The following is a 72,089-nucleotide window of genomic DNA, read 5'->3' on the forward strand; positions in this document are numbered from 1 at the left end:
CATTGAGCTGTGGAGCAGTGGAACTGACATCTCTAGTGTAGTCTAATACTTTTGGGATGAGTTAAGGAGTTGGTGATGCTCTCGTCACTGAATGCAATCAAATCCTCACAGAAATCTAGTAGAAAGCCATCTTCCCTGTACAGTAGAGACAGTTTTCAAAAAAAGCAGGATACACTTTGTTGTATTTATTTATTTATTTATTAATAGCCTAAATTTCAGAAGAAGCAATGAATGAGCAGGTGTCCCAATACTTGCGTCCATATAGTGCATGCAAACCCCAAAATGCCTCTTCGTATTAAAGAGGCATCAGCAGCCTTTCTGGTGTACACGCATATGGATATATAGTATATGGATATGACATTGACCAGGAGAGGGCACTATTGTACTGTAAAGTAATGCAGCTCAGAACAACAGCCTAATTCTTTTAAGGAAGCCTTTAATAAGTCTGTTGGAATCAATATGGATTGTTAAATCATCTTACGCTAAACATCCTTTAACAGCAGTGGTTAAATCATGTCCAGAACAAATTGAACCTACATTTGCTTTAATATGATGTCAGATGACCAGCTTGGCATTGAGAAGAATTCAATAGTTTCTTATGATACTATACTGATCAAACCTGCACGGTTTAGATATTAGTCAGAAATTAATAATGATTTTTCCAGTCATTACCACCATTTACTTCTCATAAAGGACACGTCTATTAACTCTGAGCATAGAGATTTTATTGATCCATAATGAAAATGAATCTAATATTGACCAGTGTAACAGCTTTCAATAGCAATAATGCTCCCGCAGCAGAAGAGAGGGAGTGCAACTAGTAGATTAAAAACAGCAGCAAGAGAGACACACATTACACACAGACTTAGATGACAAAACACATACAATACAATCTAAATCAGTCGGGTTATTTAGGGAGAATCATGGTCACTAGTTCTTATACATGATTATGTATCATTTTAATTAAAAAGAAAGAAAAGAAAATCAGTAACAGAGGTTAACAGACAATCAGTAGCAATAACAGAGCCCACCTCCACCATTACAGTAGTAAAATAAGGCATAAAGCACCAGAGATATTGCACTATGTATATCCCACATACACAGCAAATACTAGATGTACTGTTTGGTGTTCAGAAGTGGAGTGTATGCCGTTAGTAATCATAACAATGAGCAGCAAACTGAATATATATATGAATTTGCAAATTGGAAAGTGTAATATGGTTTAATGGGTTTGGCACTTCGAGTTGTGTTTCTGTGACTGAAGACATTTTAATCAGCAATATTATGCATAACGGATCATATACTGTTATTAAAAGATTTAATATAAAAGCTGAAGGTAATGAATCATTAGCCTTGTTCTTTGGTATTTTGAAATAATAAAATATAATAAACATTAAGAGAAAATCTCTCTTGTTAAAATGTTACACTGCACGGGTTAACGATAGCGACCTTCCAGTGAATATTAATTCCAGCTATGTTTTTAACACATGTGGATTATATCAGTCCTCTTTGCCTCGCCTTTTAGTCGTTCAATCATTAGCTCTCGCGATCTCAGTCTCGAACCCCTTGTGGGGTAAATGATGAAGCAGCATCCGTAGCCCCTCACAGAATGACACAGCTCGAGCCTGAGGACTCCTGGGATCTGTTTCAAAAAGTGAAAGATTCATGACGGATTACGCTCCTTGAAGCTGTACATCAGACATGAAGATGAAAGACATGCTAAAATTAAGACAGTACTCATCCTTTCCTCATCTCACTTGGAAAGCTTTAAATAGCTTCAGATTCACAGTAGAGCTAATTACTCAATAACAGCAAAAAGGTCTGTTTAATTCTTACTAAAATATCATAATGATGTTAAAATGTTTTAAAGTGACCACTTTGGAGATCCAGCACTATCCCTGCAGGTTTTTCTGCGGAAGCACATTCAAGCTATGAATCCCAACCACATCCCAAAGGTGTTTTATTGGATTCAGATCTGGAGACTCTGGAGGTTTGAGATGACCTTTGCTTTGATACAGGGTACATAATACTATTATTATTATTATTATTATTATTACTACCTCTCCGTTTGAAGATGGGTGAATTGCGGTCATGAAGGGATGCACACGGTCAGCAACAGATTCGTATCAACACCCCCAACAGCCTGGACTACTGACACAAGGCAGGTTGTGTCCATGGATTCATGCTGTTGGCACCAAATTCTGACCCTGCCATCTGCATGCTTCATCAGACCAGCCTTGTTTTTCTAGTCTTCAACTGTCCAGTTTTGGTAAACTTGTGCCCACTGCAGCCTCAGAAGAACCAGTCTGCCCATTCTCTGTTAATGTCTCTTATCAACAAGGCATTTTTCTGTCCTCAGAGCTGCCGCTCCCTGGATGTTTTTTTTATTTATTGCACCATTCTGAGTAACCTCTAGAGTAAACTAGTGTGGTGAAAATCCCAGGTGATCAGCAGTTTAAGAAATGAAGATATTTCACCTGTCAGTGTTGCTAATGTTATGACTGATCGGTGTGTGTTAAATATTTATGTACATATATATGGTATTTTACTAATTACTCATTTAACTGTTAAGGGTCAGCACATCATTCAGTATTTATAATGCTTAACAACACTACGCTATTCTGCAATAAAAATCCTACTGGAATCAAATCAAAAAGCCAACCTGCCGACCCTGGCAAACTGAAAACTTACCTTGATGGAGGAGCCTCAGAGAGCTTCATCTTCTTGGAAGCACTGGCTGCACCACTGTCTCCAACTGGTGTTCTGGAATCGCTGCTGGTAAAGGGCCTCTCAATGCTCTCTGGACCCTCGTCTCTCACCTGCATCAAACAAGCATAGTTAGTACAATCACACACACACACACACACACACACACACACACACACAGACACACAGACACACACACACACACACACACACACACACACACACACACACACACACACACACACACAGCTTTCTACAGTAATAAAAGACTGAATTCACTGAATGAAGGACCCTCTTTGTTTTCTCTTTTGAAAACCGCATAGATTTGGGAGCTCTGGGACAGGGTCTTCATCACAGGGATGTAGAAAAGTGTGAGACACTAACCATAGCCCTCTTCCGCCCATGGGCTCGCGGAGAGGCTGCTGGGCTCTGCTGGCTGTCTGGGGCTGAGCGGAGCGGCTGCCTAAGGAGCTCTTCTCTCCGATGCACCACTGTATTCTTCGACTTCAACTGCCTGCCAGGAGAAACATACAGAGCCAGCCTTTTAACGTCTAGTGCTGCACAAAGTGTAGGTCCAACACTAAAGAAGGGGCAAACACTTAAATACACAAACATTCATTCAAAATATTAACACTAGTCTAACACTAGATTTGCATGTGAATTAGACTCTAGCAGGTAGAGGAGTACGTTATCCAAATCATACAGGTGATGTTTCACATGTAGACGCAATAAACATGAAGTTAAAGCCCATTTAAAATGTCTGATGAAAGGCAGCCCTGTAGTGCGTCTTTGTGTCATTGTTAGTTTTCCTTCAGAACATGTTTGATGAAGCAATCATTAGAATACAGTTCATTATTTATTCGCTTTATTTACCATTTTTCGGATTACTGACATGGATTAAAAAAATTAAACATGTTCATTAACCACTTAAATAGCCTATGGGCCAAAAAGCTTATTACAAACTTCTATTACCAAGGAATAGCCCCACCAGTTTATACAAAAGTCCTTGTAGTTACTGAGTAATACACCTTAGTGTGTAATAAGCCTTTCTGTGTTAAGGGGTTACGCTGCGCAGTTTTCAGAACTTCAGAAAAACATCAAAAAGTATGCCACCATGCCCTCGACTCGACTAGCCCACAGAAAGAAAACACAGCTAGCCATATTACATCACACATTCTCCATTTCCCAAGCGATATCCAATCCAGTGTTTATTTCTGTTTAAGATCAATAGAATGTAAAATAATATTCTGCAGTCTGTGTATTTTTTTATCTAAAGTGTGTGTGTGTGTATGTGTATATCTGACATCTACAGTCTAAATCCATAGGCAATAATATGGAGTTGGTCCACCTTTGCAGCTCTACCAGAAGGTCTGGAGCTCTGCTTTTATGCACTATTCCCTGACCCCGCTCTATAACTTTACGTGGTCTGACACTTGGTGGCTGAGTTTCCGTGGTTCCTAATCTCTCCCACTTTTTAATAATACCACTCACAGTTGATGCTGGAATATTTAGGAAACTATATACATTTCTATCTGTCTTTCTATCTAATCTATGGATCTGTTGTGACCTATAGCTTATGTTTTCCATATAGACCATAGATTTAAATTCACATTTCTTCATTGATACCAATATGCCATCGGAATGCTTGGACAGCATCAAATGCTTTTTTGTGCTATAGTATCATTTACTGTCCTATACTGTGGTGCTACGTTGTAATTGTATGGCAGTTCTGTAGCGTTATTTTGATAAATTACATCATAATATGTCACTGTACTGTCATTACTTCTAGGAGACTGACCAATTGTCTGTGTGAAACATGGGAAAAAAATATTTGTACTCATCATGTATCGAGAAAATGGCTTAAACTATCAGGATATTGCAATGAAGCTATTTCACCCACCCCTACTTAATAACAGAATTACGGCCAGAAGTCGGCTTTCGTGACAACTCCAGAGTGAACACTGCAACCCATTATATTTCCTAAAAAGAATATTCCACCCGTTAAACAAGCTGTGATAAGCTGTGACTTAGCATCTCACCAATTGTGATGAGTCTCATTTCATCCCTGTATTAATTAATATTAACTAATTATCTAACAACCCACAGTCAGACTGACCAAGTCTGTATAGAAGTCTGTGTATGTGTGTATATAGGAGCTGCAGTGTTCCTCATGTATGGGAATGTGTGGATGTGTTTGACCCCAAGGTCTCTCTGGCTCCTGAGAGAGACATCTGAGAGATGTTCCGTTTTCTCCTTAGACTTCACTGCTCCAGCTACTTCCACCTTATGTCACCAAGTTCATCGATCTGTCAACAGACCGATTCCCTGGCCTGAGGACCAGTAATAGTGTGTGTGTGTGAGAACCTGCTTTAGACTTCAGTTTAGTTCTATCTTCAGCTCCTTTTATTACAGAATATTGCTTATTAATCACATTAGTAATCGCTCTCTGGCATAAATATTGTTTACCTCAAAAATCTCAACTTTATAGGAGAAGGAAAAAACAAGCAATTTTAGAGCATTTCTTGTGGTACATTCACATGAAAACTTGACACAATGTAAAGAACAAATGCCACTCGAATCCTGCTCAGGTCACACTGCTTTGCCATCAGCAGTCGGAGCCGAGGAGGGCACAACTGACTATGCTGTCTCTGGGTGGGTAGATAGCTCATTTCCCCATAACACTTTTAGTGTGTTGTTGTCCAGCACATGCATCTGTTAGCTAATGTATCAGAGCTGGGGAGTCGACACTTTCCTCCGAGCACGTTGGCAAAATATAGAATTATACTGTATATAAATTATGTTAAAAGCTACAGCTATGCTCAAAGGTTGTCTGAACTTGCTTGAAGTCAATAATCAGTGGCATTACTGGTATTACTGGTCTGCAATAACTAGAATTAAGCAAAGGGACTGGATTGGATTTCACAACTGCAAGCAATAGCAGCAACATTATCCTATTTTAACAGCAGAAATCTGATAGCTGCGGATGAAAGGAAATGATTGTATTTGCATTGCTGATAATCACTGAGTCCATGGGTTCTGAGAGGCTATAGCCAGCAACTGGAAAGGAATCAAGAGGGGTAGATGCTGAGCAGGAAATGCAGTAAATGACAATCAGAAAACAATTGCAGATTAGGCCTGTCGTATTTGCCTGAGCAGATTTGCTGCATAAAGATGGTAGATAAACTTCAAGAATGGCCATGTTGCTGAATCCCTGGACAGAGGGTGAAGTGCTTTTCATGTGAGATAAAAAACCACTGATATTTGTTCACAACATTTTGAAGAGCAGATAAATCGCAAAGACACCCAGAAGGATTTCCACTTATCATAACATACCTGAACACTCACTTGACTACACTTCAACAGGTCATTAACTCCGTGTCTTGCAGTCTTTCTCTTTCTTTCCATCTCTCTTATTCTCTTGCTCTCTCACACAAGCACACACACACCTCCTTCAGGTCGCCTCTGACCTCGGCCACCACAACCTGTCCGGCTCAGTGGCTAATTGCGCTCCCCTGGGCTTGTGGGTTGGGCAGAGGGCCAGCAGTGAGGAGGCTCCCCACTGTGAGGGCTGCGTTACACTGACAGCCTCTCTTTCCCCCGTCATTCTGACAGGCCTATAAACTAATTAGCCTAGCCATGAGAGCTGGGCCTTTTCCCCTGTGAGGTGCTGGCCCCGCTGCTAACCTCCTCGTGCCCTGCGTCCTTTGGATAAAGAAGAAGAAGACGGGGTTGATGCTAAGCTAACCGTGACCTGACTCTTCTATAGGCTGCTGCCACTGGGGAAGGAGGCTTACAATTAAACCAGACGGCGTGAAGGAGCGGACGGAAGCAGGCACGTACCCGACGGCCAGGCAGAGGCTCCGGTACCAATCATTAATGTCCTCCTGATCACTGGACATGAGGAGGAGCTTGGCTCTTGCGAAGGTCAACTGGAAGACATAAAGAAAGTGAAGAGAGAGAAACATGAGAAACAGATGATGGTGGTTAGAGAGAGCAGGAGAGACACAGAGAGTGCTGAGATGGAGACAGTGTCATTTAAAGCTGCCTATATAGCAATCTTCTATCCCTCAGCTGGTCCTATGCTGGTCACTGACCTGATCATCTTTCTGCTCCTCTGTCTGCCAGAGAAGAAAGTGAAAAACTCTCTGCTCATAATGATATTTGTTCACTAGAGGGCAGCCCTGAACCACTACCACCAAGAACTTTCCACTTACACTGCTGTTAGTAAACAGATGATGGACACCACCTACAGAATATTATAGGAATGGCACGTTTCCAGTTTTTTTTGCCATCCGATCCAAATGCCTCAATACCTTAAGTATCGGCTGACACTATTCCGATCTATGTATTTCTTTAAATAATATGCCAATCGGGCCAGAACAATAGTACGACATGAGCAGGTCCCTTGTGGGCCGCCACAACAGACCAATTGGGGCATGGACTCTTAAGGTGTCCAGTGGTATCTGCCACCAAGACGTGAGCAGCAGATAAGTCCTGTAAGAGTTGAGGTCTCCATGGATTGCATTAATACACCATAGGTGTCCATGAGCCTGTTGCCGAATCACCGGTTGTCCTTTCTTGGACCATTTCTGAACCTACATACTGACTACTGCAAATCTAGAACACCTCATATCAGCATATACGTGCTGATAATTCCGGCTAAATAATGATAACAACAATTTATTTAATGTGACCCGATGGACTGATTTCTTCAGTTTGGTGGCTTCATTAAAACGACTTTATAGTGTTTAAGATCTCTTCACCTCATTGACCATTCAGCTCCCTGCTCCTTTAAAACACTGCATTGAAATCACTTCACGCGTACATGGCTACACACTCTGAACTACTGTGAGGGGAACAGGACTGTCTGGAGCAGATAAAATATGAAGCTATAGGCACCATGCCTAATGCCAGGCGTGAGCTAGAAGGGTATAAAGCGGAGCTATGTTCTCTGAAATGATGGATTTTAATTACTATCCAAAAAGTCCAGTGGACTTCTACATATATAAATAACATTTTCATGTGTGACACTGATAATAATTTAAAATGGGGGTCAATTCAGCAAAAACTTTTCATTGGGGACTGTTTTGCCTCACAGTGCCTTGCATGAACCTTTCCATCATTAACATGCCAGAACTACAACTCTTGCTCTCCTGCAAGCAATACTGGACTGTGAGCCACCTGCAGTAACCAGGCACAACTGATCATTGGATGGATTAAAAGTCAACTAAGTAGCAAAGTAGGCCTTTAAACAGGGGCCGAACAGCTGGGGTAAGAGAGAAAGTGAGACACCTCTAAACCGAAAGGTACACATCTGTGCCACATCACACTCTCTGATGCCAATCTGGCAGCGGCGTGCACTCAAGAAGTTCTCTAGTTCTGCCTCCATTTCTCTCTGTCTCCCTCTTCCTTCTCCTCCTCCTCCTCCTCCTCCTCCTGCTATCAGCTGGCTCATCCGTAGAGTCAACAGTAATTACCATCACTCATCCATGCTGAGGAGACTTTACCGAGAGATTACGCATGTCAAACAACACAATGGGCACCGTCCAAGCCCAAACAAAAAGGCACGGGCTTTATCCCTGAATAATTACAACCGGAACCCATTAGAGCGGATTATAATTGGGGATGGAGAGGGGTGGGGTTGATGGGTTTTGGGCGCAAAATATTAAATGACCTTTCACATTTACCTGAGGCCATCGGAACAGAGGAAACAGCGGCGGTTACCGGCGGCATATCAATAATCAGCTCTAATCTTTATTACGGCCAGGGACAGAATCCTAACGACCAGAAGAGAGAGGGAGAGAGGGAGGGAGAAGACTGGGAAGTGGAGCATTAATGGATACCTGGTAAAAAATAATGGCGCCCTCGTTAGGTTTTTGCGTTTTGTGTGTGTGAAAGTGTGTGTGTGTGTGTGGGGGTGTGGGGGGGGGATTCTTATTATATATTAAATGGATTAAGATTTCAAATGTGCCATCATCAAAAGTATTATCTAATTACAGAGTTCAGTGAGCGAGGCCCGAGCCGTTGTGGAGCGCGATATTAGGGGGCCGCCACTTGGGGGACGGCAGGCTTGATTTATGCACAAATAGATCCCGCTTCCATTGCCACACGGTAATTAGGGATTTGTCAGGAAATCTGACCCTCTTAGGTAGAAATTACTTTGTATAATACGAACGACAGTGCGCAGATCCCTCTCGCCGCACATAATTTCACTTGATTATTTATACATCAAAGGGAATCTGTCATGGATGCAGAATAATATTCGAGGGGAAATGGGAAGGTGGGGGAGGGGGGTGGAATGGGTGGGCAGAACTAAGAGAGGAAGAAGGGAGTGGGAATGAGGGAACGAGGAAAAGAGAAAGGGTTGTGGGGACGAAACTTGCCAAATACAAACATTCCCTCATCTAAAGACATGGAAAAGGGCAAAAAATTCTATGTGCCGGAAAATTTCATAGTGCTTTTTCTCCTCAGCGTTCTCCTCCATAATGCCCAGCGCCTCTTTCTCCTTCTACTTCTTCGTTCAAACTTTGCATATAGATTGCCATGGCATTTCCAGCTGTCAAATTTAATTTGCCTTTAATTCTTCATGGCATGGATGAGGAGGGGCCTGAGAGTGCTGACAGTCTCTTTCCTCTCTGGTCCAGGTAGGAGGAGGAGGGGGTGCACCTAGGATCAATAATGTGTCCTTATGAGAAATTACGCCTAATGCTATTGAGTATGCATTTGAGCCCTCAGTGGGATAACAAGCTAATGAAATGCCATTTCTTGCCATTAGATAACGCGCAGCGGCGGCGGCGGCAGTGGCGGCAGCACTGGCAGAGACACAGGCAGTGGGAATAGAGGAGAGAGAAGAGGAGAGAGAGTGGTGACAGTGCTTGAGGAAGATGTATTTGCTGGTAGGGAGGAAGAGATGGCTTTGTGGTCTAATCTGATGGAGTGGTGCGAGAGCATTCTCCTTCTCCCTCACAATGAGCGCTTGAGCCGTCCATCAGCGAGCATTAAGTGATGCCCAAAAGCATACGGCACAGGCCGTACTAGGCCTACCACAAGATTCTGGTGGATCTTGGAGACCACCATAATAGAGGAACCACCATAGCAGAAGAGTCCTAGACTTTAGAGTCTTGTGATTTCTATAATTTGTAGAACTCAATTTAGCTTGGCATAGTTAAATAATTTTTTAGTTAAAGAGTTTTGTACATGGAACTATTGTCTGCTCCTCTGACATTGTATTCACGGCTCCAATATTTACATAAACCCAGCCCACAAACAACCTCCCCAGTACCAGCTGGTGAAACAAGACGACTTTGGAGAAACTCTTGATACTGAAGAGCATCACCTCCAGACTTCAAGCAGTTTACATAGCAACCCATATTGCCATAACTAGTGAACACCCCCCCATTTAAAAAACACGTTCTTCGAGAGAATCTAAAGCCAGCAGAGTGAGCATGAGTGATTTGTCAAGTTTACGAAATGGCATAATTCAAAAGGGAGCAGAGCACACATAAGAAACACCCCTCCTTGTATGAATATTGATAGGCCCAAGTGTTGACTAAACACGGTCGCATAAGCTGTTTTGGTTGGGAGTGTACTGGTGTGCAACACACTCGGCTGAATGTTTCATGACAGCGCCGAGATCATTTAGATGTAATTTGTCACTCAGCGGCAACAGAGGCCTGGAAAGAGATCAAGCAGTGAGGAGACACATTAAAGCTTGAACCCTTATGTGGAACCAGAGCAATTAGCGAGAGGAGAAAAATGATACATGCCGCATTTCCGCTAACTTGGGGAGCAAACCTGACCAGCAGAGACTGAATAGAGAGCGGAGACAGAACAGACAAAGCTTTGATCCCCTTGACTATTGCAGATGAATTACTTTTAAAGAAAAAATATTTTTAGCTTTGCTCTGAACTGTTCAGTAGCAGTGAACGGTTATTTCTATAATCTATTAACCTCTTAACCGTCATTTGAATAACCAGCAAATCACATCATTATTCGTTCTGCTGTTTCCTCTTTTTTGGCCCCATTACAGCATTATTCATCATTCAAGTTCCGTCTGAGGAACAATTTCTCCTTCCATGGTCCAACGAAACACCAGAACCCACATTCCCTTCTATATTACCTGTAGTGCACTACTGTCAGAATGTTATTCACCAAGCACCTGATTAAGAACACAACACCGACACTTGGTGGGGCCTCCTTTTGCTCTCAAAATTCTGATCCATGTCGACATGATTGCAGCCCACAACTTGCTGCGAATCTTCTCTTCTACCACATCCCAAAGATGCTCTATTGGATTCAGATCCAGTGGGGACTGGGACGACCACTAAAGAACACTGAACTCAATGTCATGTTTCTGAAAGACTACCATAGCCTTGTAACACAGAGCATTATCCTGCTGGAAGTAGCCGTTAGAAGATGGGTAAACGTCATGAAGGGATGGTCAGCAACAACACTCAAATAAGCTTTGGCATTCAAGCGATGATTGATTGGTATAAACAAGCCCAAAGTGTGCCAAGAAAACATATCCCCCACACTATTACACCTGCTGACACAAGTGGGGTCCAATGATTTAAGCCGAGGTCAATGGATTTGTGCCAAATTCTGACCCTACCATCTGTGGGGCTGAGCAAAATCAAGATTCATCAGACCAGACTGTGTTTTTCCAGTGTTCAACTGTCCAGTTTTGGTGAGCTTGTAGCTATTGCAGCCTCAGCTTTCTGTTCTTAGCTGACAGAAGTGGAAGTCATCACTGTAGCATTTCTGTTAGCGACAACCAGTCTGGCCATTCTCTGTTGACCTCTCTCTCATCAACAAGAGATTTTCATCCACAGAACTGCTGCTCGCTAGATGTATTTTCTTTATTATTCTAAACTCTAGAGACGGTTGTGCTGAAAATCTTAGAAGGTCAGCAGTTCAGCCTGTCCAGCACCAACAAACAAGCCACACTCAAAATAACTGATCATATTTTTTCACATTCTGGTGGTTGAATTGAACGCTAAGCTGAAGCTGCTGACCCCTACCTGCTCAATGTTATGTATTGCACTGCTGCCACACAACTGGCTGATAAGTTTTAGATCATGGCATGATTGACATTAACAACTATTATATTTCAAATATGACACACTTGTAGTTCAGCACTCACACTGATGAGGCCTCCCTGGCTCTTAGTGTGGCCGAACACTTTGTCAGCCGTGCACTCCTTGAGAGGGTAGACTCTCTGGCAGGCAAACTTGTCGCCATTGGTCGGGTGCATGGAGCTGCATGGCTTTGCCTGGATCAAGATATCCGAGAAGAGGAAGAACATCTTGGGTTTGGTCTCCTTGCCTCTAGGGGGCACTGTCTTCAGCCAGCCTTCGCGGATATACCAGCGATCTGCGAAAGAGAAAAACAGGGAGACAGAGATGAGAAGTTGTGGCCAAGTTTTCCCTAGCAGCTCTTATATGATGCTTTTAAATTCGGCCTGCTGTATATTAAAATGATACTGGATGTAAAATTACACTGTTCTTTAAATGGCTTTCTATAAAACTCCATACCACTCTAATGGTGTTTATGTAGCCAAAAGAGACAATACAAGAGGCACTCGTAGAATTCCCCCACTGACTGACTGGCAGGTATATGATGGCTACTAAATTAGATGCTGACATTTGAAAAGATAAGATGAATTTCAGGCTTGCCGCAGATTCCTTAATTGCCCCGGTGCACCTTGTGATTGCCACTCCAGCGACAGTTGTAGCACAGGGTTCAGAATGGACACTCAGAGCAAAAGACAAGCTTTCTATGATTAGCAGTGGGGCCAGGCAGGGGTCAAATTGCTTTTAAAATGCCATGGGTTTAATATGTGACAACAATGAGGACACGGCACACGATACTCCCAGGTGGCGCTTGCAGATTGGGTTTGATGGCTTCGGTAAATTGGTTAAATCCATTTAAACTTGGCAAACTCTACTAGTGTCGCATTAAACACTGATTTGGTTTAACCCTTTAAACTCAAAACTATCTGCAGCACCTAGTCTTCAGAAGCAAGTCCATGTTTTATAAAACAAATATATTATAATATTGTAATATTGTAATAACGTCCACTAAGTACTTACAGTTAATATTGTAATGTACACCATACATCCAAATGTTTTGGGAGACCCCTTTCTTATGAATGCTTATGAATGCAATTGCTGACACAGTCTAGTCCCTGTAGAGAAGTACGGCCAATGGAAAAAGACTCTCTGGAGCAGACAAATATTAACCGTTTGGCAGCATGCTGCCTAATGCCAGAGGTGGGCTAGAGGGATATAAAGCCCCCCAGCATTGAGCTGTGGAGCAGTGGCACTTCCAGTGTTCTCTGGAATGATGGTTGGTGCTCCATCCAATACTTCTAGGATGAGTTAGGGAGTTGGAAATGATGTTGGGTGGCCATCATCCAACATACTGACCTTAAAAACGCTCTTGACGCTAAATGCAATCAAATCCTCACAGCAATGCTGTAAAACAATACTTTGTAGAAAGCCTTTCTTGGACAGTAGAGACAGTTACTCCAGCAAAAGCAAGATTAACTCTTTTTTTTAATACCCTTGATTTCAGATGAAACAATGAATGAGCAGGTGTCCCAAGACTTTTGTCCTTTTATACTTTTGACTGTGTAACACATTATGTGATTAAATACGTAGTTATATTGTTGAATTGTACAGCAAAACTACTACTAGGGTTCAAGTAATAACTGGACTTCTGAGAGTTAAACCCGGATGCTATTCCTGACCACAGCCCTCGTGCTCACAATATCAGGGAGGGAATTCCAACAGGAAAGGCCTTATGACGAAGACAATGCGGCGAATAATGAAAGCATACGGGTGAAAGGGTAACTGTTTTAATACAGAATGCACTAAATAAAGCAAATGCATTCCTCTGTGTTATTCATGCTCTTTCCCGTTTCTCCTCCGTCCCTTTTGTCCATGCTTTGGACTGACACGTTCAAGGAGGTTCTGTCTTCTCCATCAGGAGTGCGTGGTTCAAAGAGCAGGAACTTGGAGCTCCCCTTTCCGTGTCGTACGCTTTCAACTCCCCCTGTCAAAGAGCACCTCTGCCCAGCTACAAAGGCCCAGCGGTTTTCTGGGTGCTAAAGGTTGCACTACAAAGGCTCCTGATGTGACCAGGCCGAAGACCAGGAGACACATGAAAGCCCGTCTCCGTATGAGGGGGACTGGATGACATCGAGCATGATCATTGTTAATTTGAAGAGGGGACTTTGTTTGATAGGTTATACTTTCATGTCAGGAATCTACAAAGCCTTCAGCAGGAAAGGTTTTCAAAGCCCTCGAGTCTGCTCTTAAGCTGAAATTCCTCCCGCTTCTATCAGCTAAAACATGGGGCAAGAAAGATCGTCAATAGGTTGCCTAATATTTAACTGTAAAGAGGCGACAAAGTTGTAGATGGGAACTAGTTAATCAATGATCAGCCTTGTCTAGTAACTATGATAAATATATCACATGGTACTTTAGCATTAGGTTCTGTGGTTGTTCACAGGTTCTCCATAATTGGTCTAAATCAGTCATTTTTTTTAATGACTTATACAGTTTGTAGAGTACGTCCAGTGTTCTTGTTTTCCACACTTCAGAGAAGTACACTGCGACCTCATTTTTCATTAAAGCAAGAACACCGTCATGCTGCCCACCTTTACTCTGCTTCTTGAGTGAGGAACAAAACAAAACTGTGCCATTTTTAGTTTTAGTTTTTAACTGTTGAGTGTTGCCCAAACAATTACACATGCTGACTGACCTGCACCTGTTGAAATCACATGCAGATCAGAATGTAACTGTCAAGGGTATCATTAGCATTTTATTAGCATTTACGCACGATTCATGTCCTAAACATGGCGCAGAATCAACAACTGGCCAAGCAGCGTCACCTTATAATAAGACCAAGCAGTGAGTTTCATCCATGTGACCTAAAAGTGTAGCCTAGCAGTGAGACTCATAGTGTGGCCTAAAATTTTGATCTAGCAGAGTGGCATAATGAGTAGTACTAATTACAAGTGTGGCCCAAAAGTGTGACCTCATAACATGGCCCAACTATTAGTAATAATTATTATTGTGGCCTAAGAGTGTGATTTCATAGTATGGCCTATTGCTGTGACCTCAAAGCTTGGTCTAGCAGTGTGACCTCATAGACTTAAAACAGTGATCTAATTATTTTAATAATAATTAGTATTGCCTATTAGTGTGACCAGATAGCCTGGCCTAGCAGTGTGACCAGACAGCCTGGCCTAGCAGTGTGACCAGACAGTCTGGCCTAGCAGCGTGGCCTAATTATTAACAATAATTATTAGTGTAGCCTAAGAGTGTGACCTGGTGTCTTGGCCAAGCAGTGTGACCAGATAGCTTGTCCTAGCAATGTGCGCTAACACAGTGGTCTACTTCTTAGTAGTGTGGCCAAAGGGTGTGACCTCATAGTGTGGCCTAGCAGAGTGGCCTAATTATTAGTAATAATTATTAGTGTGGCCTAAGAGTGTTACCTCATTGTCTTACCTCATAGTTTGGCCTAGCAGTGCGACCCAACAATGTGGCCTCCGTTTTCTATCTGCTCCATTCCAATAGTGGTGGTCTGTATCATTATCAGTGCAAACCGTGAACACAGTTGCAGGTCATGCTGACGAAAGTACAATGTGAGGGACGCCGTGAGCTTTGCCTGCAATGTGAAATAATGAAGTAACGTGCTTTTCTCCCTCTCTTTTCTCTCCACGTGGAAAGTTAGGAAGTGGCAGTGGCAGCAGCAGCGGTGGCGGCAGAGGCCCCACTCAGGAGTCCCAGGAAACAGACAGACAGTCTGGCGTATCGATGTCTCATTGATTCGGGCTTTGTGTCTGAGAATCACTCTCGCCCTTATCTCCATGCTCGCCACTTAATATTGTTGAGGGGCTCCGATGCCTCTCGCCAAGCATCAGACTCTCTCAGCCACTTCAGGGCAAACGATGGGGAAGGTGCTTACACTGGGGTGGGTTCAGTTGCCTGAAGAAAGAGTGGGCAGTAAGAAGTGGCTGAGAGAGTGAGAGAGAGCGAGAGAGAGAGAGCATGAAGCTCAGTGGAAATCCATGGGCCTGAAAATCCTGCATAGGAGGGAGGGCCTTTTTAACACTTCCTACATCCGGCCCAGCGTGAAATGAGACCACTGCTTGTTGGGTATTCATCACCAGCCTCAAACCACCTTTGTGCACGCACACGTACACACTCGCTCACACACACACACACGCGCACGCACACACATACATATATCCCTCCCTCTTTCTCCCAGCTTGCTTTTCATCTGCCGGTCCACAAGATGAGGAGATGCGCTAATTGGTCCTGGGGGAGATTGGCAGGCCAAGGCATTCACGACAAGGCACTCTCACTCACTTTCTCTCTCTCTCTCTCTCTCTCTTTCTCGCTCTTTCTGTAGCTGTCTCTCTTTTGTTACACATGGGCATTCTCCCTCGGGACAAACAACAGGGAAGAAAGGACCTCCACTCCACAAGTAGCGAACGAGAAGAAAGATGGAGAGAACTGACGGAGGGCACGCTCCACCTTTCCAATTAGTGCCAAGAGCAGGTCGATACTCCCGCTTAATGCTCTCGTCTGAGATTATGCCATGCAAAGACAAACTGATCTTGCATCACTTTCATTGATTATAGAGGAGCGGAAATGCTTGAAACTGCCGTGTTTCAACTTACCTCCTTCCAGCCCTTATTTACTTCCCTCTCTCTTTCCATCATAGCAAAGAGAGAGAAAGAGAGAGAGAGAGAGAGAGAGAGAGAGAGAGAGAGAGAGAGAGAGAGAGAGAAAGAGAGAGAGGGAGCGCTAGAGAGAGAGGGAGAGAGGGTTAGATGAAAGGAATAGCAGATCACAGACTCTAACCTGGAGCCAGCAGCCTGGTCTTTCGGCCCTTGAGCAGTTTCTGGACCCTGCGCAGCTGCAGGTGGTTCTCATGGCTGCGGGCGTTGTCCTGAATCCGCTGGGCGACCTCAGAGACGGCCCTCACCGCCCCTGCAGCAGCACGACACACAACAGCACAGCACAGATGAAACAGCTATCCAAACCACCCTGCAAACACTGGGAACTTGGAGAAACACAGGCAAACGTGAGGAGTTTCTTCATAGCATCAGTGAGATTACTGAAATAAATACAATGAGGTCTTTCAGTATTTAGACAGTGACACAGTTTGTCGTCATTTTAGCTCTGTACTCCACACTGGATTTGCAGTTGCCATTTGCAGGAAATGCAGAAACACAGTGCTGTATATACATACAGAGGCATGCAGAAGTTTGGCCACCCCAGGCCACACCTGTTACTGTAAATAGTTAAAGAAGCATTATGTGAGAATTGGTATTTCTTGCTCTTGAGCTCCCCCTGCAGATGGAAAGTGTAATTCATGCTTTAAGACACCTTACAAGACACGTTTTTCACATCGAAGAAAAGAAAAAAAAAAAAAAAAAAAAAAGCATGTAGACTGAGGCAGCAGAAAAAGAATGCAGGATTTCACACAAAAATGACTCGTTTTACTTATCAAAGTCCTTAAAAGCAAGTCCGTTCACTCTGTCGTCATCTTTGCAATCCCACCAGTCAGTTATTTCCAGTCACATAAAACAGGCTTCTAGCTTTTTGAACGGGGAGAGACCAAACTACTGGAAACTGAAGGTCAAGTGACCATTTCCTCCGCTTACAGTAAAAGCAGCAAGCTGATTGGCTCATTTTGCTGAAAGGCAAGACTTTATTCATAAACAGACGCCATGTTCCCTATTACAGGTTAGTGGAGCATCAACATGACTTCGAAGCTGCTATTTTAAGGTTAAAAAGCTACATAATGTTGCTTTAATGGAGTAGAAGATCAACCTATCTCCAAAAAGGCATTAAGTTAAAAATAAAACATTATTTTTAACATTTCATGCAAGCTTAGCATGTGTTCTAGCAAGGTCTCAGATCTCAATTTGCTTGTTAAGGCTATGATGTGTCAGGTGGTCAGGTGACGCAAAATCCAAAGCTTTATAACTACCCTGACTCCTCAAATATTTTCTTCCAACATTTACCAGCTCTGGGCTCCTCTAAGCAGCCACCTAACACCCTGCAAAAAGCAAATTATCAATGGCCACATAGGAGAAGAAATTAGTTAACAGGAGAGGTTGAGATCAAGACGGTCTGGAAGACCAAGATCACTTTGGGAGGACAGCTTACCACCAATAACCAACAATTCATTGCACAAGATCTTTGCATAGCTAGTCTAGTCCCTGCAGAGAAGTTCTGCCAATAGGAATAGGACTCTGGAGCAGATGAACCTATTGAACCTGATTGGCACCAAGCCTAATGCCAGGTGTGGGTTAGAGGGATATAAAGCCCCCCAGCATTGACTGAGCTGGGGATTAGGGTAGGGTTTTGATCATCCAACATTCTGACCTCACTAACTTTTGCTCTTGTTGCTGAATGCAATAAGATCCTCACAGCAATGCTGTGCTCCAACAAAAGCAGGATCAACAGTTAAGTCCCTTGATTTCAGCAGAAACAATAAATAAGAAGGTGTCCCGAAACTTTTGACCACATAGTGTAGTTCGACTAGTGCGAAAGTCCTCAGACCGTTACTCCACACACCAGAGACCAAACATAAGGCCTACGGTTGATTCAATATGTGGCGCTTACTGTTGTCTCTGCCAAAGAAGAGTTCCAGTAAAGCAGGTCTTTGTAACACTAAAATAATAAAATAAGCATAGGAACGATGCCTAGTGTATATATATTCGGGATATGCTCAAAACATTAGGCTGCAAGTGCCAAAACTCCCTGGACCATCGTTGTTGGTACTAGCGAGAGCACACTGGTGAGTTAAATAATAGAGAACGCTCTGGCATATCAGCCAGACACAGAAGTAGGTGAGTGAATCAATAATACTTTCAAATATGAATTAAAACCCCTTTACATCAACAAATCAAAACCTCCCTCCAAGATATACAAATGTGTCAAAGGCAACCAGAAAGCAGAAACACACTACCATAACCTCAGCAGGTTTATCACAAGATCCAGAATCCAATGGTAAGCGCCAAGAGACCAGGTTACAGATTGTACTGCATGAAATAACCCGTAGAGTTGTGGGACAAAGTCTTACGAGCAAAAGTTGTTGAAGACTCCCCTGTACCAAACTGACAGAGAAAAACAAACTAACTTTCCCACAGAAGAGAAAAAAAAAACACATTGTGACTGAATCCACATTAATGACTGAATGACTTCCCAAGCAATTGTGGCCCTTGAGCAGTTTCTACTGATCTGCTCGTCATGAAACTTTCACACAACATAAAGGGCAGCGAGGGTTTTCAAACATACAGTACATCTGCACACCAAGCCGGCTCTAGAGGCAACCGCAGGATAAATTCTGGAGAAGTATCTGCCAAGATCCATCCAAACGTCTTAAAACTCAACGGACAGCGCTTCACCTTACTGCAGCGCAATGACCTTGAATATACCAACGAAGCAACGGTGGGATTTTTCAGGGCCAAAAACTGGAATGTTCTTCACTGGCCAAATCAATCATCAATCATCAACCATCGCATCGCTTATATGTCCTAGAAAGCTTCTGTTGCAGTAACTCTCTCTAGACAGCTTGATTGCATTCAGTGATGACCACCACCACACCTCATCCCAAAAGTATTGGATGAAGCACCCTCAATCCACTACACTGTGTCTGACCTCACAAATGCTCTCATAGATGAATGTGCAAAACTTCCCATAGACACACTCCAAGATCTTTTAGAAAGCCTTCCCAGAAGCTGAAAGGGGGGGGGGGGGCTCAATATTATGCCTAGGAGTGTAGAATGGGAAGTCATACAAGCTTAAGGAGGTTTTAATATGTAGGTGTCCCAATACTTTTGCCCATATAGTATGTATCAAGCATTTACAATGATGTTGCACATGCATAAACATCATATGGCAGCACATACTGTACAGACTGAATAACTGTGCCTAACCCTCGCTGGTTTGTTTTAGGGACCCCATCACCATGTTTGATTTTGCCATCAACCCCCTAGAGACAGATGACCCAGCGAGAGAGAATTAACACATTCAGACTCAACTGATTGAGTTGGATCTGCCGCAGTGGGGTGTGTGTACATGGCTGCGTCTCCCTTAATTAGATGGAGCGTGCGCACACACCCTGTTACAGGCTGTTATTCTACCCTAAAAAAAAGAAAAAAGCATGAGGCCACGGGCGAGACAAGAAACGCTCTGCTAATTGACGATACGTCTTACCACAGTCGAGCCCAGTATTAATCAATGGAGCATTCATTTGATCATTTGGTCAGTACCCAACCAGCAGTGACAATACGGTTCATGAAGTTATCTATAGTTACTCATTAGTCTGACGGCATTAAGAACAAAGACCAAACTGTTGCCTAATGAGAAATACACTAGTGTTTGTGTGCCAGGTAGCTTATGTTTTCTTCACGATTTACGATATTTCCCTGTCGCCAACACCTTTCAGGGTCTCACCAGCTTTGACTAGGGTGTATGTACATTCTGAGCGTGTAAATATGATGAGTCAAGACTCAACACCAGAATTGGCCTCATTTCCAGCCCTGTTTAGGTCATACCAGATTTATTTTTACAGAAGGACCCAACAGTGTTTGAGGTTCCCAGTTTGTTACTTCCATCTATTCACTCATGCCATGGAAACTGCAGTATAACATCCCAAGGACCCTTCAAGCATCTTAAATACTACACTTTAGACAAAGTACAAAATAATTCCAGCATTATTTAATATTATCATATTGTAGGTATGTAAAACTCCAGACTTCTATGGACTTCTGTTACAGGCTGTTATTCTACCCTTGAAAACAAACAAAGCGACGGGTGAGACAAGAGCCTCTCAGCTAATTGACAATAAGCCTTACTACAGTCGAGCACATGATCAGAATCAATGGAGAACTTATTTGATCACTGGAGTTCAGATCACTTCACTTAGATTAGAGAACACCCCTTTAAATACCGCAGTGCAGATGTTATATGGAGAAAACATGGTTCATGAAGCTATTAATAAGTTATTAACCAGTTAGGGCTCACTGCGTTGAGTACCAAACTGTGTATCGATCCTCCCAGTAGCTAGTTTCTTTTTTTCCCCACTGCGATTTACAGCACTCTCTCGTTGCCATCTCGTGCTTCACCGTTTCACCACTTTTGACTAGGGCTTTCACTAGTGGGCTGGGTGTATGTACATTTAGGGGGTGTAAATATAATGGGGGTTTTGGAACAGGCCTGTTTTACAGCCCTGTTTTTGGTGTATGCCAGATTGCACGTCAGTGACCGGATGCTTTTTCCATGTACTGAACTCTCGTTATTCATCTATGCCAAGTTACCAAAATACCGGTTCACTGTATTGGACATCGCAGGGTGCCTTCAAGCATCTGAAATGCTACACTTTAGACAAAGAATGAATTGCAAACGTAACTCGGTCCTGCAGATTTCTCCTGTACAACATCCGGAGAATTCAACCCTTCCTCTCTAGAGAGGCCACCCAGGTGCTTGTTCAGTCTCTCGTCACTTCCAGACTTGACTACTGCAACTCTCTTCTGGCTGGTCTCCCTCTGCGCACCATCGGACCCCTGCAACTCATCCAGAATGCAGCGGCACGGGTCGTCTTCAACGTCCCTAAATTCAGCCATGTCACTCCACTGCTGCGTTCTCTTCACTGGCTTCCTGTAGCTGCTTCCCGCATCAGATTCAAAACCCTGACGCTGGCCTACAAAGCCAAGAACGGACCAGCCCCTCCGTACTTGATGGCAATGGTCAAAAGCCGATCCGCACCAAGAGCCCTTCGCGCTTCAAGTACGGCTCGGCTCGACCCGCCATCTCTCAAAATCCGTGGAAGACAAGCGTCCAGGCTTTTTTCTGTCCTGCACCAAAGTGGTGGAACGAGCTTCCCCTGGGTGTCCGAACGGCCGAGTCGCTCGCTGTCTTCAAACGCAGACTGAAGACCCACCTCTTCCGAGAGTACTTGAGCGAATAGCAGAGTACTATGGTCACCTTATTGTCTTGTGTTTAGTAGTGTCTAGGCTTAGAGGTATCTTTGAACTATTAGTCTATTCTAACTAGCTAAGGCTTTTCTTGGGTAAATAGCAAAGCACTTTGTAAGTCGCTCTGGATAAGAGCGTCTGCTAAATGCCATAAATGTAAATGTAATTAAAGTGGATTTTGAATAATACTGTACATACGCAATGCCATCTCGACTTCTATGGGTTAATCAAAGCAGCCTATTCCACTCTGCTATCTGACAATAAGCACAATATCAGAATCAATGGAGAATGCATCTGATCACTGAAGTTCACAACCCCTGGGCCACAGTGGGGCCACAAACTCACGACCCCTGGGCCACAGTGGCTTGTTACATCTTACTGCTGGGCCGCGTATGACTATGTTTAGGACCAATTTATTCGAAGTAGATAATTTTTTGGCTGTGTAAATATAACAGGACCTTGAAATTGGACCTTGTTCTGTTTTGGTCATGCGGGATTTCTTTCTTTGGAAAGAGGAAACAACAGAGTTCACAGAGGCTCACTGTAGTACTCACTGTATGGACCCATTGTAGCTATTCAACTACGACAAGAAAAACGGCCACAGGTGAGATTGGGGGGCCAAGACAAATCCACTACCTGACAATGAGAACACCTCCTTATATATTTCAGCACCCAACCAGCAGCAGATCTGGTACAGTGGCGACGCGGTTCAGGACGTTTTATTAATACGTTATTAACTAGTGTGCGTTAACTGCGCTGAGAACAAACACTAAACTGTTGCGTAACCCAACAATATACAGAGGCTCCAACTAGCTAATTTCTTCACTGTGCAACATGTAAGCCAAATGGCTAATTACTGCGCGGCGAGAGCATTCACTGGCGCACACACACACACACACACACACACACAGTACGGCAGTCAAAAACAACAATAAACAGATGGAAACTCGGCTCTGTGGTCTGCTTGTAGAGACACGTTGCAGGCCCCTGAAATGTGGTGCTTGGGGCGGTTTCTCCATAATAAAATAATCGCAGCCTAATTGGGTCACTTATCTTTAGAGGAATTACAGCACAAACCAAAAGACGGTGCCTGTTTGCGGCCTTCGCAACATCTCCTCTGCCCCCCTCGGCACCTCCCCTCAACCCCACCCCCCCGCCGCCTCGCTTTTAAGAAAACCCGCTCTGTAATTGTGTTTCAACAGAGCCGTGTCTGACGCATTAATAATACAAACCAGCTCATTTCACATTCCGCAGACACTTTCTCCCCATCTTTTTCCTTTAATATTATCCATCCAGTTTGTTTAAAGAGAACTTGGTCGCAGGAGCTCTCGAGCGCTAACTTTTTTTTAATTAACCTTTGACAGTGGCGTCCGTGTGTGTGAGGGGGGTAGTGGTGGTTGGTGACTGAGAGGCATGCAGAAGTACGCGCCGAAACAGTGCTTTAAATATATGATGGATGAGGAGTGTGAAGTGTAGCAATTACCACAATTAAAGCTGCGTCATTTCAAACGGAACATCAACAGGGAGCAGAGAGGGGGGGAAAAAAAAGAAAAGGAAAAAAAGAAATAATAAACTCTCCACAACAAGAGGGAACAGGAAAACAACAAAGCCTACTGTGATTCTCACTGCTAGTTTGCTTAATCAGATACAGCGTGATTTGTCTGGGGTTGTTTTTAAATAATTCCCTTTACAATATACCCAGGCTGGGTGCGGAAACTTAAGGAAAGCGAGAGGGAGCTGGGGAAGAAGAAGCAAAAAAAAAAAAAAAAGCTTCTCTAATGAGAAGAGGAAAAGCTGGTGGAGGGGCAAATTTGGATATGTACCTTCATCTTAGAATCAGGGGCTGTTTTAATTTGTAAGCAAAAGCAGCATGCAACCAATGAGATTTTAATTGATACACATAAATAATTCCTTGTGTACACTGCCGCTTAAGTTGGATTTGCTGTTTATTTGACGATAGAAATTAGTCATTATCGGGGCTTCTGTTGATGTTGGAGATGTTATTTATTTATATTTTCGTACGCTTGATATCCTCTGATCTGGTCCCAATTAATTATGTCAAAATCCACACAGGGAATTTAGACTCACGTTAAGCTTCGCCGTACTTTCATCCTCGGCGAGCCGAGCAGGGCTGTGACAATAATCGCAAATGAACGATGAAAGGAAAGCCCAAAGTTGCTCTGTTTGTCACCCTAACAAAGACAAGGGAAGTAAAAAAAAAAAAAACTTCTTCAGAGGCAGATTTGTTTTGCCACCACACACACGCCACTTTTGGCACCTTTTTTTTTTCCTCCCCCCTTTCCCCACCACCTCCAACGGGCCAAGGTATCCTTGCTTACCGGTGCAAAAGCACCCTGAGATCACACAAACACTGAGCGATCGTTTGAGGTTTCTAGAAAACTGACAAACAAGAATGGAAGGTAAATTTGACATGCATAACAAGTGTGGCTTTGGGTGAGCGCAATTGTGTGGCTTGATACAGATCTCAACAATGAAATACCAAAAAATAAAAAAAATAAAAAAATAAAAATAAAAAAAAAATCCAGGCTGGCTGAACCCATCAACATTTTTGTCACCGAGCGCTAACAGGATAAAGGAGCGTTTGTAGAGCTGCGAGACGGCGGAAGCTCTTACTTGAAAGCTGTTGGAACTCTGGGTTGTCTGGACTGGTGTTCTCTGTCAAGTCCCTCAAGAAAAGCTTGTACCTGGGGGAGAAAAAAAAATACACAAGAAAAACAATAAAAATCCACAAATAAACAAGTTAAACAATGGCTTATTGCAACATGTCTAAAAATACATCCAGAAGAAAGAAAGGAGAAACGCTGAGAGGCAGTCAGAGTGAAGTCAAGGTGAAGAGGTTGGACAGGCGGCATCAGCGCATGATGAGATTATTCACACTAAGAGATCATCGGGTCACAAACAAACGGGTTTCACTCTTCGGGGTGACGAATAAAGAGCTATTCAATTTACGATTGTGAGTCAGTAAACAGCTCGGAAGCACTGCTTTGCTTGTACTCACAGCGAGTGAACAGCGAACTGGGAGTTCGGCTTTATTCCACTGTATGGCTACAGCTGACAGGGAGGACAAACAACGGGAAAAGAAATCAGGGGGAAAAGACCGACAGAACGAGGGAACCAGAAAGAGGACGAGAATATATTTCCTGTCGCCCACCGCACATAAACAAGTGAATGAATTTGATGGGGTCAAGCCCTGCGCATTCAGGAAAAATTAAATATTGATTATTGTGCTATCGCTGCCTTGTTCAAAGGCAGGGAAAGAAAAAAAAGAAAGGTTATTAATGGCTGGCCAAATCAAGGGCCCCATTAAGGAAATGACCCCTATCGCAAGGTGAGGCCAAATTGAGAGGGAGAGAAATTTGGGGGGCAATTCATTTCGCGGTTTCAGAGGCAGAGATAAAGACAGAGTGAGCCTTAATACCGGAGATTACAGCTCACTTAAATAGAACTCCAACATCTAAAGACATCAAAGGCCTCTCTCAATTGAGACGGCACTTAGAAAAGTTAGACGCCTTGGTGATGTCAGTGCTGACTGTTTGATTCTCCATCGGCTTTGGCACTTTGATTTTCAAGAGATTTCAACTTAAGAGAAGCGGGTCTTCAGCAATGCAGATGCAGCGTCTTTGCCTCTATAGAAGGTTTGTAGAAGGCAGAAGACTGTTCGAAAACGGCCCTCAGTCTGTATTTAGGTCTGGGTTGGCCAATACACTTGATTCTTGATAAATCTGACATCAAACTTTATGCTCGGATGAACTTTTTTTTCTGGGCAGTTTTAGCACTCTCGTGTAAACAGAGAAGTTTTCAGAAAAGAAGATAAAGACTGAGAAAATCCATGTTTCTAAATTATAATAATAATAATTATCTGGATAAGTGTGGACAGGGCCTTAGAAGCTAGATAGCTAGCCTCACTGCAGACTAGTCAGAGGGCCCCTGCTAGGTTAAAATCTAACATCACACTTTATGCCAAGATAAACTGTTTTTGGGCAGTTTTTGCACTCTTGTGTAAACAGATTTTTTTTTTTTAGAAAGGAAGCTAAAGACGGAGAAAGCCTCGTTTCAAAAACATCTGGATGAATGTGGACGGGGCCTTAGAAGCTAGATAGCTAGCCTTACCGCAGACTGGTCAGAGTGCCAGCAAACTTAAAAGAAGCTTCAGCAATTCAAACGCAGTGCGTTCTCTAGAAATTAGTTAGAAGTCTGTTGGCTTCACTCGCTATTTAGGTCTGTGTTGGCTGTTACACTTGTTTCTTGGTTAATTCTGGCTTTAAAAGCTGGTTAGCTAGTAACTAGCAAGTCTTATCGATATGTGAGGGAACTGATCTGCTAGGACACTTTGTATTTAGTTCTGTTTTGGCTGTCAGACTTGTTTCTTGATGAAAAAAATTTTTTTCACATCTGAACAAGTGTGGCAAGACCTTCAAGCTAGCAACTGACAAGCCTCATCGATATGCGCGGGCCAAGAAGGCTATCCTGCATTGTCCGAACTGACCGAAAGCTTACTGTGACACAAACCACAGAAATTTCACTCTGTATATAGGTCCTTTTTGGCTGTTACACTTTATGAACCTGACGTTAAACTTTGTGAGGGGTTAAAGGTGCACGTATTCGTCACTGTACAGTGTGGACTGTACAGCGAAATGTGTCCTCCGCATTTAACCCATCTGGTAGTGAACACACTCACACACACACACACGTGTTAGGGGCAGTGAGTACACACACACACCCAGAGCGGTGGGCAGCCAACTCCAGCGCCTGGGGAGCAGAGAGGGTAAAGGGCCTTGCTCAAGGGCCCAACAGTGGCAGCTTGCCGAGCCCGGGAATCGAACCCACAACCCTGTTATCGATATCCCGGCGCTCTAACCGCTGAGCCACCACTGCCCCTGAAAGTTAGCGCCCCCTGCTGGGATGGCATGCTCAGGTGAGCACCTTTTCTGGGCAATTTTTGCGTTCTCGTGTAGATGGGGGATTTTAAGAAAGACTGCTAGAGACAGCAATAAGTGTCAAGGTAACTGTTGCAAGGCCTTAGAAGCTAGTTAGCTACTAACCAAACCACAGAAGGCTTACTGTGGCTACAGTGGTTACAGGAGGATGTGTAGCTACAGACTGGCTAAGGTGTCAGGTCTTCAGCAATGCAGATGCAGCGGTTCACTTCTCTTTTGGCGAGTGTCACTCAATCCCTCAGGACGTAAAAGTTGGGCTTAAACACTCCGGTTCTGTGAAAGCGGTTGAGAAGGCCCTTTCCTAATTGGACGAGGGTGATGAGAGGAATAATGTACCCCTCTGCTCCCCGCGGCCATGTCGGAATAATGTAAACAACGGTGGCAGCAGCCTCCACGACTCCGTGTCAACCGTCAACCTGGTGATGAGCGCAAAAGGGAGGCGAGGGGAGGGAGGGGAGGGGAGGGAGAGAAGGGGAAAGTAAAAAAAAAAAAAAAAAAAAAAAAGCACACTTTAAACTCTGGTTCTGAAGAGCAGTTTTAGGGGGCTGAGACTTCAAGGCCTTAGAAAGCGAGTGAGTGAAAAAGAGAGAGAGAGAGAGAGTGTGACTACAATAAGCCCTTCAACATTCTCACTCACTCTCGCGCTCTCAGAGCAAGGAGAGCGAGGAGTTGAGTTGATACTGCCGGAGTGTGTACAGTTTCCTGCTGAAGTCAAGAGTGCATGATGTGTATTTATTCACAACAGTGACTGGAGGATAGCAGTGCAAAGCTTTCCACTTTAACAGCCAGCGGAGCAAAATCCCACATTGTGCACACTAATTTATTGAGGTATTAATATGTGATGATGCACTCTGCACATGTGCTTCTCACACAGATTTGCCGCATTCCTCATGAATTCCCCTGCATCTTGACTAGAATCTCAAAAAGACTTAAAAAAAAAGAATAATAAATAAATAAATAAATAAATAAACCATAAGAGAGTAAAAACAAAAACACAGATGCGAGTGACATCTGTTAAGAACTTGTAAAACATCTCACAACTGAGATGAACCAGAAATGCTACCTGCAGAGAAATCTAGGATCAGTATGTTCCACATGTAACTGCTGTACATTCCGGCTGCTGGGAAACAAGCTCAGCCACCTGAATATTTTCTAGCGAGACACCTTTTTGGTCAGATGTACCAAGTCCTTTGTTAGATTTTTAAAAACCCAGCCGTTTCTTTGTCGTTTTCTTTGGACACTCGTTTACACAAATATAAAATAACAGCTTGAGGCCGGCACTGTGGCCCAGGGGTCACGAGTTTGAATCCCGAGCCATGTTGCTTTGCCATCAGCGTCAGGAATCCGAGAGGGTACAATTGGCGGTGCTCTCTCAGAGTGGGTACATGACTCTCTCTCCCCTCATCACTAATGTTGGCTGGGGACCCGGCAGTTTCCTCAGAGCACAGGCTGCCTTTGTGTTCATCAGTACCTTCTAGTATCGGGCACATTGCTAGTGCTAGGGGGAGTTAGAACGGGTGTGTTAACTGGCGGGACCACATTTGGAGAAGGGGGAAATAATAAAAACACCACCACCACCACCACTGAGAGGGAGAGGAGCAAGAAATACCAATATTCCATAATACGGCTTTAAATTAGTGGTGACTAATGAGTTTACGTTTTCTTTACACTGAGACAAAACGTTGTTGTTGTTGGAGAACATGCTTCAGCTTGACATTGTATTTAGGTCGGTTTTGGTTGTTATGCAGCTTCTTGATGAATTTGACATAAAGTCTTGTGAGAAGTTAGTGCCCCTGCTGGGCTGTCATGCTCATGCAAGCTTTATAGGGCAGTCTTTGCGTTCTCGTGTAGACAAACCCAGTTAATACCCAAACACTATGATGTTTTGTTTTCCAAGGGTTGTACTACTGTTGTATGTATTTAAAGGCAATTGAACCTGGCTAGCTAGCTAGCTTATAGTGTTGAAAATTGCCAACCGGTTCCACTAGTTCAATGGAGTTAAAGTTAATTGATTATTGTTATGTTTGTTGTTTGTATTGTTATAGGTTTTAGCAGCCTGAGAAGGTCATTTACAAATGTGAGTGGTTGGCATTGACAGGGGTGAACATCATATCAGTTTTCTGGATAAACTATATCTTTACCACCAGCTATTTGTCCTAAGCATGAGAATGACGTCACGCTAACATTAGCCACTACAGCCGCACAGGCGAAACACTAGGAGGATTAGCTGCAGTTGATGGTTATTTTTGTAATGCTGCTGATTTTGTTGGGCCATTAAAGGGCTATGCTAGAAGCAAGGCACTGGAAATATGTCTCCAGGATTGTCTTACCAGTACAAAACCAACTCACGGCAGCTTTTTGAGTTTTTGAACAACATTCACACTCACTACTAGGGCCCTTTAAATTGGATCTGGATAGGATACAGTGCAGGATGAGCCTTGCTCATGTACACTAGGTGTACTCTCAGGGTTCAATAGTATTTTTGTATTTTTCAAACACAGACAATAAAGTTAATGGGGCTTTGAGGTGTGACCTGAGGTACACCCAAACACGGACTGATCTGAATTTATGGCCTAGGCAAAGACGGTCCTTTCCTCATATTGCTGAAAAGCCAATACGGGATGTGACGCCTTGTGACAGCGAGCCGTGGTCCACTAGAGAGGAGGACAGGAGGTCACCTGCCAGGAGAAGACCTCTGCTGCCATCTGAAAAGTAGTTTTGCTAAGCGGTAACTCTCTTAATCTATCCATTCAGGGGGGGCACTGTGACCTTGGAGTGCATTGACAACTGACATTGATTTCCGCTGCGAGTGTCTCTCTCTTTCTCTCTCTCTCTCTCTCCTCTTCTCTCTCCCTCGCGCTCTCTTCATCAGATGGAGACAGGGCCAGTCCTCCTCCATTTGCAGTCTGAGATGGCCTCGGCAGACACACAGGTGCCATAGTGGCTTTTAAGAGAGACACACACACACACACACAAAAAAAAAAGCAAAGCCACAGCCCACATTCAGACTTCATACTGACTATGGCAGCAGACATGGGATGGGAAGAGTGATGCTGTCGGGTAGGATGACAAGTACAGGCTTGAGAAAAAGTGCCTGCATGTCACCAGATGGCCTTTTCTTAGCTCTCCAAGTTCACATTGAGTCATGGAACAATTTTGGTGCCATGATCCCTTTACAGTAAGATTATTAAGCTGACAGAACACAGAACAAAGCCTTCTGCAGGCCTACAAACCGTCTAAATGAACCGTAACAGAACAGGCAAGTCCTACTGAATGCAAAAGGTGGGGGGGAGGGTAGCAGGGAGAAGGAAAAATCCTGTATTACTCATTAGGAATCAAAGGAAAACCAAACAAGACCCAATTAAGCCTCCGTCTATTAAGAGGCACTTAAAAAAGAGAAATAATCTCACTTCTTTTTCTTCTTGTCTCATGTTGTAGTAACAAACACATTACAGGCATTATCAGCCACGAATGCCCTTATTAGGGTTGGGAGGGAAGGAAGGGAGGGGTGGTGGGGGTGTGGAGGGGGGATCTGGGCAAGGGAAATCTAATTAAAGAAGCAGCATAACAAAAAAGGGAACGGCCTAATGAGCATTATTAAAGCACATTCCAAATAATGTCGATGGAACTTGCTCGTTTAGCCACCCTGTCCCACTCATTAGCACCAAAGCAAAGAGAAGATAACGAGACAATAACATAATCTGAGCCATATTTATAACAGTTCAGATATTCTAATGAAGAGGCACGCCGTGTTAGAAAGCACGGCTGGCCTAGTTACCAACACAGACGCCCCACCACACTAATGCCTTTGTAATATGCAGATGAAATGAGCTTCATGTTTTTATTCCCCCTCATCTTCTTCTCCCCACAGCCCCCACCACCACCACCATTTCACACCACCCATCATGCCCCCAGCAGACGTGGGTCATTCTGTACTTACACACACGTCAGCGCAGAAGAAGAGAGAGGAAATATCTGTCTAATTATTTTCCTTTAAATACGCGCATTAAGGATTAAAATTCCTAATTAAGGGACAACAGAAACTGTCAGGCTCCTGCATGGGTTATTGAGCACGGCATAGGCGGTTGCATAATTACTCCGTTTTAATAGCTTCCCGAGTATGAGCAATACACTTTGAGGCAGCGAAAGACAACGGCAGCCTCGCGACTGCGCTCGCCCAACTACGGCAATTAGACGGGAATCGGAAAGGAAAACAGCATGTGCATTGTCCGACTTAAAACGGACAGCTTGTACTTTCTTTCGGACGGGAATTGTGTGGCCTAGTTTGTCTCGCTCGCTCACTCTCTCTCTGCGCTTAGTATGGATGGCCTCTGTAACCTCTCTTTATAAAAAAAAAAAGGACTAAAGAAACCAAAAAATCTTGAGAAAAGCCTTTTTTAAAAACCCTTTATATGTTAACTGTTTATTCCCATTTGTAGGTTACAGCTACCCTGGTCACAATGTGGGGGGGGGGGTCCTGTTGCGCTGACAGGACTTTAACGCATGCAGTTAGACTGTTGGGCCAATGAAATTCCACTACATAAAAAACAAAAAAAACAAAAGCAAAAAAAAGATAAAGATGTAGAACTAAATACATGAGAGTTAGCAAAATGTTTGACTAAACTACATTAAGGAGAAAAAAAAGTTCAGAGTAAGGGTTAGGTTAAGTCTAGGTTAGAATTAGGTTTAGGGGTAATAGGTTAGGTGTGGATTATGGTTAAGGTTAGAATTACCTTTAATAGGTTATGGTTAAGTTTAGGTGGAGGTGTACGTTAGGTTAAGTTTAGGTTTAGATTGAGGTGTTGGTTATGTCAAGTTTAGGTTAGAATTAGATTTAGGTATAGAAGGTTATCTTTAGGTTTCGGTTTAAGTATAGGTCATGGTTAGGTTTAGGTTTGGTTGAGGTTAAAATTATGTTTAGGTGTCTATGTTAAGCTTAGGTTAGAATTATGTTTAGGTATAGAAGGTTATCTTTACATTGAGGTTAGAATTATGTTTAGGTGTAGTAGGTTAGGTTTAGACTGAGGTATAAGAGATTAAGTTTAGGTTAGGTAAAGGTTAGAATTAGGTTTAGGTATAGAAGGTTATCTTTAGATTGAGGTTAGAATTAGGTTTAGGTATAGAAGGTTATCTTTACATTGAGGTTAGAATTAGGTTTAGGTGTAGTAGATTAAGTATAGGTTAGGTAAAGGTTAGAATTAGGTTTAGGTGTAGTAGATTACGTTTAGACTTAGGTTGAGGTGTAAGATTAAGTTTGGGTTAAGGTTAGAATTAGCTATAGGTGTACTAGGTTAAGAGTGAGGTGTAAGAGATTAAGTTTAGGTTAGAATTAGCTTAAGGTGTAGTAGATTAAGTTTAGGTTAAGGTTAGAATTAGCTTTGGGTGTAGTAGGTTAAGTTAAGACTGAGGTGTAAGAGATTAAGTTTAGGTTAGAATTAGGTTTAGTAGATTAAGTTTAGGTTAGGTAAAGGTTAGAATTAGGTTTAGGTGTAGTAGATTACGTTTAGACTTAGGTTGAGGTGTAAGATTAAGTTTAGGTTAAGGTTAGAATTAGCTATAGGTGTAGTAGGTTAAGAGTGAGGTGTAAGAGATTAAGTTTAGGTTAGAATTAGCTTTAGGTGTAATGGATTAAGTTCAGGTTTAGGTTCAGGATATACAATTTCACTGGTTGCTTTGTAACATTCTTTGTTTAAGGGTCGAACTATTTAGTACACATTGTACGAATCCTGAAAAGGTCTTTTAGTCACATATGTACGAATTCCTCTTGCGACCAGGCTGATTTTTTTTATAGAGTGAGTACACCGAAAGCTTCAGCAGTGTTTTTTTTTTCCATTAACTCAATCTGCTAAGAACCATCTCTGTAAAACAAAAGAAAACACACCTATCTGCCTCTCCCTTCAGTTTTCAAGGAAATCACAAGAAAAACAGCAAGAAATGGGAGGATAATAAGTGGATCGTTTGACTGCTTCAAAGAATGTTAATAAATCCTGCCTCCCTCTCAAGCAGCAATCATTATGAGAAGCAATCGCTACCTGAGGTCAGCATATCAAGGTCGATGATATGAAGGTAATGTTATATTTAGGGAATCAATAGCAGTGGTGAGAGCGAATGCATGAAATATAAAGCTCTTTAATGAGTCTGAAGATTCCAGTACAGTTCATTGTAGCGCTATGCTTTTCTATGTCTTAAGCTTAATCAGTCTGAAAGAACTCCCTGATCTGCAGACATCAAAGGAAGCGGACGGTCGAGGTCACCTCAGGTCTCGTCAGGTAACGCATCTGAAGACATTCCAGGCTGTTATCCGTCTCGTTGTGTGCGCTGGCTGTCGCATATCAAAGTGTAAAAGCTATTCAGGGTCTGCACTGCAACAACGCCCCAATGATAAGGCAAGCATTATTAAACACTGAGCAGATGCCTTTAAATGAGTTCAATCAGCAGCTTTTCAACTGGACTTTAAATGGAGACAAACCAGGAGAAAACCTTCTGACCTCCAGAAGTTAACACCAGTGTATGAACAGGGCCACGGAACGGCCTCGGGTCAGCGTCTACATAATGGTCTTCGTCTCCATTAGCACAAGGTGTCCCCTGCTTTTTCTGGGTAAGAAAGAGACGTAGCCGTGACCTGGTGACCCACACAGAGCCGCAAGCCTCGCTTCACAAAAGGAGGGTCAAGTTCTTGATGGATGCTTACCTACATTCATGTTGGAGAAGGAATCAGGAATACACAGAAACATGCATAATACAGCCTTGTTATACCTTGGGGGGGCTTGGTATAAAGGAGAGAGAGATGAATCTGCAGGAATCTGGAACTGTGGATGGTGCTCCATCCAATAGTTTGAGATTAGTTGGGGATGAGGTGGGGTGGTGATCATCTAACATCCTGACCTCACTAATGATCTTGTTGCTGAATGCAATCAAATCCTCACAGCAATGCTCCAAAATGCTCCAGAAAGCCTTCTTTCCTGGACCGTAGAGACTGTTACTCCAACAAAATCAGGATAAACTATTTTTTAAAACCCTTGATTTCGGAAGAAACAATGAATGAGCATGTGTCCAAATACTTTTGTCCATTTAGCGTACATGATGATTGAATATGTGAACACCTGACCGTCACACGTGTTGGAGCTTGTTGGACATGTCATTCCAAAACCATTGAGCCTTCACTCCTCTGGGATTGTTTACCCCAAAATTTTGGTTCTCTACTGATGATGGACGAGAAGGTCTGCATTACGACCAACAATCCAAGTGATCTCAAGGTTTCTTCCTCTAGCTCTTATACAGTTTCCTGCCACTGTCGCCACTGACTTTCTCAAAAGAGGCTTGGACCTGGATCTCAGTAAAGCTGCTTTGTGTAACATCATAGACAGTATATAAGAGTGGACAGTATGTCCCCGGTCACTCCCATCGCAACGTTTGAAGCCAAAAGATGGCTGAAATGGAAGCTGCCATCATCTTCTTACTTGCACAGAAGAGATGGGAGGTGAGGTTGTGTGACTGCCGAACCCCTCCTCCATTTCTTAGTGGCAAGCCCTTCGTCTGTCCCTATAATGAGAGCGAGCACAGCACACTGATCTTAATTAGAAACGGAAAAAGCAATTACCACACAATGACGGCTCGATCAAATGCACGTCCAGTTTGTAAGAACACCCATATATCATTTATTGTTTTGAAATACCTGCAGGGTCACGATATCAGACAGTCAGAATTAGCTGTCCACCACCTCTTTGCCACACCCCTTTAAATATCACCAACTAACCCTAACTGAAGAGACCCCCTGGGAGTGATTTTAGCGAGAGGGGCAGAATTGGCTGGGAAAAGTTTCCTTTCTGCTCCGTTTACTTATACAGAATTGGGCGGGATTAAAAGTTGTACTGCAGCCAGCCATCAGAGGGCATCAGAGACATTTTGGATTCAGCCGCTGTCGTCCAGTCCATTCTTATACACATGGTCCGTGGTTCTGAAAAGCGTTTTGTAAATAAATCTGAATGGATTTGAAGTGAATTTGACTGAATGTAAAGAAGCCGTTCTACTTAGACTTCTTAGTTAATTTGGAATCCTCTATAGGTTATACTTGGTTTGTTATTTCTCAATTAGATCTAACAAGAATTTGTCCTTTTAAAAACAAATGAAATGTCAAAATGATTGAACGATTTCCAACATAATCGATAATGACAGCCCTAGTATAGATGCATTAAGAACTAGACAGGGCGCCTTTCCTTTTGCTTTAACGGATGCCAATTAATGTAAGTAATGATTTTACTTCCTCGCCGACATCCTGTGCCACGTCTTAAGTAGCCGCGCACTCCAGGTGCGTCCACCGTGGCTCTCCATCATCCTCCGAGCTGATAAGTGACAACAATTTCCTCCTGAGTCGCCGCTGGAGGTGAGCCTCCTGATTATCTGCACTCACCAAGAATGGAGCCCTTCTGCTACACCACTTAAGATCATCATACAATTATGTGTCCCCGGTGTGTCCTCAGCCTGCCAGAGGAGCGAGGCAGAATCAATGGGGTGGCAATGGGAACCACAGCGATCCGGGCCTGAGAGGAGGCGGCCCGATGCAGAAGTACCGTTGAACGTGCTGATTGAGGGGACAGGGCACTGCAATTCTGAAGGAAATTAGGGGATATCTGCGTATAGAGGGGGAGGGAAAAAAAACCCAAGCACCAAGGTAATGGGTATTTATACAGAAGGCAGCCTACGTCTGCTGTGGTTAGCCGTACAACATTACTACAACAACAATACCAAAAAAGTCTCAATTCCAAACTCCACGATTCATTTCACACGACAGAAGGACAGCTAGTTCTCAGAACAGGAGAATTTCACATAGGTTTTCTACATAGGTGCACCGCAGTACAACAGATGGATGTGCCAAGGTAGAGGAAGTGCCCATATAGCACGCTACCAGACAGGGAAGACACACTGTTACAGAAGTTAGAGAAGAAATGTAAAGATAGAATTATCTCCATTGCAACACTGACATCATGTCTGCTTCTCTCATGTTCGCGACTACGTCTTACAAAGTAGGAGTGACATGAAAGCCTAATTAAGATCGACTTGAGCAGCTTGATAAAGCAATGTCACATCATTTTCACTGGTTCTTAAGCATGTTTCAGCCCATTTCGCACCCTGTTACACTAATTAACGGCTGAGAGCACGACCGCGTGAAATTACAGCCAACAAAATCGGCTGCTTAACAAAAGGGATTTTGACAGTTCTTGGACAGTCTAGAGGCTGGCGTGAGCATGACATCAAACAATAATTACGTCTGTCACCAGAAAGCCACCCCTCCTTACGTGGTGCTGGGGCGACTCCACCAAAGCAACCGAACAGAAAGGGAGAACTCAAGCATGGAAAGCGTAACCCCGGTGGTGACAGCTTTCTGCACTGCTACAAGTGAGTCCCGATGATTCCCCCAAAAAATTTCCCTCCGAACGCACGTAGTCAGATGAGGGAAAGGGAGCGTTGCAGAGTGATTTGACAGCAAACAAGAAGACTTTTGTCACATCAAAGGAAGCAGACTGGCCAGTGTCAGAAGACACTGATGCATAACCAAAATGCATTACGTTCGCTTCAAAAAATGACTGCATATCAGTGGAGCCATCTTGTAGGAGCTGTCGAACGGCCGTAATCTCGCCGCAAAAGCAGATGGTTTAAATGCACTAAAACGACGCCAGCGAACAATCCATTTCATTTGCCCGTAATACGGAATTCAATGCCTGAGTTACTCTGACAACTGATGAGTCAAAACTTTCAGAGCCGGTCTCAGTAAAACATGTCCCGCAGACCTACAGCTAGAAGAATCACAGTTTCTCACTAGCAGGGGAATGTGTGTGTGCGTGTGTGTGGTATCTGGAAGCTTTCAAGCACTGGAAGCTGAGAGCACAACCTTTTCCTCGTGTGTATGAGGAAGCAAACTCACTGCTGAATGCGCTCTAGAGGAAGAGGAAGCAGCTCCTCCAGTTTCAGGTTGTGGAACTCGGGCCGAGACTCCTGAAGCTTCTTAAACCTTCTGAACGCTTTGTTTTTCTTCAGCTGCACCTAAAAAAAATTAAAAAATAAATAAAATGCGATCAGCCTGAACAGCATTTCATACTTTTCCAAATACCCGAATACTTGTTCTTAAGACCACCCTTAAGCACAGTATTTAAATTTCGTTATTAAATATAATTTTTAGATCATTTTTACACCAAAATATTCACATTTTTCTGAGAATTTGAAAAAATAATTTATTTGTCAGATTATTTTTTTTTTCTCCCAATTCGAATCTGCCAATTAACCCACCCGTATGTAGCTCCCTCGGCACTAGCAATGCTCCCGACATGAGGAGGCTTGAGGAGACTAAGTCTCCATGCAAATCCAGACACCACTTTTTTTTTTTTTTTTTTTGATGCATCATCACGCAATAGCCAACACCGGGTCCTCAGCTCCAACACACCAGCTAACAGATGCCTGTGCCGGCCAACATCACTTTAAGACTGATGAGCGGAACGAAACAAGCACCTAAAGAGAGCACAGCCAATTTTTTCCCTGCGGACACAAAGAGTACTAAAAGAATGGACTTTATTTATCCACCGTTCTTAAGAAAGAAAATCACATAATCAATCTGACGTAGATTTCTATGACTGTAGAAACACACAACTGCAAGGCTATCATAAAGTTTAAGTTTATTTAAGATCATATTTTTTGAGAATACCAATTGTTCTTAGAATTGGCCATAAGAGAAAACGCTCAGAAAAATTCCTTTATTAGTTTTATGAATTTGGCCCCAGACAGCCTGAGAGTATCTCAGCTCCACAGAGTTTAAACAAGTGACTGCGGTTGTGCTTGATTTCCTCACCTATTTGTGTTTTTTGGCCATTTTTCTTTGTTTGTCATTTTTATGTTATGAACAGTATATGACTCTGTTTAGCCTAACATAACAGCTATTATTATGTAATTGCCATTTTTCTCCTGGTTTATAATAAAATATAACAAGTGAACAAATACGAGTAAATACGTCACTAAAGATATGTAAGGACAGCTGAGAGGATCATTGGAGTCTCTCTACCCTCCGTCATGGACATTTACACTGCCCGCTGCATCCGCAAAGCAACCAGCATTGTGGATGACTCCACCCACCCTTCACACAGTCTGTTCTCCCTCCTGCCATCAGGAAGAAGGTACCGCAGCATCCAGTCCAACACGACCAGACTCTGCAACAGCTTCTTCCCCCAAGCCATCAGACTTCTCAACTCCAGAGACTGAACTGATGGTTTTTCTGTTCCATGCACGCAAACTCACACACACTCACACACACTCACATTCACCAACCATTTACCCCAGACAATATGAGAAGCATTTTGCACTAATAACTATACTACCTCACTGGACTCAATATTTATTGCGCATTGGAGGAAACCTCAAACACCAGGCCAACCAGGCAACTCCAGCACACTCATAACACTAATTTGGGGTCATATCACCCAGCACTACATTAACCTTTCAACGCAGAAAGGCTTATTACACACCAAGATGTATTACTCAGTAACTACAGGGTCTTCTGTACAAACTGGTAAGGCTATTCTTTGGTAATAAGAGTTTGTAATAAAACATTCGGCCTGCCGGCGGGCTATAGGCTGTTTAAGGGGTTAAACCACATCAGTTTCCTTGAGACACTTTAGGTGGAGCTGTTAGTGTGTGAGAAACATGTTCAACATCATCCTAACATCACTTAAGGTGGCAGGTGGGCCGAGCACGTCTGCTTCTATCATTAAATATGCATGTACGCTCATCTGTCAGCATGCATCAGTAGGCAGGGCATCGCCACCTTTCTATCCACCAAAGTTCAAACCCGTGTCTGTGGTCTGCAGAGTTTGATTTAGACCCGGGTTGTGTTTGTTTATACCTTCCTCCACGATATACATACAGCATACTAAATGGACCATCATCTTCAAATGGCACGCGTCCTGTGCAGCGTAATAGGTGCCGAGTTGACCATGCACACCTGCTCGGCTGGCTTTTATGGCCGAGGCAGCTGGGGTCTCCCTCTGAGAGGCCGACAGACACTAAATCACAGGCATACTGGCCATGTTGTGTGATGAATGTTTGATTTGGACTGGAGGAGGTTAATGTTTTTGGCCATATTGATACTACCTTACAGATTAAGGAGGTTTTGTGATTAAATCAAGACTTTTGTGCTGTACAATATTAGTACTAATCTAATATTACAAACTTAACATTTATTAAAATAGAGGCTACTAACAATTCTATGCCTTTTCTGGTCTACCTTAGCCATTCAACAAAATCCCCCCCAATTTTTTTGATGCACATTATCCTGCTTTTGCTGGAGTAACTGTCTCTACTGCCCAGGGAAGAAGGTCTTCTATTAGATCTTGGAACATTGCTGTGAGGATTTGACTGCATTCAATTACGAAAGCTTTAGTGAGACCAGGATGTTGGATGATCACCACCTTACCTCATCCTCAACATACTGGCTGAAACACCATCTTTCCAGAAAACACAGGAAAGTCCACTGCTCCACAGCTCAACGCTGGGGGCTTCATACTCCTTTAGTCCACGTATGGCATTAAGCATGGCGCCAAGTCCAAGCTAAAATGCTGCTTATAGAAACTGCTATGATATGCAAATGAATTCATTTCTGTGACATCCCAAATACTATTGATTAAAAGAGTTGTTTAGTTGCTATATATGGACCTTGGAGTACAGGGTACATCTCAAAATTGTAACAGTGCCCCCATACTTCAACTAACTCTCCTTTCTTTTAAAAACGGGAGGGCAATTTGGTTTTCCACAATTTGGGCCCTTTAATGTTGACAACTGACTTTGCAATAAAAGGTAAAGGTAAAGTGTGCACTGTACAGCGAAATGGGTCCTCCGCATTTAACCCATCTGTGGTAGTGAACACACACTCACACACACACTAGTGAGCTAGGGGCAGTGAGTACACACACACACCCAGAGCGGTGGGCAGCCAACTCCAGCGCCCGGGGAGCAGAGAGGGTAAAGGGCCTTGCTCAAGGGCCCAACAGTGGCAGCTTTGCCAAGCCCGGGAATCGTACCCACAACCCTGTTATCGATAACCCCACGCTCTAACCGCTGAGCCACCACTGCCCCTATATAGGCCCAAACTGTCCTTATCATTCATCACTAAACGCTGCAAGAACCTGACAGTATTCAGCACTTAAAGGAGTCTTCAAAACTTATCGACAGGTAGCATAAACAGGCCATTAGAAAGTCAGGAACAGAATACAGCTATTTTAATCTTCAGCTGAGCAGTTGTCAGGAAGACGGCGCTGAGGCTACTCTCAGGCCCCTGAATAAATGAATTAATAACCCACCTAACCGCTAATAAGCTCCCGCTTTTAATACAAATAAGCACTGCTCCTTGCCTCTGCAAGAGAGCCTTTACTTCCTCACCAGACGCAAGCCAGCCAGGCAGGCAGGCAGGCAGGCGGTGACACGGTGGAGATCCAGAGGGACAGATTGCCTGTGTCTGAGTCACGCGTCAGGGCAAACATGCCGCTCTGTGTTCCTGCAATTACTGCCATGTAGGCCTGGCGGGGGAATCAATGCTAACTTACACAGCTCAGTCCCGAATCAATGAGAATCAGTCAATTTGGCGCAGACATATCCCTCCTCTTAATTAAGACATTAATATCAGCGAAGCTCCAGGCTTCCCACAGATAAATAAGAGCAGATGTTAGCAACGCCTCGGCTCCACGGCAGGGCACGCTGTGGAGGAGCCGATAGTTGAGGAGAACACTCTGAACATCCCTCTTACTAACATACATTCAGTCCAAAGCACCCGCCCACTCCCGGTATAACACGTTTAATTTGATTCCGGGCCTATTTGGAGCGCTGCTCATCCGTTCGTGGTGGATGTTGAAATTTAGCATTAGCATAGCATGGTGATAATTCTTTAACCACTACCTGATTTGGTCTAACAAGGAATCAGTCATCCGTACACGGGGGTACAGGTGCCTTGCTGAAGGAGGAGCTAATTAGCACAGAGAGAGACAGAGATTCCCTATTGCACTTTTTTGGGGCCAATTGACGGAGGCTGCCCACTTAAGTCAGGCCTAATGAGACGGGAGTGCTGGACTTAATGGTACCGCTGGGCTTTGCCGGAGAGAGATCTGTTTGCACAGGGTGTCATCCACTAGCCTTAATCAGGTAGGTGACTCCATTTTTTTTAACTGCTCCAAACGTCAATCATTTTGAGTGGCGATCTTTGAGTTACTGACCCAACAATGACTCCTCTTTTCTTCAACCCTCAAAACTTACACAAAAATGTTGTACAATATGAGGATGAGAAAAGGGAAGGAAAAAAAAGTGTCACAGAACACAATAGCTTAATAGGTTTCGACTAATTAGAGCTGGAGCATGATACACCGTTAATCCCTCTGCATTACCATAGATCTATAATGAATACATATTCATGAATTCTTACTGACAGGCATGACCGCAAGGAGATGACCTCTATCCAGGTTCCCAATCAAAGACAAAAACGTATGCTAACTCAGAGTAGGTATGGTTGATGGACAGAATTTAGCCTCAAAGCTGCACGAGGGAAGATCACCAAGCTCAGTTTAAAGGGGAATTCCAGCCAAAAACTACAGCCGAGCGGTCTGCTTTTTGTGTTCTTGTACTACAGTACCCAGCATTCACTACGCAAGCACATCGAGCTCAGTCACTGACAGATGACATAAAAAAAAGCTACGTTCATTTTGGAGATACATGACCAACCATGACATTAATACCACCTGCCTAATTTTAGAGGAGGTCCCCCATTTACTGCCACAACAGATCTGGCATATCGAGGCATGGACTCCACAAGACCCCTGAAGGTGTCCTGTCTGGCACTGAGATGTCCATGTCACCAGTTTAGCGATTATCCTTTCCTGAACCACTTTTGGTAGGTACTGACCACTGCATACCGGGAACAGCCCACAAGACCTACCCGATGTTTTGGAGAAGTTCTGACCAGTTGTCTAGTTATCACAGTTGGGTTCTTGTCAAAGTGGCTGAGGTACTTGCCTGCCCATGTTTCCTTCAAGAAGTGGCTGATCACAAGCTGCCTAATATATCAAACTCCCTGGCAGAGGCCGCTCTACATGTAGAGGATAATCAGTGTTTTTCACAACTCAACTGTTCTGTAGTCAATTCAGATTACCATCATTTCTTTCGCTTCCTTGAAATGGTGTGATCGTGTCGTGCCGGTCTTCTAAAGTAGCCAACGTTAAAATTATATCCATGCGTGGGTACATTATGGTCTGTTTTCATGTTCCACTGTAAACATCTCCGCACCGCAGACCCTAACTCTTTTACTTTTAACCTTCTGAAAACGTCCTTACTGCTGCCGGCTGGGAATAATGTTCATAATGGCACCTTGAGGACACTAAATGGTGCTCTGAACACGGTGGGCTAAACAAAGACTCTGAACTGGATGGGGATTCAAATAGCCAATACATGCTCCACTAAATTACGCCTTGATTGGCACCAGTCCAGTGTTTCAGGACAGTGTTAGCGGTCCCTGGCATCCTTATCATCTCATTTTGCTTCTGCTTCTATCATTTTTAATGGCTTTCAATGCAACCAAAGACTAGAAAAGTAAGCTAGCTAGTACTACTTTCACTGCATCACTCACTGTGGCTATACCTCTGAATTGGGACATAGTAAACACACACAACTGACAAAGATTCTGAGTGCTGGCATACTCACTGAGCTATAGACTAATAGGTTCGCCCCCAAACACCCACCCCACAGCAGTTGTTGTACAATGTAGGTCAACTCACCTTTAAAGACCACAAAGTCCCTAACCCCCAACTTACCGTCAGAACCTTCTTTGCAGTCTGGATGTTGTCAACGTAGGTAGTGTAGAAATGGAGGTGAGGGCAGAACTGTTCAAAGCCAAGACCAAAGTTCCCCTCTTCCAAATGAGCCAATAGTGTCCTAGTTGGAGCACAAAGACCTCTTTAGTTCAACACATAAAAAAAGAAGATCCAGCTTGTACGCCAACAAAGTGAGGAACATTCTTCACACAGGGGCACATAAATGTTGTTGGTAAATATAGCTCCGCCATGGCAGCTTCACACCTCCTCCCAATCCATTATGAAACGGTAACAGTGGCGCTATTTCGGGAATAGAGGCGCTTTGCGGAAAATAATGAGAGGCTAAAGTTCAGAGGTAGAGGTGTTCCCGCAAACGTAAGCGGTTGCCATTTGCTCTGTGTGGTGTCATCTAAGGCCTTTCCCTGTGGGGTGACAGTTGTCTGAGACCAAGGCAGTGGGGCTAGCGCCCAAGGGCAGCAGCGTGGCACTTTCCACAGTGAGCGAGCTCACTGCAAATCCGGGGAACAAAACATGCTGAAGTGGAATGCAGGCACAGACGCCCTGGCTGTCACGCACATTACAGCAACACGGACGGAATTCAAGGGTGAGGGTGTTGACACTTGTGAGGTAGCTTATTATCCAAACTTGGAGAAAGGTAGCGCCTGCACACGCACACACACATACATACACACAGAGACACACACTTTCTCTAATGATGTTCCCTGAGACTTAACATTCTTACATGCTGGAAGAAGGAGCACTTTGCGGTTGAAGTTGATTTAAATAGATTTTAATGAAGTTGCAAGCCAAGGTAGCCTCTGTTCGTAATCAGGAGATGCTGGAGCAGCCGAGAGAGTTCTAACAAGGGCAAAGGGCGGGAAAAACAGTGTTTCCGATCCCCCCCCCTCTTCTCACAGCCAGAGGCTATTATAATAAATATGAAATTACGAATTACATTTTTTATGCTCTTTTTTTTAGGGCAATTAAATTCTCTGGCCGTCAGGAAGACGACAAAGATAACATTAGCATTCCTCCTGCGTCACTTTAATCCACACTAATTCTTAGCAGTTGTGACATCTGGGGTGGGCACAGACTCCGCTAAACAATGGGGGCCTATGAGGCTTCATTTGCGGAGAGCTGGAACAGAGGAATACTAATTATTGTCGCTGGGTAGTTAGCACAATGCAAACACAGGCAAAGAGAAAGCCACAGAGGAGAAAACGGCACATTTTAGAAGCCCAATCAGTGCAGAGAGCAGCATGCCTTTCCTCCCCTCCACTGGTGACAAGGACCGACTTCCTTCTTATGGGATATTATTTGATCTATTTCCACACCGCATTTACTCTCATTAAAAGGGAGGGGGAAAAAATAAAAATAACAGAGGCACTCGTTCGGCATATTTATCTTTCAAATGTGTTTTTGATTTTGTGCTACTTACTCAACAAAGTGACAGCACTTTCAAGTTGGTTATCATGGTTTGTTAGAGTGCAGGCTGGGATAATTGGAATGCTCCTACCGTCGCCTGATCCCCTCATTGGATAAACAGCTATAACAATGATGAATGGCACCGGTGGATCAGTATATCAGGTTTTTTTCCCCTTCCCTTTTGTTTATTTTGTTCGGCAACGTTTAGCAAATCGGGAATTTATTAAATCCTCGCCTGCCCAGGAGTATCAGAAGTGTAGAAACATCTACAAACAAAACTCAGGAAACATCAAAATCTTGAATCTCGTTATTTGCGGAGAAACACTTTTAGCCTCAACTTAGCAGACAGACAGCAGGGTTGTGGGTTTTATTGTGCATTTGTTATGATCATATTTCTTTTTTACCTGGGAGGCCACTGCAGACATCATTTCCACTAACAATACACTCAAAATAAAGGTGCAATAAAAGGTTTTTGGAGCTTTGCCATAGGAGAGTCACTTTTGGTTCCACAAAGAATTATTTTATTAATAAAAAGAAAACCTTTCATCCCTAAAGGCTTGTATGTGTGGCCCATACATCTACACTTTAAAGTAATATTATTTTCATAGCACTTACCAAATCATTTACAGCAGTTACTGAATGATTAATATTCATGGCTGAATCACCTATTGTAGTTACTTAATCATTTATAGCAGTTACTAAATTATTTATAGCCATTAATGAATCATTTATAGCAGTTACTGAATTATTTAATCGTTACTCTTTAATAGAAGTTACTGAACCATTTAGTCATTACTGAATCATTTAAAACAGTTACTGAATTTAGTCCATACCGAATCATTTATACTTGTTACTGTATAATGTAGTCATTATTTATTCATAGCAGTTGCTGAATTATGTATAGTCGTTAATAAATAATTTATAGCAGTTACTGAATTTAGTAATTACTGAATCATTCATAGCAGTTACTGAATTTTTTTGTCATTACTGAATCATTCATAGCAGTTACTGAATCATTTATAGCAGTTAATGAATCATTTACAGTCATTACTGAATCATCTATAGTCCTTACTTAATTATTTATAGCAGTTATTAAATCATTTACAGCAGTTACTGAATCATTTATAGTCATTTTGAACAGTTACACTAAATAATTAGTATCAAAACTAAGTTCAGGGTTCGAGTTTAAATAGGTGAAAAACCTTTACATCAAGTGAAGCTTTTTTTTTCATTATGGAACCAAACATTCTTCTCGTAGGCCAAAGAACCCTACATGGCACCTTTATTATTAAGACATTACAATAAGGTGAACTTTGCTGCAATCAGTCCCCCAAGACCCACTATCATAAAAGCACTAAGCAGTCTTACTCCCAAATGCATCTGATTAGCTGAAAGGTGGTTCACTGAAAATGGGCAGTCGTACTGAATATCACTTTAGTACGTAACTAGAAAATCGCACCCTATTCAGGTTGTTGTTGTTTTTATTTTGCTGTAATTCAAGAAGGAAAAAGCAAACGGTGAGCACACACATCTAAAAAGGCTACCTAATAACTGAGGGTTAGGAGTATTGGAGCACTCTATTCATTTTAATCAGTCAACCAGTACTGTCTGTTCAGGGATCTAAATTGAGAGGCTGCCATTACGGCTCACCCGGCGATTCAATAACCGATTCTAATGATGATATATGGTAACTGAGTACCAATTTATCCAATACATCAGGCTCTGAAATTCAGCCCTCCATCTTCATTCAGCCACTGCAGCTGGAGTGGCCCGTCAGTCTGGCACTGATGGGAGCCTCGGGGACCCCTAGTGATTCATTATTCAGACTGTAAATATAATTCTCAATCAACAAGGCCGGGATGAAGCCCTCGCAGGCTGTCACTGCCTCCTCTTCACCCGTTGCTCGGAAGGCTGGAAATGTACGCAGTCAGTATGCAGCACCGAACCTTCCAATCACGTTAGATCTGGTGCCAATTTGGGCAGGGCGCTGATGAAATCCCGTTAGTGGATTGCTACCGTGGACAAAGAAAAAAAAGTCTGTCCAAACATGTAACGCAAATACACAGACATCGATCACATTGTTAAATATCAAATGCCGGTCAGGAATCCAGCAGTGGGAATCCCATCAGTGCAGCCTCGAAGGTCTTCATAAAAGGTTGTTGTTTTTTTTTTTCGTAATAAATAAAAACAAAACAAAAAAAATGAAAATAACAAACACAACCTGGAGGCTTATTTGTTCTCTGGCTATCGGACATTAGGAGAGGGATTCGGTTTGCTTGCGTCTTGCTTTCAGATGCGCTAAACCAAGTAAATCAAAAAGGCCTGATGTGCCGAGAGAGCTGAACGTCACGGCTCGGCCTGTACGGAGCACTCGAAGAAAATCCACCGTTAACGGCATTGGACTTCTTGACACTTGTTGAGTTAATTTGGTGTTAGTTTGTTCTACCCACGCTGGAAGATCAATGCTGAGACTGGACTTCAAGCCTGTGTTTTTTTTCCCCCTCTCCCTCCTGTTGCGTTATTTCATCTTCGCCCGCTCATTTCGCTCTACCCTTGCCTTTTTGTTTGTGTCGGCTGTCATGAAGCAAAGCTCCCTCAAGCAGGGAATCCAGAAGGCCTGCACAAGAGTCACAACTGGCCTTCATAAATTAGTACTGAAAGCTGCCCGCCCTATTAAAAAGAGCACGGCTCGTACCAAACAAGCTGTTTTCTGAAGCCTAGAAACCTGCTACAGGAGGGTTAAGGAAGGGGCCATTAAAAATGCATGCGCCTCCATTCAGAACATCAGCATTTACCCAAACCTGCTCTAATCAGAAGAGATGAGTGCCCGTCATTAAAAGGAAGAAAGTGGCGGCGATAGCAGGAATAGCGGTGCTCTTCGGAGAAAGTAGTGCAGCCATAAGCCTAAATGCAGGACCCTCATTGATTCCTGATCCCACTTGAGAGAAGAACAAGATAAGACCCACCAGGCAGCCACCAAGTTCTCAAAGTTCATTCTTGTGTCAGACCCCAATTAATACTCCCAACCCTCTCGTCCTATTTAAGCGGTATCACAGACGCCGCCTTTCCCTCCCCAGAGCAGCAATATCCAGTTAATTATTGAAAGGATACTTACTGGTTTACTAAATGAATGGATTTAATTGAACTGAAGATGCTCTCTCTAATGTCCTGCCTCAGGGTTCCTTTGGCCTTCAGAATCTCCACAAAGTACTAGAGAAGAGAGGGAGGGAAGGAAGGATAGAGGAGAAAATTAAATCTTTCGCCGCCACTCGTTCGTAACTCTCCATCTTGCAGAGTGTCACCTTACGCACGACGCACCCTTGAGACAGAGAGGAAGGCATTTTTACATCAGTGGCATCTCAATTACTTTTAACAGGTTAGGCGCACAGCTAATTCCACACGACCTCAGGGCAGAAGAAAACATGAAGGAGAATATGCAGATTCTCATAACAAAAAAAAAAAAAAGAGAAAAAAGTGTGTGGGTTTTAATAACCAGCCACTTACCGAACGTAGGACGTGGCAAAACAATAAGAATAACCCGGTGGTTCACAGCGTTCGCTCTCTAGGTTCAACCGCTGATCATTATGACGCACAGCGCTTCTTTGTGTGTGGGTGAGCCTCAGCCAGAGAGAGGCAACATGACGGGTTAGACCACACAATGTGACTCCAAATACAGAAACAGCTGCAGTGCTCTTAGGTCATTTAGTAATAAAATGAGCTGAGCAAATTGAATGCGCTTAAGGCCTTCAGTGAGTAATAAAGCGCAGAGTGGAAGCGGTGTGATGGAGGCCAGGATTGCTCAAGAGTAAAATGGAAACTTCGGGAAGACTTTCAGTCTGAGGAGAGTGTGTCTCTCATATGGCCCAATTAGACTAACAAGTAGCCACTGTGAAACACACACACACACACACACACGTTCGTTTCTTTCGCAATGAACACTTTACAGCCTGAATGATGCTCTATATGTCCAAATGTTTGTGGACACCCCTTCTAATAAATGCTTTCAGCTGTATTCAGTTGCACCCATTGCTGACAAAGATGTGCAAATGCGCACATACACACATACAGTTTGTCTAGTCCCTGTAAAGTACTGCCAATAGAATAGGACTCTCTGGAGCTGATAGACATGAACCTATTGGAACCATGCAGCCTAATGCCAGGCGTGGTTTGAGGGGCATGAAGCCCCCCAGCATTGCGCTGTGGAGCAGTGGAACTGTGGAATAATGGTACTCCAGAATAATGGTACCCCAATACTTTTGGGATGGGTTGTGGAGGAGGACAATGAATGAACAGGTGTCCCAATACTTTTGTCCATATGGTGAATGTTATGATGTGATTCACACTTTCTATTGTTTTTCTTTCTATTTTTATTACTTTCTATTTTCTCAGATTTTTCACCCATTTCACCCCAATTTGGGCCGCAAATTATCCAACCCATCTGTACTCCACCCCCCATCGCATGCGATGCCCTCGCCACTAGTGGGGGCGGACCAACACACGCTTCCTCCGATATGTGCAGAGTCAAGCTGCTCATTTTTTAACTGCCGCCGATGCAATTTCACCGGGCAACCAATGCGTCTAGAGGGAAGCACCAGCCTGCAGACGATAGTTACGAGGAGAGAGCGCCATCTACCCACCCTGGAGAGAGCATGGCCAATAGTGGTCTTTCAGGCCCTCGGCTGCCGATGGCAAGCAGCATGACCGGGATTCTCACTGACGATCCTCTGATCATAGTGACAGTGTCTTAAGTCTGCTGGACCACTCCAGGTCTGTCTTCCTCTTCTTGAGATTAGGGTTTGATGCACTATGCAATGGTTGTGTTGTCATGTTCAGGTGTTGAATGACATGCAGTCTCGGTAAAGGCTCAAATAAGAGGAAGAAATCAATATAAAATTCTGATAACTAAAACAACTGACCTCCGATTTGAGCTGCAGCCTTTACTATATTACAGTATAGAAAAAGCCATATACAGTACAATCACTGGAGTTTTATTGCCGGCATTCTTGATAATATTATTAAATCTGTGTGACCTTAATCTGGGCAGCCTTTTTTTCTCTCTTAGAAAAAATACAAACTAAATTCTGACACACTCTGATAGTAGTGATTCTGATAGTACACTCTGATTTAGGATGCGCTGTGAATAGACCATGATCAAATTTTCTGTTTTTTCTCTCCATCTCCAGCAGCAACAGAGACTACATCTAGCCTTTTCTCTGTATTTTGGCCTCCTATCCACACAAATACATTGATTTAGGTCACTAGAACAGAGGTTTTTGAAAAGAATCTCAAGGGTGGAGATTTTTGAGATGAACCTTATTTACAGTGGTTGCGTGTGGACGAGCAGAACACAGCTTTCTAACCTGTGCATGGTTGTTGTCAGCTAACGATTGGGTTTACCTTTTCAATATTCAATATTCTGAGACACATTTGGAAAAGGTTTACCTGCCTGTTCAGGGGTGTATGGGTAATTTAGAAACAGCTGGGTATGCATAGTAATAATAATAATAATAATAATTATTATTAGTATTATTATAATAAAAACTATGGTAGATACGAAACGGTAGACTTTGTGGTAAAAACTGGGGATTGAGTCTGTGTGAGAGATCAGGTGATGGAGACGTGCTGTTTGAACACTGCAAGAAAATCTTTGTAGTTAGAAAATGGGCTTTAGCTTGGTTCTGTATTTATGTCTGCTTTGGCTGCTATGCTGCTTCTTGATGAATGGCCATGGCTCCTTTTTTTTTTTTTAGATTTTTGCAAAAAATCTAAGCTAGACAGTGATTTGATATTTTAAAAGAACTGGAAATGGGTGACTTGCATGCAAATATGTAACATTTTACAGTCCACTACTTCAAAGCACCAGTTCCTTAATCTGAAAACGTTGCCATAGACGTGATGTTCAGGATGTGACTAGGAAGATGGCACAGCTGTAACAACACTAGCTGATGTCGGACGGGTTCAGAAAACACTGATCTATTGCACTGTCAAACTAATACATGACCACATTGTCTACACACTAAAAAATAAATATGCTACAAAAGGTTCTTTGGGCAATGCCATAGAAGAACCACTTTGGGTTCCATAATTTGGTTCTTTATGGAACCAGAAGTGGTTCTTTGATGGCATCCATCAATGCAAACCATTTGTAGCACCTTTATTTTTTAAGCATTTTCTTGAGTACTTTTATGTATTATGTTATGTATTTAACATTTTCAAAATACTTCAAAATGCCTCTTAACATCAGTAATATCATCTAAATTTAACCTAGACACCCAAACAAACCCAACACCTTTTTCTTTTTTTTTTAACATCTGTTAATTAGTTTTTACGGTTTCTTGAGTATCACATTTGGTCTGGATGCCTGCCTCTAACAGCAAACCTCAGCAACTGCAACACTGCTTTCTCTTCCGCCATATTTGACAGGGTCAAATACACTGGTAGTAACAGGTGAAGGACCACGTTTACAGACATTACAAAAGTGTGTGTACGTGTTGATGCACTTCTCAGCGCATTTGAGTGAAAAGTGTAAATGGAACCTGGCCATGGTGCATCCAGATAAGATCCAGACATAGAACTCTTGCTAATACAAGATGTAAACAAGCTCAATGTGTTTGTTTAACCATTCCCAAACCTCTTCTTAAGGAAGCCCAGGATTATTTGTAGTTACTATCCAATACCTGGCTTGTGTAATCAATGCTTCATTAAGTTAGAACAAGTGAGCTGCTGACGCTGGAGGATTTGAACAAATTCATGTGTTAGCTGAGGGCACTGAGAGGAAAACTGAAAAAGGAACCTTTATACCCCAAAGGATATCAATACTTTTCTGAAAACTAGAAACAAAATAAAAAATCTGTTTGTTTTTTTTGCATTCATTTTTACTGCATTACTGTTTTTTGCGTCTATTCTAACACTATTAGTGTTTTCCCACAAGCAAGAGCACTTATTGCCCACAGATATGGTTTTACATTATTTAACACATTTGCACATAAGTGTACACCAATCAGCCATAATATTAACACCACCAGTCTAATATTAAGTAGGTCCCCCCATTGTGACACCACAACAGACCTGCCTAGTCAAGGCACAGACTCCATAAGACCTCTAAAGGTGTCATGTGGAATCTAGTAACAAGACGTATAACATTAAGTCCTGCAAGTTGTGAGGTGGGGCCTCCATGGATTGCATCAATGAGCCTTAGGCATCGTTCATCGGTTGTCCTTTCTTGGAACCCCTGCATATCATAAAAAGCCCACAAGACCTGCCTGATGTTTTGGAGATGCTCTGACCCAGTTGCTGAGCCATCACCTTCAACAAGTGACTGTTAATTTGCTGCCTAGTAGATCCTACCTCTTGACAGGTGCCACTGTAGATTAAGATAATCAATTTTTCTTAACCTTAACAAGAGGTGCTAGTGTTATGGTGATTGGTGAAGGCATGATGGCATAATGTGAATTTGTCAATTGTTCTTTATATTGTGTCAGATTTCCTGATGAACGGACAAACAGAAACGCTCCAAAGTGGCTTGGAATAAAATCTCTCAATTGAAGGCTTTAATGGCTTTTCCTTCTTTTGTAAAGTTGCCAGTTAGAAGGTTTTTGGGTAACAAGGAAAATACCCAAAATATACCTAGTACATGTTTGCTTGTTTATGGAGTTTTGGGGTTTCAGCCCACACACAACTACCCCCCCAAAATATTTGTATATATATTATATATAAATACCAATAATAATAATAATAATTCCATATAATTCCATATGCATCAGTCCTTTTGTGTAAACGCTACAGTACGCAAGACACAACCACGCTGAAACTCACTGTAGTGATCAAGTCCAGCTGCTCACAGTACTTCTGTTCAGTCTGCACCAGTTCGCGGCCCGCACGCTTTCTCTTCTTCTCCCAGCGCTCCCGCTGCTCCTGGACATTGCGTGTGCCGGTAGGGACACATGGGCTTGGGGCAAAACTCATGACTGACCAGGTGGGGGCGCCTTTCCTTTCCAGAGCTGGTGGTTACCTTCATTAATCAGGAAAAAGAAAAACGTTTTGGGTTATAGGGTTTAAGAACATTTTCAAGACGGACACAAATTAAAGGAACAGCTCATCATTTACCTTTTTTACATTTCTAATTGCTGTGAGGATTTCATAGCATTCAGCAATAACAAGGTCATTGAGATCGGGATGTTGAACGATCACCGCACCTCATCCCAAAGGTATTGGATGGAGCACCAACTATCATTCCAGAGAACACAGCTCCACTGCTCCACAGCTCAATTCTAGGAGCTTTATACCTCTTTAGCTCACAGCTGGCATTTCGTATGATGGCAGTATGTTTATCAGCTCCAGAGAGACATGCTGTGTGTGTGCATTTATAATAGGAGCAACTTAAAGTAGCTTAAAGAAGATTTTGGCATATATTTACCAAGATGAGATTGGTGACAGTCCAAGTCCATTGTTTGTTAGCAACATTAGCCTAGCATATCCTGTTATAAACTAAAGAAGCACATGGCGGATAGCCAACTCATCTACTACTGGGGTAAGTAGCAAGTCTTGTTTGTGTGAAAGAGAATCTGCTGTTTTCCTATAACAGGCTAATTTGGAGTAAATTAATTAATAATTCTAGTAATCTTGGTTAATGATTTCTAATTATTTATATGAATAATTCTTAAATGGAAAACAAAAGGGTTAGTGAGGTCAGCATGTTGGATGATCACCACTGCACCTCATCCCAGAAGTACTGGATGGAGCATCAGCCATCATTCCAGACATCACAGGATTACGGATTCTCTCAGATCTCCTAAGCATTTTATTTGTTAATGACTTATAATTATGTATTTTTAGAGACATACAGCTGGAAACACAACAACAACAGTCATAAATTATAGTGTATTAAGGAGGTGAGAAACTATATGAACCCACCTTTGAGAACACCATGCACATGACAACCTGCTAGATTGCCCCCCACTGAATTAGTGATAAACAAAACATATGTAGGCCATAAGCTCAGCCTGAGCCTCCAATTAAGGCAAAACAGCTATGCACACACTGAACACACACACACACACACACACACACACACACAAGCTATGGCACACTCTTGATCTATGACCCAGTGTTCGCATGCTCTTTCTCTGTGCTAAGCACAGTTCTTCCATCAGTTTCTCTCTCCCTCTCTCCCTCCCTCCCTTCCTCCCTCTCTCCCTCCTGCTTGCACTGTGGTCCCCCAGCTCTAGGGTGTCCTCCCTGCACTGCCTCATTAGTGTCAGCTCTAATGGAGCATCAGGGCCAGAGAGAGGGACGAGACCACCACTTTAACAGCAATTAACCCTTGTGCTGTCCCCAGGGAGGCTGGCGTCAGCTGCTCTCTAACACACTGTAAACAAGCCACCTCGATCAGTGCCACCAAAGCAGGGGGGAGGCTCTCTCTCTCTCTCTCTCTCTCCCTCTCCCTCTCCCTCTTCTCTTAAGAGCCGCGCAAGACGACTGCCAGCAAAGCGCCCATTAACAGTTTACACCGGCAGCTTGACTGATAGAAAGAGTGGATTAACGGCGTGCCATAACAATCTGTTGTTTGTCCGCATTTAGTGGGCACGGAGTTGCGTGAGCAGTGTCAGTCACCCCACTGTCTGGACGAACGCATGGCAGCAAAACAGCACAAATAACGGAGCTAAAAGCCCGAAGTGATAAGTACACAGTGTAAGCCCTGGCTATGTGTACGTTAAGTAACACCAAGCTACTGTTTTACGAGCAACTTACTGTACATTGCATCATTCCCCCTCGCACACATAATCATCCAATTTTGAGAGATATAGCAGCATTTTGGGCCCAGTGAAGCCAATTAAAAGCCAACTGAAGAGGGCTGGGATCAAGGGTGCACAGTAGGCAAATCGGCAGTATTCAAAACAAAACCAAAGGAGGGGGTAAACTCATCTCACTCCAGTTAAAATGATGACTTTCTGATCCTCTAATTAGGATTTAGGGAAGGATTTCACTACCACTCGACCTTGCTGCATGTTTGTGGGGACAAAAGTTTTGCAACACCTGATTTCCACACGAACATGAGTGGGCAACCTGACACTAGCTAATGTGTGAGCACTACACTGCAAGCCCTTTTACTGGCTAACCACAAGGTAGGCAGGCCACATGCAAAGTGTAGACCTCAAACCACAGCAAAACTGGGCCTGCATTTGCAGTTTTGGAGTTATAAACCCAATACACAGACCAGGTCAGTAGGTCAGCAAATGAGAAGGCTTTTTAATGCACTTGCAGGACTGCCCGGTTCCAGCCTACACTGAAAACATAAACAAGCATTTTTAAGTTTACTCCTGTGATTATACCCTTCTAGTCTGATATTTTTAGACTAAATTCAGGTTCATTCAACTGCACGGTTCTGTAAGTCAGCATGGACACACCTGAACTACACTCAAGCTTTCAGCTAATGCATCTGTCCCGGTCTTGGTCAGTTCTGGGGCTTTCATGGCCTGCCGTTTCGGAGATGCTCTGAACCTAGCAATTCCTACGATTGCCCATTTGTCCTGCTTCTAACACTTACATCATCTTACACTTACAGTCAAAAATAATACCCTTGACAGAAGCCACTTTAATGAGATAATCAACATTATCCACATCACATTAACGTCATGGCACCAGGCATGGTAAGCTGGCTGTAACCAAAGGAACCTTTCCACCCATTAAAGCAAGATATTATACATATATTACATTAGGTTCAGGCTGTAACGATGAGGATTATAGCCCTAAAATATAGTCCTAAAGCAAACCAGTAACATTTTCAACCCAAACAATTAAATGAATGCATGCATATATGAATAAACAAGAGCTTGTCATCGTCGTCATCATCATAAAACAAACCAATGTCTGACATAGTCCTAAAGTAAAGCAGAAAGTGGACAGCATGACATTTTACAGCCTTAACCAGACCAGAATAACCCACGACTGCTGTTTTCTAGCCGAGTTGACTTCAGAACCTAACCTAACTATTCTATTAATGACTGATTCAATGACTCATTGATTCACAAGTCAAGCTGCCTTTGGCTGTGTCCCAAATCACTCGTTGCAGCACTAATTTGCGTTTAAACATAGTGCACCTCCATTGGAAGCATGTTCATTAACATAGGAAGTATGTACATTCAAAAAAGTGTGTGGTTTGGGACACACCTTCATTTTTTTTTTTATCTCCTGGGGTGAGCAAGCATGTAACTTTTACTCACTAAAGAATGCAATGGCATGAATACAATAAGGGGGAAAATAATAATGAACTGTCAATAGACAAAAAGCGTACATTATATTGTGATTCAATTGTTAATTTTACATACAAATACAATTTTACATATATACACAAAATGATTCAGTCGGACGTGTGAACACTTAAAAGAATCGGCTCAGAACAACGATTCGTTCAATAAAATAATGTATGGCGTCGTTGTTAAAGGCCTACGGACTGCTGCCAGGGATTGTAGAGTTTACATTAATAGTGAGTTTAGTTCTCCTCTGAGATTTAAGATAACTTGGCCAACATTATTTGTAATTGGTAACTCAGCTGTTTTAAGGAGCCCCGTGTGGCCGTTTGGCTGTTCGCTTCCGTTCAGTGTGAACCACATTTTATTATTTGAAAAAGCGAAGCCGGTTTTCGCGCATGTAAAACGATTTAATATACACAAGATCTGCATATTACTGTGTGATTTATGTGTTATGAAATAAACAGACTAACCTGCCAGGGCTTCCTTTTCAAATTGAATACAGGCGGTCTTTTCGCAGCCTCGGCAGTTCCGGGTTGACGTCGATCACTATTGGCTAGCGCACGAAAACGTCATGATGTCACTGGAGACGTCTCGAGATTTGATTGGTTCTGTCGGGAAGACCCGCCCCCTGTTTTTAGCTGAGCTGAACGGAATGGCAGTGATGCTGAAGCCATGAACAGAGAGGCGCTGTGTTCATTATTTAAACCCTCCTCAATACACAGTTTTTCATTTAAAATGGTAAATGTATGAAATATAAGAAGGATCAGACTTACAGTATTCTTAATAAAGAAGCATTTTAATAAAGAAAGACAACTGATATCAGTATATAGTGGGACACCAGTCAAAACTGTGTGCTAAAACAAACAATACTTTAGTAATATACTGTATATATATATATATATATATATCAACTGTTTAAATATTTTTTAAATAATTGTTTTATTCACCAGAGGCTGCATAAATGAACGTGGGGACTGAAAAAAAATATATGTATTTATTAAAAAAAAAAAAAATTGCAGTTGATGCCAAGAATGTCAAAAATAAATATACAAAATAAATGAGTACCTATTAATAATAATGAGTCGTTAAATTATTAGGAAAGAAAGCAAAAATATGATATAGCTTATTAATTTAAATAGGTAACCCTTAATCTCTACTCAGATCTATATGCTCTGCCACTTTATAAACGCACTGCACTGCCATATGCATAATATGTATGTGCCTTATTACTGCAGGTAGGTTTAGGTGGCACAACACTTTTGTGTTCCCCTTCAGATGTGTGATTAGCCCTAGTCTGATGTTTGTTTTTGAGGTTTTGGTCCATGGAGAGAAGAGGTGTAGCAACCTCTTTACCTTTAACAAGCAGAGTCAGGTGGTGAGGTGTTGGTTATTTCAGAAAACTGAGTGGCCATCAAAGCTTTAGGACTGGAGGCCGGGGTACGGGTACATTTTGGTGGCGTATTACAGTGAGCCAAGACTGTTACATAACAGTTTTGGGGTTTTGAAAGTGATGCGTTTCGTATTATTTTTATTTCCATTTTAGGGCACCTTGAACATTTGCTGGAAAACAAATATGTAGTTTCATAATATGAATATGAAATGTGCCCTGAAACCTCTGGCATACAACTGCAATGCAACTCAAAGCTGGCCTTGTAACTGTAAAAGTGTCTTGTTAAAAATAGTCATGCAACCATAAAGATTTGGATGAATCGTGGGAAATGATTGATTTCATGAGGATGATAAAATGTATAAAAGCGTAATTTGTCATCGTTTTCCTGATTATAAACAGGGTTGTAAAATAAATAGATCAGTACGTTTACATTGAAAAGTTCAAATGCAATGGATGAAGTATTTTCAGAAGAATTTCAGCACACATATAATAATGGTTGGCTTTGGGTGCAGACCTAATCTCTCATATTAATGACTCCTATCAACCCTGTTACCAACCTAGAGGCCACAAACCTGATGACCTGAAAAGATTGAACGCTTTGGGGAAACTGTCCACTTTTTTAACAGTAAAATCCAAAAGACTACTTTTTAAGAGTACCACACACTTGCACTGACTTTTAGATTCTGCAGCAGCGTGAGAACGTAAATGATACTCTAGACGATACGTCTTAGGAAATGAAGAGAGAGGAAATCAAATCTCAGCAAATTTTTGCTAATTATTACTAGTATGTGGGCAAGATGAAAGTGATGCCCCATGATCAGTACTTGGCACAGAAACTGGCCCAACCCCTCGAAGACAGGCCCTTGAAGATGAAGAAATTCAGCAGGGGAAGCTGGAATGCTAAAGTGTGCAAGCATTAACTTTTTTCTTCTCGCCATATTCCAACACCTTTCCCCTAACACACACACACACACACACACAAACATTAAAATAATTTAACCTTTCCAAACAAATAAGAAAAAAAGGCTTGCTGTCCACATTAGCGAGAACACTGACATCTAGTGTTGTCTGTGTGACACACTGAAGGTGATCAGTCTGAACAGTGGAGCTTTGGAGCACTAACCTGATTTTGATCGAAAGCCACATCTCTTCACATTCTTCATAAAACAGTTCTACTCTGTCTCTGCTATTGCCTCTTACAGCATGTAGCACAACTTCTGAAAGGTAAAGCAGGACTGAAGTCTATGGACAGAGCTCGCTGTATAGTGTATTTCTATAGACCCAGCATGACCAGGGCATTACTGTAGTATAGGGACAGCATTTGAAGTGCCAGATGAGACTGAGTGGCGCCCTTGAGTGGCGGTCGCTCTGAAGAAACTGCAAACATTGAATGAATCCCTGACCAGATCCGAGATGTCAGTGTCAGGAGCAATAATATAATTACCCATAGATATATAAGATATATAAGTTGAACCCGTACAAAAGGCTAATTCTATCGGCTTATATTGTTCTGAGCTTTTCCCTAAAAAATACAGGCCTTTACAAGGTTGGGTGGTAGGTTTTCGTGTTTGATAGGATTTCAATTCACAAAATAAATAATAATTATATATAAAAAAAAACATCCACAGTCTTTGTAAGGCTTGTATACAACAAAGACTCACCTCCTAATAGGAGTTAGGGTCCAATGTTAAGCGCTGTGAAAAGAGAGCGGAGCGTTACGAATTGGCAGACTGATAAAATGCATCTTTAATGAGAGGTTCATTAAAATGTATGATGATATTGGTAAGTCCACTAGTTATTTATTTATTTATTTATTTATTTAATTGTGTTTCCAGAACATTTGGTATTATAATAATTGGCCCCCGAACAGACCTGTGCAAATTAGGCCCATTTTGCCTTCAGGCTATTGAGGCATGAGCAGCCAGAGACACCACAGACAAAGGGTCCTTTTTCACCTGAGGAGGGGAGGAGGTGGTGGTGCTGGTGGTGGTGGTGTTGGAAGTGGTAGTGGTGGTGGTGGGGGGGTGGTATGAGCGTCAATAATCTACACAAGTAAAGCAACTCTCCCAAGGTTTTCCAGCCCCGTGGTGCATTATTCATCCTCACCATAGCCAGAGGACTCTTAATTGACCCTTGCTCTTCGCAAAAACTTCATGAGATGAAAGAATGCAATGTTTTGTAATTCAACTTTCGTTTTTTTCCCCTCCTCCTTCTTCTTCTCGAGTCCCCTCACTCCAATCCAATAGTATTGAATTTCAGCTTATGAATCATTCAAAAGAGTAAGGAAGGTAACCCTAAGCTTGAAGGTGTCATAAGCAACCGTGCTATGCTGTAGCTCCAGGAACGCGAGTCGCCGAAAACAAATACGGGTTTTAGGGCCCTGCCGCGCCGGAGCCTTTTGAAAATGTCAATATTTTTTCTTAGCGAAGTAAAGTGTTAAATAATTTTATATGACTAATGGCACGATCCATTATTAAAGGATTGATTGCCGGTACTCTCTCTGTAATCAGCTCCACTGCTGCTAAAGTATGTAATTGTCCTTGTTAGTCTTAATTACAGGGAATTAGAACTCATCCAGGGTATTGTGAGTTGGTTCAGTCTCCCGGGCCTGCTGGCGTGCGCTGAAATTGTCCCCAATCTTCTCAACTTTGATTTTTTTTCCCTCTTCAAATTTCACTGTAGTACTACTGCAGTTTTTAATGCAGGAACTGCAGGTGCTGAAAATGCGGCTGACAGATTAGTACCAGAAATGCTGGAATGGAAATGAAGTTGTGGACGGAGTTGAAGTGACATGTAAACAGAAAAAATTATGGTGGGTTTTGAAGGGGGGGGGGTGGATGGTGGGGGAGGGGGTTGGAGCTTGCAATGCAAATGGATGGAAAAAGTCTGCAGAGGATTTTCAAAAGCAATTTGCTGAAATTGCCTATTGTCTACCTTTGGTGGCCTTGATTAAAGCTCTCAATCAGCCTCTGCAACCTGCCTCTCCATACTTGTCGCTGTTTCGGCACGTTTGAAAACGGTGTGCTCATTAAAGTAAAATGACTGTTTGGCCCTGGGAAAAAAAATAATCACATGGAAACAAATAGACACGCAAAAAAAAAAAAAAAAATGGAGTGACTCTTCAGTTGAGGAGGGCCATTGAAAAAAGCGTGGTGCTTGCAAAACCCAGTGGTTTTCATGGATAATGATAAACTGTCATGGCTGCAATTACCACAACCGCAGGACGGCTGGGTTTTATGCGTGTCAATGAGGTTTGCTCCTAATTGACGATGGGGGACACTAACTCTCTTGAAAGCTGTCATTCAGCCATCAAGCATTAGAATGAGAGGGTATTGAATTTGTGTGTGTGTGTCTCTATGCACATGTGCGTGAGTGTGTGTATGAGTGTGTGCGGGCTCGCAGCGTTTGGGAATTGTCTGGTGCTGTGCTTGTGATATGTAGACGTCCATCAGCGCTGCATTTGTCAGAGACGTCCACTTTTGGGAATGAAAATCAGAACAGAAAACTTTTTTTCAGGTTTTTTTTAAAAATCAGCTTTCCATGCAGGGAGGGCTGCCTGTCACCTTCCCGCTGGAGACGCGTTCTAAAGTTAAACTCCTATCATGACATTAAATGTCCGTGCTCCTCGTTACCTGTGGGAGGGACAGCAAAAGCGAATGTTTAAAAGTTATGCTTGGCTTGTCCCTGCATGTGTTTTAACCACAGCCGTCCACCTCTGGGATGCAGCGTAAAGTGGTGGTGTCCTACGTTTTTCGTTGGCTTGTGACTTTCGTGGGAGCTTATGTACTAAACACAGTCATAATTTGACTCAGACACAGACCATTTTCCAGCCTTTCTTCATTCCAGATAATTAAAGAGGCTGTCGCAGTTTCTGTGCCTTTAGGACTTGATGAGGAACTCTGTACCAGCACTGTGTAGAGCCTCCCTTTGCTCTCAAATCAGCCTCAGTTCTTCATGGCATGGATTCTACAAGATGCCAGAATCATTCCTTTGAGGTTCTGGTCCAAGCTGACTTGATTGCATCACACAATTCCTGCTGGTTGTTCAGGAGGACCTTCATGAAGGACCACTGCTCTACTGCTGCTCTACTGCATTCAGATTCAGTGACTGCTGGAAGTAGCCATTAGAAGGAGGCTTCAGAGACGAGAGAGAACTTTGGACTGGAGTTCAGGTGGCTTCTGCTATGTAATAGGAGTCAGTTCCTCCTCTCTGATAGATGGAGGCATGAATGAGCGGGGGGGAGATGGGGAGGTGGAGGGTTGCAAAGACTTGTCACGGACATGTGTACAAGGTAGAGATTGGGAGGAGGGTCTTCATGGTCCTGTGGAACAGCAGACTAAGATGCAGACACTATGGCCTGAGGATCGCGAGTTCGGATCCCGGGTCATGCTGCTTTGCCATCAGCAGTCGGAGCCAGAGAGAGCATCATTGGCGGTGCTCTCTATGTGTGGGTAGATGGCGCTTTCTCCCCTTATCACTCTGCTGTGATACTTTTGGCTGATTTAGCAGAGCTGGGAATTCTTCCAAGCAAGTTGGATGCTGCATTGGCGACAGTTTGAAAAGAGGCAGTGGCTGACTTCACATGTATCAGAGGAGGAGAAAAATGACAAAATGTTTTCCTCCAAATTTTTCCTCTCAATTTGGTACTGCCAATTAACCCACCCGTTCGTAGCTCCCCCTAGCAACACTCCAGACACTTGGGAGTCTGCAAAGCCAGACACCGCCTTTTTTTTTCTACTATCGGTCAGGTGACATGCTCGGAGGAAAGCACCGGGTCCCCAGCTCCGCAGCACCGGCTAACAGACACCTATGTTGGCCAACATTGCTTTGAGAGTGATGAGAGGAAAGAGCACCATCTACCCACCCACCCGGAGAGAGCAAAGCCAATTGTGCCCTCTCAGACTCAGGCCACTGATGGCAAAGCGGCATGGCTCAGGACTCGAACTCGCAACCTCCTGGGCCATAGTGTTAGACTGCTGAGCCACTCAGAGCCCTGCAATTTACTCTTACAGTAAATTGAAACGAGCCTATTAAGTCAAAGTCAGCCTGTTATTCCAAGCGATCTGACAACAACAAGCAGAAAATTCATTTCACTGCAACCTTATTTTTAGCTTTCTTTTATCTCATTCTAATGGGTTTATTCTCATGAGATATTTTGTCTTTCATTTCAAAGCGATTCTATACAAAGAAGGTCCGCACGCGCTCTTGTTTCATTTGAACGTATTATTAGCACTCTGCTGCTCCTGATACGTCTGTTTCAATTAGCATGATTCGCCTCCTTCAAATGTGACTTAACTCCGCGAGTCAGAAGCAACCCATCAAGTACCTGAAATGTTAGCGACTGCTGAAAAGAAACAAAGCTTTTGACTGAAGCGAGTGTTTAATTCTCTTGCCAGATGTCACGTAGACACTCTGAAATGAATCTGAAGTTTGAAGAACTTACAACTTCACCACACTGCCATCGTTTTTTCCTTTGTTTCCGAGCGTGTGCTTTGGGTCGCACGCAGCCGGTAATGTTTCCTGTATGTATGAAAAGATAACATGTAGGTTGCATTCTGCTTAATTAACCGAGAGATCCCAATAGACCGTCCCCTGGAGATCTGAGTCGCAGATGGTTGCCACGTATCAAAAGACTCTGACTTCACCAGAGTTTATAGAGCCCGGAGTTGTATCTGAACCCTTCTGCACGTGATAGGACACTTTGTTTTAATAATTCTTCATGAAACAATAAACTCGCCGACATTAATATTAAAAGTGTTTGTGCATTTTTAATGATACGTTCTGAGCCCCAGGGTTGATACAGAATTATTCTTAACCTCTGCTGAGAAAATATTTAACGTAGAGCGTATACCTTTAGGTCTTTTAGTGCGATTGTGGGCATGCGTGTGTATTCGGGCCTTTGGTAGAAAAAAATCGCACTAGTGATTCTAACAACAGCGTCTGCATTTGAACCACACAAACAGTTTGTTTTCATTAATTTAACTCTTGAAAGGAAAAGTGCAGCAGCATATTCTTAAGAGCGACGCTGCAGAAGAACCTTGTTTGGTGCCCTAAAGCAGTGGTCTTCAAACCGGTCCTCAAGGCTCCCCAGTCTGACCACATTGTGTCTATTGGGTTGAAACAAAAACATGGACTGTCTGGGGAGGCCCTAAGGATGCTATTGAGAACCACTGCTCTAACGAACCTCTTGGATGCTTACACACCTACACTTCTAAGTGTGGTTATTACGGATCAGTTCTCTGCTGGTGGGAACGCGTTTTTATAAACTGTCTGCATGAAACCAGTGCATGTCAGCAGTCCGCATAATCTGTCGAATTTAACATTTGACTTTTTGTAGATGCTCATTTCATTCTTGCAGCACAAGCTGTTGCTGCAGCTGCTGGCAGATGAGCGATAGCAAAGCATTCGCTTTTGTCACATGGTGTATTTTCGATAGGTTGAGCCAATGATTGGCGACCCGATTCAAAATGATACAAAGTCAAGTAAGATAGATAATATTTACTACCTTATAATACAATCTAGGCATTAGGTAGCTTAATTGTCATGTAACTTAATGGGTAGAATGACCTATTTTAACTCAAATGAAGGCAAACATGAAAGTTAGGGGTGAAACGGGGAAAACTAGAGGTGTAAGAAAATATCGATATATCGAAGTATCGCAATATTATGTTTTGCAGTGCTGTATTGATTCACAAAAACATTAAAAGCCTTCATTTGAATGATTAGTGTACATGGAAAGATTGGTAATGGTTTATTTTGTGTTGTGTTTAAACTCCAACCACAAGATAGCAGTGCTGGGGTGCAGTACTCTTCAGATCTCAGATCTCTTCAGATCCCACTTTTACTCAGATTTTCTTCATATGATGGCATGTTGTTTATACTATGACAAGATTTCCAAAAATATTTTAAATAATAATTCCGATGTATGACCTTGATAACAGTATCACAATGTATCACATCGTCAAGTTCTTGCCAATTCACAGCCCTTGTTACAAAGCTATAAAAATTCCCACCAAAGTGCTAACTGAATAACCTAGCCAATAAAAAAAAAGGATAAACCCAAACTCTGATATGAAATCAGCCTTAGATGAGCTGCATGATATGGGCCTTCAAATATGGTAAAGCAGTTGTAAAGCAGGATACAGCAGATAAAGCACGGTACATGGTAATGGTACTCTGCAGCTCTCTGCAACTGTGCAAGACTACTGGCTCTATCCGCCTAGATGTTTTCCTGAAAATAGCTAGTCAAGGCTTGATTGGCAGTACTCCTCAGTGGGTGAAATGCGATGAGAGCGTTGTGTGTGTGGGGGGTCAGCCTAGTTATTGTCGTGAATCGTGTTTGCAGCATTGTGCTTCTGCTTCTTCCTCGCCAATGCACAGCCAGAAACAAGGTGCCTCCTTATCCTAATGATTTCTCCCAGGCTCCAACCATCTCTCTGCGGCTAATTCCCCCAATGGGCGCTGCGCCTTTAAACTCAGCAGAAAGCCTATTTACCCGCAAATTAAAGCGCAGCATCGGTGTGGTGCCGGGGATCCAGTGCGTACGGGAAAAAAACAGGGCAATTACTTGGAAAGAGCGCACCTTGGGAATAGTGTTCATCGCAGGAGAGTGGGTGCGAGGCTCAGGCTCGAACTCCGAGCTCCGAGAGAGGCTGTGAGAGTGTGAGAGAGACGCTGCAGTATGCAGAAAAACTTTCTCCCTGAAGTCAAAAGCGAGCACATCCCCAAAAGCATAGTAGGGGGAAGCAGGGGGAAGATATGGAGGGTTTTTTAGGGGGAGGGTTTACATGAAGCCCTTGCAGGTTCATTACATCATGGGCGTGGAGAGTAGCTTCTCACGTAGCTTCAGTTCTGGCTGCTGAGGACGGCCAGGTTCCACTGGGGATTTCTTTGTTGTCTTTGTTTTGGGTGTAGATAGGTGGGCTCCTGGGACGGGATGAGGAAGAGAGGATTGGGGGATTGGACGGTGGGGGGAGGTGGGGTTGGTGGATGAGGAAACAGCGCAAGCCTCATCTTTATGAGTTTCATGATTTTTCATACTTCCACCCCCAACTCCCTCTATTGGCATTTCATGCAAAAAAGGATCTTGAGGAAGAAGCTTCCTGCTTAAGGCCCCTTTGGAATGCATCCGGCCTCGGGGACGACTCCAAAATGGAGGCACTGGCAGGGATGCCAGTCGCTCGGGGAGTGGAATAACGTGCCAAGTTGGGTTTGTTGAAAGTGGAAACTTTGCTGATTGATCCTGCATAGCTTATCCGAAGTTATCTGAAATGCTTTCGGCATTATTTACGACAGATCGATAGAGCCTATGTGTGTGTTGCAGTAGTTCAGGCCTTTCATAGCCACGAAACCAGCAGTGTCTCGAAGTTTTAAAGACGGCAAGTCTGCTACGTTCTGAGCCTTGAGTTGTAAAGGCAGGATATTGCTTATAAAAAACATCCTTTTAAACACATCCTTGTAGAACGAAACAAACCAGCACAGTAGGTCTAAGTTTTAAAAAATGAAGGTCTCTCTGCATAGCTGCAGGATTCGACAGCTTGATTCTGAGATCTAGCATTAAAAAAAAACACCATCAAAAAGAATTTTAATAGATTTCAGAGCACTCTTAGCAGTTGACCACTGCTTAGCAGTTGCTTCTCTTTCCGATTTCCTCAGAGCGAAGCTGTACATTTGACTCGTATTCATCGGTTATGTTAAATTCTGGGCAAACTACTTAAATGTATACCTGAATTCTGTGCATGAGGCCGAGGTACAAGGCAGTTATTTTGTTTCATTTCCTTTCCCGTGACATTAGAAGCCACGTTTGTGCAAATTGAGTAGTTGAAATATGGAGAAAGGATGGTGGGGAAAATAAATAAAAAACACGGACGCCTTTGTGCTTGCATCATTGGCCTTACTGTCCCTTTAGCCGCTTCGCCATTGACTCAAATTATATATCTGGTAACCCTGGTGCCCTCCGTTCAGATAGCTTTTGACTGTAATAAATTGCCTTCCGAGTTTGTGCCTCATAAATGGCTCTTAAATCGAGATCTGGAGTGGTCTGATGATGTTTTAATTGTAACTCGCAGAATGTATTAACCGTGACCTACAGGCTTTTTGTGGCAGCTTCCATTCAATATGTATGTGTGTTCCGACACTTTGGGGTTTAAAAAGGTTAATTAACCTCTGGTGGTAGACCTTTCCTTTGCACTTAACTTGGTCTATGTCCTGATAGTACCATTAACCCATGCCCTAGCCTCTTAACCTCCTCTATCATTACCCACATAAAACCTATTAAAACTTCCTATTGATTTTTTTTCCCCTGCCTTAAACTTTCACTTTTTCAAAGCTGGTTTGCAATTTTATATATATATTCCTGGGAGGTGAATGCCTCACAAAACAAGGATAAGTGGAGATGTTAATGTGGCTTTCAGAATGTTAAATGCTCTAATTTAAAGCTTTTATTGTCCAGGCACATATGCAGTTCCGCCTGCGGTTCAGCCACTGAATCCTCCACCCTTGCAATAGAGTTCACAGCAGCCTATATGATGGTTCACTGAGAGGAGACAAAATGAAGAAAAAAGAGAGAGAGAGTAAAATAATAATAAAAAAATAAAAAAAACGTAACAACAACCACAACGTGAACGCGCTCGCTTTGCTCTCTGTACGCCCTGAATGAGTCAGACCATAATTGATTAAAACATCCTCCGGTGGCAAGGTGTTACCAGTCGTTAATGGAAACAACACCCCAACTAAGTTTGATGGAGAGACAGCAGTCTAAAACTGGAACAGCGTCTTTATGAACAGACGTCAGCCCGAAGCCCTCTTGCTCTGCCTACTCTGTCTGAAACAATAAAGCCCAATTAGCGGGGGACTCTGCACTCGCTGTTTGTTTCGTTGCCGTGGCAACGGCATTGATTAACACTTCAGCAGTCTCCAAATTAATGAAGTAAAAGCTCCCATAAACAGCTACTTAGTGCACAGGCACATCAGGGCCTGTTTGCAGGTGTTAGAGCCAGAGCATTCATACAGGAACAGTGGGTGAGGTGGTGATGGTGGGGTGGGGTGGGAGGATTGGAGAGCTTGAGGGGTGGTGGATGTAGCTTGTTGTAACATAACATGCCCAGTTACCACTGTAACAATTGCTCCATGTTGCAAATAGCCTAATGCAATAACACATTGGTTAATGCGGTTATTAAAGGACCAACAAAAAAAACCCTATTTAACTGGTAATTGAACTTGTAAAGGGCAGTGGTTCCTGAAGGCTGCAGTGCTGCCCTGTTGAACCCAGAGCTGAGCTGCTTCTATATCTAAATGTCGATGTGTGGACATTCCTTCTAATTAGCGCATTCAGCTGCTTTAAGTTGCAACCATTGCTGACACAGGTGTGCAAATGCACACACACACAGCTTGTCTAGTCACTGTACAGAAGTACTGAGAATAGAATAGGACTCTCTGGAGCAGATGAACATCATGAACCTATTGGCACTATGCCTAATGTCATGCGTGAGCTAAAAGGATATAAAGCCCCTCAGCATTGAGCTGTGGAGCAGTGGAACTGTGTTCTCTAGGGAGTTGGGGATGGTAAGGAGGGGTGGTGATCATCCAACATCCGGACCTGACTAATGCTCTTGTGGCTGAATGCAATCAAATCCTCACAGCAGTGCTCCTCCAAAATCTACTATAAAGGCCTGGCCTTCTTCCCTGGACAGTAGAGACAGTTACTCCAACAAGAGCAGGATAAGCTCTTTTTTAATACTCTTAGTTTTGGTATAAACAAGAACTGAGCAGGTGTCCCAATACTTTTGTCCATATAGTGAACACGCTGATGCTAAATCTAATTTTAATGGAGGACTTGCGGAAATAGGGTTAACTCCCCTCATCCGTATTTCAACAGTCTGGAGACGACGAGCTGCTTTCCAGGACCAATTTGACACCATATTCTGCTGAAGTCGTTGTTATACTGCTTAGCTAGCTTTGACTAGGGCTTTCTCTAGGGGGCGGGGTATATGTAAATGATGTATGTATGTAAATTTTGGGGGCGTAAATAAAATGTGCCATAACTGTTATGTGACAGTTTGTGGGTTTTGGAATTGGCTCGTTTTCCAGCTCTGTTTTGATTGTGCTGAATTTTGTTTTGAAGGAGGACACAACAGTGTTTGAGGTTCGAGGTATGTCAGGTATGTTATATATGTACCATACCCTCATTATTCAACTATGCCAAGCTAAAGAGAGTTTGGCAATCCAGGACCCCACTGTAAAACAGCTTTTAAGGTTTTGTGACTTCCTCAGAGCCACATCTGGGCCAGAGATCGAGGTGGGTACAGATCAGGCCATAGTGTGTGGGTCAGATCTGAACAGAGATCAATAAATATGCAATAAATATGTAGCTAGCTTCAACATTACCATTTAGCATACAGCACTAATCAGTTAATCAGATAATGGGCTGGGTGCTATGAGCTGTTCTTGAAATGAAACCCGCTGCTTTTCACAGCAGTTTTTCCTCAGGTGGTCCGATTGGGTCTTTGGCTTGGGTCGGTGACGCCATTTAATTATCGTAGGCTGTACTTTTCTTCATTCTCACTGTGCATCCACAACAAACTTATCTTTGTCCTTCGGAGGTGAGGTTAATCACTGATCTCTCTGTGGCGTCGCTCCCCTTCGGCGAAGCTCTGACAACATTTAGGTGTTTTCTTTTCGGTCTTTCTTTTAATCCATTGATCTGCAATAGATTTGTGCTGCAAAAAAAATGGCCATGTCACCTTGAATGGTCAGAACCTAATTACCGCCCGGCCACATGAGCAATGGCAGGTGGTTCGATTCAGCTTAAACTGCCGGGCAGGTGAGCAGAAAGCGACGTATACGAACCTAGGCCAGTGCTATGCAAACAGCAGCGGTGTGGCGAAGCGCACCTCCACATATGCTCTTGTAATCACCATTGATGTGGGCTTAGCGCAGCACTCTGCGGGCAACACAGCCGAGAGAAACATTAACTCCTATTAACTACAGCCTCTCGCCAGGAGTGAGGCAGCTGATCAAAGGTGGAACGCTGGGGAATCAGAAATTGTGGGCTTTGTTCGGAAATCTGAAAAGTAGCAGGGATTTAATTATGCCGGGGATTAGCCATGGTGCTATAAAGGAAAGAGTGCGAAAGACTCGCAGCCAGGGGTTGGGATATTGTTATGGAGAGACGAGCGCACAGGCGGTCCAAAGCGGGTTTCCACTGGAGACACGCTGTAATTTTTGCATCTGCTGGTATAGCGGAGATGACGGCTGTTTATTGTATACTCTGAATCCAAATGCTTAGGTTTAAAGGCCTTTTTTTAGTAAAAGGTCAAATTAGGTGGTGTTTTTGTGGGTTTATGTACCAAAACAGTCACTGTTCTCACATGACAATTTTCACATGACTATATTTTTAAATCATGACTATATATTTGTATCTCATAATTAAATAGACTGTTACTATGTCTTTAAATGAAACACTGACTGCTAAAAAAAAACAATAAAATAAAAAATAATAATATCCATTTCTACTTTTATTTCTAATTTAAAACTATTTTCTTCTTAGCCCAGCTGTAGTCCATCAGCCAAGACGAGCCAAATTTGGTGTCCCAATTTTGCTTCTTTAGTTTTGCACAGGAGTTGTGAGGCTAACACGTTGGGCCCTATTTTATCGACCTTTAGGCCAGCCGCCAACCGTGCACTGCACAGCTTGATTTAGGGTGTGTCAGTGTGGGAAAAGCATTCGGCTCGAAACACGTAAAAGTACTAAGTCTCTTAATTAATCATGGGTGTGTTTTGGGCATAATAATTTGCAATTATCTGTAAAAAATCTGTAAATGAGAGGTTTTTTTACTTCTATTATTTATATTGTGTATATCTTGGTAATTGGAAAGTTTTGCATCTGAATGTCTCGCTATCCCTTTGCTGCTGTGACACTGTGAATTTCCCCATTGTGGGACTAATAAAGAATTATCTTATCTTATCTTATCTTAACTTCGTTTCACTCGCCACTCATCACTGCGTGTCACTCGAAATTCCTTTTAAGATCCAGGTTCGGGCTGACTTCAGCGGGTTGCTATTTCAATGGCACATTGAATTTAATTGAACCCATCTTGCCTGGAGGTTTCCAGTGCCAGAGGAAGCAAATCAGCCCAAAAAGTGTTAGGCAGGGTTGTTTTCAGCATGTGCTTCATTCTTCCTCCGCCAGATATACCGCTGATCCATAGGCCTGAAAAGTTTTGTTTCATCGCTGATTTTTGGGCCTGTGGATCAGTGGAATGTCTGGAAGAGGAAGAATTAAGCAAACACTGAAAACAACACGCTGTCTACAGTGAAGCATGGCAGTGGCTCAGTGATGTTCTGGGGCTGCTTTGCTTCCTATGTCAGTGGAAAACTGCAGCATGTGGAGGGCTACATGAATTCAGTTAAGTATCAAGAAATCCTAGGAGAATATGTCATGCATTCTGTGTGGAAGCTGAAGCTTGGGTATCACTGGACCTTTCAACTAGACATTGATCCCAAGCATACCTCCATAAGTCCACCAAGGCTTGGCTTCAAAAGAAGTCCTGCAAGATTCTGGAGTAGCTACTACAGTTGCCAACCCCATAGAAAATCACTATAATACATAAATTATAGTGAACTGGAGGCCACTGCCCAGCTGGGACAGGCTAAGATTTATCATGAACGCTGCCAGAAGCTGGTGTCTGGCTATGGATCACAAGTCAAGTCAAGTCAAGTCGAGTCAAATTTATTTGTATAGCGCTTTTTACAACTGTTGTCGTCACAACAGAACAGAACACAATCAAAGAAAGCACAAGTTACTTTCTTTGATGTCTTTACTTCGCTTCCTTTTGTAACAGAGTCTACCTGTGCGGGATTTAATGAATCTATTAACATCATTGCCCTGTTAAAATCTAAGTCATGGGGCTTTATTTCGGAAGCCCCATGAAGGAACTCAACCACTATAATTAAGTTAAAGAGAGCTTGCAGGAAAGCAGAACACAAATTGTAAGGTTATTCAGGATGCTGCTAACCTAATTGCACTGGTTCTCTATAGATTGTAGTGTGACCTTTAACATGATCAACCACAGAAATGTCCTGTTGGACCTTTGGCTTTGTCCTAAATTGGTTCCAGTCTTACTTGACTGGCCGTAAATATAATGTTGCACTTGAAAATGTATCACTCAAGTGTTTCACTTTGTCCTGTGGAGTGCCCCAAGGCCCTGTCTTGGGACCAGCACCATTCAATGTCTATATGCTCCAGTTAGCCAGAGTACACACCATCATTTCTGTCCATCAGTATGTCGCTGAGACACAACTATATATATATATATATATATATATATATATATATATATATATATATATATACATATATATATACATGTAGAAATATATACCTAGCTTTTGACCCTCAAAGACATGCACGGGCTTCCAGGCTTCCAGGCTTTTTTCTGTCCTGGCATTATAGTGGTGGAAAGAACTTCCCCTGGGTGTCCGAACAGAAGAGTCGCTTGCTGTCTTCTAACGCAGACTGAAGACCAAGCTCTTCAGAGTATTTAGGCAGAGTGTAGAGTATGGTGAGTATCGTGGTCTCCGTACTGACTTCTGTATTTAGTAGGAGTAAGAGCTTCTGCTAAATGACTTAAATGTTAATGTAATGTAAATGATTAAAGAACCACTTGAATGGTTAAATGGTACAAGGAAAATCTTTATATATGTTTTTTTCTAAATAATCTTTAAAAAAGCACTCCTCTATTGCTAAGAGTCAAAGAACTCTTTTTTCTGTACTCTATTCAATGTTTCAGCTTAGAGCGAAGACTTTGACCCATTTCTGTAATTGAGAACAAACTAGGGAAAGCTTGACTGTAACACCTTTTCCTTAGCACTGGTTATTTGAGCCTACCCTGGTTTTAAACATGGTTTAAAGCTAAACATTTGGATTGGTTTTGTATGGAAGTGCAGATTTTGTGTTTCTTCTCTCGAGGTTTTAGAGAAGGCTGCTTTGGCCCATGAGCGTTCCAGCTTTAAGCCTCAGCATGAGCTGGTGGCAGGCCCCCTTTTCACCGCTCATTTAGCCCAGTTAATTCAAGACACACGCCGGCCGTAACAAAGTGACAGGTGGGACGCACGGCAAGACAGTGCCGCTCGCAAAGGTTGACTCTCATTAGGCCTCCAAAGCCTCGCCGACAGGCACTTGCAGCTGCCGCGGCGAATGCGCGCCCATCCGCACCTGCATCTGTGAACTGCAGTGAGACAGCCAGCCAGAACCGAGTGCGGAAGGCTTAAAAGGAGAGTGGGGGGTGAGAGAGATAAACAGAAAGAGAGAGAGAGAGAAAGAGTGAGAGTGAGAGAGAGAGAGAGAGAGAGAGAGAGAGAGCTGTCCTTAAGTCTGCCTATACTTTTGGATTCCCTCCCAATGCAAAAGCAGCAGGGAAACTTCCTATCTTCGCCCGCCTAGCAGGCCTAACCCCTGTCAGGCATACGCTGACACACTGCGCACTCCGTAGCATGCATTTTATATTCTCTAATCCCAAT

At 42.9% G+C, this 72,089-nt stretch overlaps 1 protein-coding gene across 1 annotated transcript; it reads right to left on the bottom strand.

Annotated features, from left to right (window-relative positions):
• Positions 1-666: 666 nt before the first annotated feature.
• arhgef39 (Rho guanine nucleotide exchange factor (GEF) 39) lies at positions 667-51,893 on the bottom strand. The gene is made up of 11 exons (XM_072673962.1): positions 51,744-51,893; positions 47,044-47,138; positions 42,504-42,624; positions 36,593-36,711; positions 24,347-24,417; positions 16,584-16,712; positions 11,849-12,078; positions 6,547-6,635; positions 3,091-3,220; positions 2,692-2,819; positions 667-1,642 (listed from the first exon to the last, which is right to left on the bottom strand). Exons 1-11 carry the CDS (start codon positions 51,891-51,893, stop codon positions 1,603-1,605), a joined length of 1,302 nt encoding a protein of 433 aa, XP_072530063.1. The 3' UTR covers positions 667-1,602.
• Between the last annotated feature and the right edge of the window lie 20,196 nt (positions 51,894-72,089).

The sequence above is a fragment of the Salminus brasiliensis genome, chromosome 2 (genome assembly GCF_030463535.1).
Source record: "Salminus brasiliensis chromosome 2, fSalBra1.hap2, whole genome shotgun sequence".
NCBI lineage: Eukaryota > Metazoa > Chordata > Actinopteri > Characiformes > Bryconidae > Salminus > Salminus brasiliensis.

Bases quoted from the DNA above. Each gene is read 5' to 3' on its own strand.
- arhgef39 (XM_072673962.1), bottom strand. From the start codon at position 51,893: ATGAGTTTTGCCCCAAGCCCATGTGTCCCTACCGGCACACGCAATGTC. The intron at 3,221-6,546 runs GTACGTGCCTGC...TTCTCCTGGCAG, and splicing joins AGCCTCTGCCTGGCCGTCGG to GCAGTTGAAGTCGAAGAATA. The intron at 2,820-3,090 runs GTTAGTGTCTCA...TGTTTGATGCAG, and splicing joins ATGGGCGGAAGAGGGCTATG to GTGAGAGACGAGGGTCCAGA.